Genomic DNA, 60948 nt, shown 5'->3' with positions numbered 1-60948 from the left:
ATTCATTCCTTGGCTTTCTTTATCTGACTCACTGACATCCTGGTTTCATTCCTGATCACTGTATTTACTTCAACAGCTAATGAAAAGGAAGGGGGCACTTGTGATCTACGCCATTCGATTTTAGCTGTTCTCATAGACACCTTCAGTGTGGCCCAAGAAACTCAACTATCCCCAAATACATGATGGCTCTCCATTGCCACAATACCTCCTAGCCCAGACCCATCCTCCCAGGCGACCTGCCCACATGTGTCCCACCACTGCTTTAATAATTGGCAGAACCATTAGCCCAGCGTAGATCTTCAGCACTGGCCACTGTGTCAACATTTCTGGTATCAGTCAGATTTGCTTTTCACTCCATTCTGTGACCTGTGGCTGAAATCCTTGTTCACCTTTCTGCTTCTTATTGCAACGCTTTGGTGTCTGTTACTTCTAATTGATTTTTCTTGGTATCAACGGGGCTGACTTCTGAGAGACGCTTTGTTACCATGGCTTGGTAACATCTGCTCAACACTCCTAACCCTTTTCTTTGGTACTTAGACTCCTATTTAAACTCTGAATGGGAGAAGCCTAGGATCACTTCAGTGATGTGGCACTTCCTAAAGGCCTCCGCACCAGCCAGAAGCCTTTAGTGATTCTGGAGCTCTTGAGGCAGGATTCTGATTTCCAAATATTGATACTTGCCCAGGACTGCTTTTTTTTTTTTTTCCCTTCCTAGAAATTCCTGCTTCCACTGCTGCCATCTCCTGGTCAAAGGTGCCTGCTACATTGAAGGAATATGGCTATGAGCAATTTGTCCCTAACTCCTTTTGTTTCCTGAATTCTTAGCCAAGGCTTGTCTAACCTCCTTACCCCAACCTAATTTCCTTGGGTTAAATTAGAATCAATTAACATGAAGCCACTGTCACAATAACATTTATATTCATCATACTGAAAGAGCATTTAAAAGTACGGAGGAATCTGTAATAGACAGGATGACATATGAAATATGTCAGAGACTCATAAACTCCAAACAACTATTTTGACAGGCATGGAAAACTTTTTTTTGCTGAGGAAGATTAGCCCTGAGCTAACATCTGTTGCCAATCTTCCTCTTTTTTTTGCTTGAGGAAGATCAGCCCTGAGCTAACATCTTCCTCTATTTGAGATGTGGGTCACTGCCACAGCATAGCTGACCAGTGGTATAGGTCCGCGCCCAGGATCTGAACCTGTGAACCTGGGCTGCCAAAGTGGAGTGTGCTGAACTCAACCACCAGGTCATGGGGCCAGCCCCCATGGAAAACATTTTTTTTTTAAAGATTTTATTTTTTTGCTTTTTCTCCCCACAGCCCCCCGGTACATAGTTGTATATTCTTCATTGTGGGTCCTTCTAGTTGTGGCATGTGGGACGCTGCCTCAGCGTAGTTTGATGAGCAGTGCCATGTCCGCGCCCAGCATTCGAACCAATGAAACACTGGGCCGCCTGCAGCGGAGCGCGTGAACTTAACCACTCAGCCACGGGGCCAGTCCCAGAAAACATTTTTTAAGTTGAGATCATGGTCTACCTACATCACCACCTCAGTAATTCAACTACACTAAGTTTCTTGTTTCAAGTGATTTTTCAAAGCTATCTATTTCCGTTATGGTGTGTTAAATTTCACGCAGAAGAGTTCCATAATTGATGCTAACTAATTATTAATTCCTCATTCTGAGAATGTCAACAGGCTTCCTAGAGGTATTGAAAAGTAAATTCTGGGTCTCATTAACTTTCTACTAACCACATGTTTCCCTAAGCCACGATTTCAAATAGGTGAGAAAATGATGATATCCAACCTTATTTATGACACACAAAGCTGGAACAGAAGAAAACAAGACCATTAATGCTGCTTGTCTTTTTTAAATTTAATATAGCATCTAAACTTTCAATTAAGATTCTGGACACACTGTCTTTATTGAAGGTTTAAAAGTTATATTGTGTGAATTCTTACATGTGCTTGCTTAAAAGGTGCAACCATTTAAACATTTTTTACATCTATATTTTTCTCATAATGTTTGGATAGACTTCAAAATATCAAAAAAGGGGCACTTTCTTTGCAATGGTGTCCCTCAGCTTAGTGTATGCAATTGGAAGGGAGGAAAGACTTTGGGTAGGACTCCTGCCTCTGTCACTAACTGTGTGGTCTTGGGGAAGTTGCTTAACCTTTCTCAGCCTCAGATTCCAGATTTGTAAAATTGAGAACATAAAACTTACTCCTAGGGTTGTTTTTGTTGTTAGGATTAAATAATAATGTAAGTTAAGTATTTAACACTTAAATACCTCACAAAAAGGTAGTTGTAGATAGCTATGTTTTAACTTATAAAACTGAGTCCTTTTATTCACTGGAGAACACAGACATGAATGTAAATCACTCTCTTAAAAAATATCTCCTACTTACACAGCTTATACACTTTGTTTTTAAGTCTTACTTGCTAGATCTATAACATGGAATATGGAGATGCCAATAATTAGAATTGTTTTGAGACATAACTTTATGTCTTCAATAATTCGATAATCTGAGTGCTGTATCATCTGGCTTCTTGGTTCCTTGTACCTTATAAAGTTAAAACATTTCACCTAAAATAAAAATCCCAAATACGTTAGAAAATTGGCACTTTGTTACTCTGGGGCAGATTTTTAAAGAGCCCTATCTTGATGAATAATACACAGTATTTTTCTCTGATGGTTGAACACCTGCAAGATCAGCAGGATTGCTTGTTAAGCATGCAGATTGCTGGGCCCTGGCCCCAGAGATTTTGAAATGAACCCTGTAATCCATTGGGGTTCAGAGCAACTATTAAAACATGTTTGTTTTTAGTTGACTCATGCCTGGTGGGGTCTGGAACTCTGCATTTTTAACAAGTACTCCAGTGATTCTGCTGCAGTCTAAGGACCACCCTTTACAAAACATGCCCTCGTGCAGTGGCTTCTAATGTATAGTATGCAAAACTTGGGTATCTGGAAGAATACGTGGGAAATTCTGTTTATAGTTTCATCGAAAGCAAACTAATCTTCACCCCCCTTAGAATACTGGAGGCTTCCTTAGGGCTGCACGGCGGATTGTCACATGTCACAGACTTTGAGAGGTGTTCTAAGAGAAGAGTGGAGTGGGAGTTCGCAGGCAGGGGAGCTGCCTCTGGCATCCTCCCTCCTTTAAGCAAGACATGATTTTTGTGCCTGGTAAATGCTTATATAATGTAAAAACTACTTTTGCAAAATGGGCAAGTAGGTTAGAAAATTCTAAATTCCCCATTGTGAAGATGAATAAAGATAATAATTCAAGCACAAGTAACTAACAGAAAATGGCAAAATTGATGCTCCTAATATGAGGTCTTAGTGAGTCATAATGTAAGTAAAAGCTAAGACCATCTAGTCAGATCTAATGAGAAATCCCCCCAAATTAGAAGTGATCATGAAGATTATATGAAATACGGATTTACATCCAGCATAATTAATGATGAAGCTTGCCCTCTTTGGGCAAACATCTTTGTATTTTTGGGTCTTTGAGAGATTAATGACAGTATGAAGGCATTAAAGTAGTGAGACTTTTTTTTTTTCCTTTGAGGAAGATTAGCCCTGAGCTAACTACTGCCAATCCTCCTGTTTTTGCTGAGGAAGACTGGCCCTGAGCTAACATCCATGCCCATCTTCCTCTACTTTATACATGGGACGCCTACCACAGCATGGGTTTTGCCAAGCAGTGCCATGTCTGCACCCAGGATCCAAACCGGTGAATCCCAGGCCACTGGGAAGCGGAATGTGCGAACTTAACCACTGTGCCACCTGGCTGGCCCTGACATTTTTAAATGTTTATAAATTTTTAAGAGAATTTTTTCTTGTCGAGTTAAGGGAAATATTTTTAAAAAGTTGCTTCACTTTATCATATCTTTAAAAATCCACAAATCCCACTCCTCTGGCCACCCCAAAGATTTTCCTGCACCCTGAGTTGTCTGCTATTGCTTTATTCTCTTCTACTTGAAAAGCATGTTGCAGAAAAATAATTATTCTGTGAAGTAAGCAGGTCTTTAGCCTCAAGAATAAAACCATTGTGGGAGGGAGGGCAGTTATTGCTTACAGCTCAAATTTTACATTTTTCTTATTTATTTATTTGAGGAAGACTAGCCCTGAGCTAACATCTGCCACCAATCCTCCTGTTTTTGCTGAGGAAGACTGGCCCTGAGCTTAAATCCATGCCCATCTTCCTCTACTTTATACGTGGGACGCCTGCCATAGCATGGCTTGACAAACGGTGCCATGTTCGCACCTGGGATCTGAACTGGCGAACCCTGGGCCGCCAAAGCAGAACGTGAACTTAACTGCTACACCACTGCACCAGCCCCTGAAATCTTATATTTTTCCGACTGACCAAAAACAATCCTCAAGCAGAGTTTTATATTTTATATTATAAATGAAAGGCTGGCTCCTCCCTCCTTTTTTTTTTTTTTTTTTTTTTGTGTTACTTTTGCCTCTAATTACCGCATGGAAGTACTTTCACCATATGACTTATAAAACTACAAACTTTTCATTGAATTTTTATCACCATAGCATGAATAATGCATTCAGTCCTCAAATGTCACAGTGAACATCAAATGGTTTTACATAATGCATTCTTTCTGGAGTTTCAAGAAGCCAGCAGAGAAGACAAAAGTTTGGAAAGGAAATGTGACACAAATTTGTCATTTACCCAGCAGGGATAAAATAAGTAGCAAAAGAATAAGTGGAGAGGAAAGACTGAGAAATGAACGTGTTTTTGTTTATAACCTTAAATAGGAAAAGAAAGCAAAACTAGTATAGTTGCTCTTGGGGACAAGCGGGGGGAAAAATCCAGAAAGTAGCAAAAACAAATGGTCTGGGTGGGGGAGAAGGGGAAGGGAAATTAGGAACCTCATAAGTATAGGAATTGAATTTGAAACTGCAGTGCAACAGTATCACATTTTGGAACCATAATAAACTACAACAATTTTCAAGGACTGTTGGGAACATTTTCAATCTTTTCTGACTGAGGAATCTCAAAGTAGAAATATAATAACTCTTAGAATTCTACCTTTGAATGCTTTACTAATTGATGAGAGTGCTCATCCTTCTAGCATCCTCTTCTCTTAGGTTTTGAGATAGATCATATTATGATAATCCAGTCAGATGAAGTGTTCAACCCCCTTATGGAACATGCTGTTAATTGCCCAAAAGCTGTCATCTCATTTTTCTTGTTAAGAGAAGCCTAATTTAACTTTTCTCTAGATAGAGTGTAGGCTATCCAGGTCTCTTGATCTCAGGGTCTCGTCCCAGCCCCATGCAATTAATCATGACCAGCCTAAAGCAGTCCCAGTAATTCTACTTTCTTTGGCTAGTGATTGGTCTGGGATAAGCACGTGTAATAGTTTTTGATTGCTGCTGTAATAAATTAGCACACGTTTATTATTTTACAATTCTGTAGTCCAGAAGTTTGGGTTGGCTCTTGGTTTCTCTGCTCTGAGTTTCATAAGGACAGAATAAAGGTGTTGCCTGGCTGGGCTCTTACCAAGATGCTCTGGGAATGATCTGCTTCCAAGCTTATTCAGGTTGTTAGCAGAATCCAGTTCCTCGTGGTTGTAGGACTGAGGCCCCCACATGCTTGCAGCCTATCAGCTGGGGGCTGGCCCTAGCTCACAGAAGCCTCTCTCCATTCTTGCACACGGACCCTTACATCACAGTGTGTTGAATCCTTCACACTTGGAATCTTTCTAACTTCTTCTGCTTGATTTCTCTTTCTCCAGCAAGAGTAAATGTTCTGCTCTTAAGGAATCATGTGGTTATATTGGATCCCTGGATAATCTATTTTAAGGTCTGCAAACTTAATTATATCTGCATATTCACAGGTTCCAAGGATTAGCGTGTGGATATCTTTGGGGGCCCATCATTCTGCCTATCATAGTATGCAACCTGTGTGGTCAAAAAACAAGGGGGAGTCCACTGGGAGCTTCATTTCCTGGATGAAAAGATGGAAACTCTGCTCCTTTTTTCCAGCTAGGGATGCTAGTACGGGGACAAGATGTCTGGAGCGGCAGACAAATCATAAAACACTTCCATCATCACAGAAAGTCCTGTTGGAAAGTGTTTTTGAAAGCATCCAGTAGTGCAGAAGCAAGACGGCATCAGGGAGACTGAACATGTTTTCCCTTAGACCCTCTTCAGTAGTTTGCAATGTCTGGCTGATTTGACCTCTCTAGGTTGCACTTGCCTCTTCACTTGCTATTCAGTTTTAGCCTCACTCTCTTTCCTGAACTATTGCATTGGTGCCTATCTGCATCCCAACTTGCTCTTTCCCCCTTCTAACCTATTCTTCATACAAATTATTCCTCCCCTCAACAACACTCTCTTGTCAGTGCCACTTGTGCTGGCCAGCAACCCTTAACTTTTGCTGATAGTCCACTGTGGTGGGGTGTGGATAGGGGCATTGTATCAGCACTATAGGGAAGTGACTTCCTCCCCACTCCCAAATTGCCTTCCCTGCTCTCAGTTTATAATCCAGTGCAGGCAGAATGATTATAATACATTCATAACCCACAACATTAAAGCAGGAACAATGGCTAATCATCACCTTCTCCTGTGTCTTTTATTTCTGCTCTCTTACGAAATCTTTTCCTTTCCGTCTGCCACTGCTGTGTCCCAGTTAATAGTTTACTTTTCACTTGACCACTGCGATAGCCTGTGAAGCAGTCTTCTTTTAGTCTCTCTTCCCACCTTCCCCCTGAAGCTCTGGTCCTATCACTCCATTTCTTCCAGGGACCCCCTTAGACCTACAGAACAGAATAGCCTAAAGTCTTCTATAATCTGGCGCAGCCCACCTTTCCTGTCCTACCTCCCTCAACATTCTTCCACTCATCTTCCTACCACTCTCCGCTATTCACCATTCCCCTGGCATGTTCACGCACTTTCACCTCCCTCGCTGTCGCCCATAAGATGTCGTCTTTCAGATCCCAAGGTCCTCTCCCATTCCTCTAAGATTCCTGAGGAAAGATGCAAAAAGATCCCCAGAGGAGGGGGTGGGGGAGTGGGCATTATTGAGGGACCGACGGACACACACCTGTTTAAACGTGTCCAATTGGATAGCTAATAATAAGCAGCACTCCCTACCCTTACTCTTTCCCCGACTAAGACACCCTAATTTTCACCACAGCGGAGAGCGATTGACTGATCAACCACGCCCGGCAGAGAAAGAGTCAATAGGAAGCTCTGGAAGGCGAAGGGAATTGTGGGAGCGCCGTTCGTCGTCCCCGCAGGCTCATGGGAAATGTAGTGCACCTTTCTCCAACATGGCTGCGCCCAGATGGGGTGGTGTGTGAGTATCCGCCGCTGCTTTCTGAGATAGATTGGAAAGGCTGGCGAAGGAGAGCGCACCCACGTGGTGAGAACTCAGCCTGAGCCCAGGCGGAGGTTTGTGGCACGTCTTACTGGCGGGCATGATGGCTGCAAATCACTGCTTTCTCTTGTCGCCTTCTTCCGGTTTTCTCTGTCTGCCTCACAGATCTGTGCCTGAGAACCTAGGGCGGGGAGGGATGGCCGGCGCAGTGCTCTGGGGCAGTCCGTAGGCAGTAGGCTGTCCGGCGTTGGGTGATCCTGTCTGTCCGTGTTTGAGGTGCACGTGTTTGTGTTTAGTGCGGGTGCTCACGTGGTGTCTGTGTCAGTGTCCTGTTTCCTCTGAGGTTTTGGACTGGCGATTGCAAGTAGGGAGTGTTAGTCTGGCGCGTCTGGGGCTTTTCTGACCCGTGCCAATCCAGTGAGGAAAAGGCATTGTTGGTGGTCTGGTAGCTCATATAGCTGAATCTTCCTACGCTCTTGTTTGAGTAATCCTGGAGATCCTTGGGCTTCTGGTAGTGTCAGCTTCTGGTTTTGATTGATTTCACTTAACAGATATTTACTGAGTGTCTGCTGTATGCCAGGGACTCAAGTCTATGCCCTCAAGTAGATGACAGACTTCTGGGTGAGCCCACAAATAGGTCGTTATTAGACAATGTGAAAACTGCAGAGAGAGAGATACACGCCAGGTATTAATGAAAACACTGAAGAGGGCCACCAAACTCAGAATTCTGAAGAAGAGGTTTAGGAGGTAATATCGCAAGGGTAGTAAGTTTAGGCTTACTCAATAAACGTTTATTGAATGGCTAGTAGGTGCTAGATCCTGTTCTAGGTGCTGAGTGCCACAGGGTGAACAATATAGACAAAATTTCTGCTTTCATAGAGGTTACTTTTTAGTAAGTTGGACAAGGAAGACAGTGAATAAACAAATTAATGAGGGCATAAGAAAATATAGAGTAGGTATTCTTCAAGGAATTAAAACGGGATGATATGACATGACAGGGTTAATTTTTTCTAATCAATTAAAATTTTTGTTTTCTTTCTTAATGGTTAATGCAATTTGAATAGTTACTAAATTCAAAAATTAGGAAAGAGGAAAGCTCCCTCTCATTCTTGTACCAATCTACCCATTTCCCTTTCCTGGAGGTAGCCTATATCACTGATTTCTTGTATGTCCTAGAAGTTTATATGTATACCTGTGCTGTACTCGATAATCAGGCCTCATTTGATAGGAATTTAAGTTCTTGCTAATCTTTGCTATTGAGTATAATTTACCTACAAGCACAGGAACATTTGTCTATACGGCTTTGTTCATTGTATGCACTCTGTTGTTCAAGGAGGGCATGGACACACATGCTACTATTACCACTGAGGGCGATATCCAATAGGATGTCTTGGGGTTAAACTTAGTAGCAGAGCGTGTGTGATCTCTTAACTCTTGTTATCCTATAGAGAGTGTGCTTTAGCTGGATGTGATTAGACTGGACTCAGCATGGCTAGTATTCTAGTGATGACTTCACTCCCATGACATTCCATAACACTCCCATAACAAGGCAAGGGGCATCCAAGCCTTTGTGCAATGGTGGAAATTCCTTGGCCAGGGAAGTGGCCTTGTTTGAAAGGGAGCATCCCCAGACCTCAGCACCTGGTATCAGCCTATTCCTTGTTGAGGTGACTCAGACCTGCTGGGCCACTGCATTGCCAAGTCTTTGGAATGAGGAACAAATGAGCCTCCAGAGCTATCTGGATTTGTCTTTCTTCACCTGTAATAATATTGCATGACTGAGGGAAGGAGAAGGGAAAGGGGATGAGAGAAATGTGATTATGAGGCTCCGTCTGCTGGTACTACACACTTAGTGTCAGACTCTTAAAAAGATGTATTCAGTATCTTAGTTTTCTCATTTCTTCCACTTTGCAGTCTTTGCCCATGTGACATATTAAGAAAAAAATTCTTAGTGTGTTCATCCCTTGTTCTTCATTTCATACTGCAAAGATGCCATTCCAAAGATGATGATCTTGGAATGGAATAGCAATAAGAAAGTTCCTTTGAGGGCCCTCAGTTTTTCTTTGTCTTCTTAAACCATTCTGATTTGGCTCTTCTGGAAATTAACAATAATTTAGTAATTTGTTGTTAGTGCCATCAGGTTGATTTTGATTCCTAGCGACCCTGTGTACAGCAGAGCAGAACCCTGCCTGGTCTTTTTCGTACCATCCTCTCATCTTCTGGCACTATTCATAGGGTTTCCATGGCCGGTTTTTCAGAAGTGGGTGGCCAGGTCTTTCTTCCTAGTCCAGCTTAGTCTGGAAACTCTGCTGAAACTGGCCCACCATCATGACCCTTCTGGTATTTGAAATACTGGTGACATAGATTTCAGCATCACAGCAATAGGCAGCTGCCACAGTATGACAACTGACAGATGGTGTGGTTCCCTGACCAGGAAAGGAACCCGTGCCTTAGTGATGAGAATATCAGAATCTTAACCACAAGATAGCTAGGGCTGACATAATTTAGTAATAGATGTATTTAATCCTTAACAAAGTTATGAGTTAGTGTCAAAGATTAACACAGCCAGACATTAGTTAGAGCAGTAGAAACATTTTATTTTCTTACTACTGACAGTAGGAAAGAGCTGAGCTCCATTCTCATTTGTGCAGAAGTGATTTGGGTGTTTTAAAGGGAGAATGGGAGGGGCGTAGAGCAGGGGCTCAGTAGACTTAGAGAAGTGAAAGATTACAAAGGATTGGTCAGTACAAATGCAGTTAGGCCAGCTGTGTTTGCCAGTTGGCAGTTATCAAAGTTCTCTCTCCTGCCACAGGGATTGGGAGACAGAGGCTCTGTCTTTCCTTTGATTACATTTCAAAGGAATGGCTCTCAGGTCCTTGAGAGAGACACTTTTGAGTTGCGTATTTACTATTTGTAAGCCCCTTTTAGTAAATGCTCTCAGAAACAGAGGTCAGGGGCCTATTGTCAGGTGTTGCCAGAACAAATGGTAAAATTTCCTGGCAGCATTTTGAGTTTTCTCGGGCATTTTAGTGGTTAACTGGGGTCCTCCTAGGGACCTGGCTTTATGCTGCCAGAAGCTGTGCTAGAGTTTGGTCACGTTTTTTAGTGCAGCGATGGATGCAGTTACGTGCCAAGAATAGGCACTATTATCCCTATTTTACAGATGAAGAAACTTAAGCACAGAAATAAGTAATTAGCTCACACAGGATCATACAGCTGATAAGTCGATAAGTAGAGCTGAGATTTGAACCTAGGACCTGGACCTCTAAACACTGTGTTATACTGTCTCATGGCACTGAAGGAGGCTCTGGGGAAACAAAGAAAAATATGATTTAATCCCTGTCCTCAAAGAGCTCTTCGTTCACTGGAAAGGAACAAACATTAGAATAAATAATTATAATTATAAATAATTATAATTAAAAATATCCATTCAGCTGTCCCCTTCCTGTCTAATGATGACTCCTAAGGCTTTCTCTCTAACCTCATTCCCTCTCCTTTTAGCTACTTTGTATTGTCATCTGCCGGCCAGACATTGCAACTGTGTATCTCACCAGTACCTCAAACATATTATATCCTAACTGACTCATTACCTTCCTTACTGAGCAGCTCTTCCTGACCTTTTTCTGACTTTCCAGTTTGAAGTGACGTCACTAGTCTCTCAGTCACTCAGGCTCTGTCCTGTAAGTGATGTGTGATTCCTCTCTCCTTCACGTCTGAGTAGTATTCAAGGCCTGTTGATTGTGCCTGAGCTTTTCTGTTGCCCTCCCCCTCTCGCCGTATGTCCTTTCTTCCTCCAGACTCCACCCTTCCTCCAGACTCCAGTCCAGCGTTTCTACTTGCCAGGCTGGATCGTAGCAGGTCCCCTTGCCTCTCACTTCTCTAGTATGCTGTCCAGCTAGTCTGTTTTACTGGCCTTACCCCCTATCACATGCATGCTGTGTATTAGTTAAGCTGGATTACTGTTCTTTCTATAGACTCTGCATTTTTCTTCTGTACATAAAGATTAGTAATTAGAGTTTTGACTGTTTATGAGCTGTTTTGGAATATGATTTTATTTAACTCCCTATATTTATTTTGTTTGCTAACTTTGAAGACTTTCAAGTGGGTGAAGAGTGGGATCGGTGGATCAGCCAACATTCTCTGCTTAAAAGATTATGCTTACCTCTCACTGTCTTTGCCAGACACATCCATTTCTGTTTTTAGCTTCTTCCCTTTATTGCCTTACTGAATACTCTCCCTTCCCTATGACACTGTTTACTTCTGTCCTTCAGGACTCAGCTCAGGTCCCCTTCTGTTTTGAAGTTCTCTCCAATTTTTCTAGTTTATGTCAGTCTTACTTTGTTTGTCTCTAATTCATGTCACAACTAAAGACTGGACTGTACCATTAACACTTAATTATATAAAGATATATCATGTTCTTTCATTGTTTAGTCTGTTTTCCTCAACCAGCTTAGACACTTTTGTTGAAAGCATAAACTATGTGTTGTAGTTGTATGCCGCAGAGCACTGAGACCATAAATAGGTGTGTGTGTATGCACCTGTTATCGTTCATTTATTCCCTTCAACAAGTTTGTGTTGAGCACCTGCTGTACGGTGGCATTTCTGCTCTCTTGGAGTTGACATCCTGATGAGGGATTTAAGCTAACAGATGAATCATCACAAATTGTGTTAAATTCTGCAAACAAAATAAAATAGGCCACTGTAATAAAGCATGGTGTAGAGTGCTGATTTGGATGGCGTGAAGGCCTCTTTGGGAAAGCACTTAGTGACTACTTGCTGATTGACGTATTTCAATAAAATGAAAACAATTCTATGGGGTTCTTACTATCTGTTATTTTAAAAATTATAGATATAAAAATATATAATGTGTGCAGTTTAAAAAGTAAACAAACACCTAAACCACTGTCTAGCTGAAGAAATACCTTTGATGCTTTTCTGTGTTTCTTTCATATTCCATTCCTCTCCTCCCCCCAGAAATAACTTCTCTCCTGAACTTTGTGTTTATCATTTCCTTGCTTTTTCTTGGGTTTTGCTCCATATGTATTTCTAAACGATATATGGCTTACTTCTGGGTTTTGGACTTTATGTAAATGGAGTCATGCTGTATATTCTTCTGTGAATTTTTTGTTTTGTTTCTTCTTTTTTTCTTTCCTAATATTAGTTTATGAAATTTGTCTGTGGCACATTTTACCTAGGACTTCGTAAGTAAAGGGCTGTATCATCTATGGGGAAAACAGCTCCCTTAGGAGAGCTGAAGCTCTGGAACATATTGTAGAACCCCAGAGCTGCTATTAGATGTTCTTGCTTCTTTGTTACCTTCTTAAATATTCCTTTATTGTCCAAGCATCTGTTTATTCTCACTTCTCTTGGTTGGTGAAAGGTAAAGTAAGCATTTAAAAAAATTGTCATATAGAAATATTTATAAACTATAGAAAATATGAATAGCATCATTATAACTGTCCCTTCAGAATCTTAAAGTTGACATTTTGTACTTTTTTTTTTTAAGTATTGCCATGGACAGCAACCATCAAAATAATTATAAACTTAATAAAACCGAGAAGAAGTTCTTAAGGAAACAGATTAAAGCCAGGCATACTTTGCTGAGACATGAAGGCATTGAGACAGTATCCTATGCTACTCAGGTGACCTAAAACTGTTATTATCATTTGAATAATGTATTTGAATGTAAATGTATTGCAATTTTAATGTGTCACAGTGATATTTGTTAATAATTGCTCAGAGAGGAATGCTGTAATTGTTCAGTCGTGTGTTACGTCTATATTCAGTATACGTATGATGGGACCTGATCACTTTCTGTTTTGGGACATTGAATTTCCCTTGATTGTGTTGAACTAGAGGAAGTTGTGAGTAGATATTAATAACAATAACACTAAAACTGTTTACAGTTTACAAAGCATTCTTACATTCGTTATTATATCTAATTCCCTAAAAATCCTTATGAAACAGGTGAGAAAACTAAGATTCTAAGAGGTGGTGATATGTCCGTTGATGTGAGGTGGCTGAATAGAAACCTAAAGCTAGATCTTTTGTATCCTAACGCAGGCTTCTTTCTTCTATTCCTAACTTTGTCTGTATTATAAAGTGTTTTGATTATATGCTATAAAACATTTTTTGTTTATTAGACCTTATCTACAAAGACTTTTCATTATCTGATGGCAATAATTAAATTATATATATATGAGGGACTATGAGACTTCCTGGGCTTTGAATTAGAAGAACTTAGTTTAACTTTTAGCTTCTCCACTATTTGGACATGAGCAGTACCCTTGACCTCAGCTTTATTCATTCATAAGGACATAGTATTGCATACCTTTTTATCTCATTGGATTGTTAGAGTCCAAAGAGAACATGTATGTGACAGTACTTACTAGTCATTAAAATACCATATAAATGTAAAGTATTCTTATGATGTTCTTTCTGGTTCTAAGGATATGAGAGGAGGAAGGAAGCTTAGCCATCATCTAACTGAGGGCCAAAGACATACAATTGAGAAGGTGGAACTAGGATTAAAATTCAGGGCTCTGGACTCTCAGACCAATACCATTCCCTTATATCATGCTGAGGCTGCCTTCTGTGCTGCGTCGTAGTTTAGGAATGAGTAGCCTTTTGAGGTGAGTTTAAATTTATCAGGTAAAAGGCCCATACTTAGATTTCATTAAATATTAATGACTTTAGAGAATTTAAACCAAATCCCTATAAAAAGGATAGAGTAGATAACAGATTAGAATTAATATGTTTGCATAGACTTTCTGCCAAGAGCCACTGAGGCTGTGAGGCATTCAAAAGATTAAACTGACGTACCCTACTCTGATCTCTTCCCAAGCATGCCTTATAGGGGTCGTGACGAGAATTGGTAAGAAAAGAAATGGGTTAAGTTTCTTTGCTGCCTCTGAAGCTTGTTTCTGGTTGGGTCTGTCTTTTCTTTCAGATCTCTAGAAACTTTAATCTTACCTTGGTGACTTCTAAAGTATCAACTTATTTGGGCTTGATTATTTTTTTCTCCACAGTATTTTTAAAGGAAAAGAGTAAAATTGTAGAAGGACCTCCAATTATATATTATCTATCTAGGGGAGAACAAATGCTCTTTCCGCAATGTGTTTTAAGTGTACATGCCTTTGTGCAAATTTATAGCCATCGTGAGATTTTTCTAGAGGAGTGATCCTCAAACCATCAGGACTGAAGATAACAAAAAAAAATTCTAAATTCTCTACTTCATATTGTCGGGAAAATTGCTTGGCTGAACAATTATAAATAAAACAATTATTGTATTTAATTATATGGTATAATTCACATGTAATAGGAAATGAGTTCTTTCCTTCACTCCCCTCTCCGCTTGTTTTTGTGTGGTTTGCCTTTAGAATTGCCCCCAAATCACTCAGACAGCATCTTCGAGCGCCACTAGTCCTCCTCAATCACGCCTCACCATCTTCCTTAGTTCTTAGATGGAGCAGTGGACCTTGACATTTACAAAACCTTTGCAGTTCCTTAGATTTGGGAATATGGAAATGTTTTTGAAACTGTGGCTGCATATAACCAAATTATTTTGGTGCTTTAATTTACAAACCCCATTGAATTAGGTCCAGGGCAAGCCATCTGAGACTAAATTTTACACCATATTTTGTAGTATTGTATTAGTGTGTTTGTCTAGTATGTGTATGTGTATACTTTCGTACATATAAAATGTTGGCTATCCCATGACGGAACAGAGCTTTTCTTATTATCCAATTTTATAATAATTCTATAACGTTCTTTTAAAACAAGGTTGTAGATAATCCTATTTTGTATAAAAGAAACTAATACGTTATGTTCTGATTTCCAGCTTAGTATAAATCAGAGTTTGGCAAACTGCTGCCCTCGGGTCAAATCTGGCTTGTGAGCTAAGAATGAGTTTTACATTTTTAAAGCGTTGTTAAAAAATAAAAGACTACGTGACAGGCTTATATGACCTGGGAAGCCTAAAATATTTTACATAGGCCCTTTTCAGAAAAAGTTTGCTAGTACCTGGTATAAATAATGAAACTTATGAGAGTTGGCTATCGATGGTTTACTTTTGTTATGCTACAAAATTTTTAGGAGTTACAGTTACAGATCATAAATGAAAGATCTTAACGCTGTGTAGAATGCTTTATAAGTACAGTCGTCCCTTAACCACAGGGGGTTGGTTCCAGGACCCCCGTGGATACCAAAATCCGTGGATGCTCATCTCTTAGTCTGCCCTCCGAATCCTTGGGTTCTGCATCCAAGGATTCAGCCACCCGCGGATTGTAAACATTGTACACATCTGCAGTTGGTCAACTCTGCAGATGCGGAACCCATGGATGCTAAGGACCGACTGTACAAAGACTACAAGGGCACTAGGCCATTAACATTGGAATAAAAACAGGAGACCTCCTGCCCCATCCCCCAAAATCCCTTGAATAAGTTCAGGGCAGGTCTGCAAATGACAGGTAGTAAGCATGAAACTTACAGAGGAAAAAATTTTAATTGCAAAATAACTGAATTACCCATAGAGGAAAATCTTCCTATTTTATGTTCAGTAGAACCTGTAATTGGTTTTTCTTTGAGTCAGTACCTTTACTTTTAGTTTTTAGTAAACATTATATAATGGTTCTATCAAAAGAACCATTCTGGAAACTGACAGAAATAGCTTTGAAACCCACTCCTACTAGTCATTACCTTAACCCAATTTTTCTCATCTTCAATTGATTCCTCTATGCCGTGGGGCTAATATTACCCACTTTGTAGGATTGTTGTGAAGATTATGTTAATAAGGATTAAGTAGGAAAAAGCATATAGCAGTGTCTGACAAAAAAGCAAGTATTATGTAACTCCTTGTTCCTTCTTCTCTCTCTCTCTATGCTTTCTCTTTCCATTATGTTAAATTTATATTTATGAACAGTGAAAAAAGTTATCTTTTAATTTGTATGTACGGTCATTAGGAAATAAATATTTTACTGAAAGCACTTTTAAAAATCAATCTTTACAACATAGGAATACTTTTTAACCTCCAAATATTTAGTAAATTGATTTATATACTTTGGATGAAATTAGAAAACCAAATAACCATCGTAAGGGAAACTTTTTTAATTACACTTTTGTAGACATCATCTTATTTTAAAATCTTACTTAAAAATAAACAGGTCGATATTAATTGCTCATGTTGCTTTCTGTTTTTGCTTTTTTAAGGTCCTGGTTGTTGCCAATGGTGGTTTGGGTAATGGTGTGAGTAGGAACCAGCTGCTTCCAGTTTTAGAGAAATGTGGACCCGTGGATGCTCTCCTAATGCCACCTAATAAGCCCTACTCGTTTGTAAGATACAAAACTACAGAGGAATCCGAGAGAGCCTACGTTACCCTCAATGGAAAAGAAATAGTGGATGATTTAGGACAAAAGATCATTCTGTACTTGAATTTTGTGGAAAAAGGTATTATCATACAAGTATCTTTTAAAAAGTAGTTCTTTTTTTTAAAAGTAATTCTTGCTTTTTTTTTTTTTCCCTAAAGGTTGGCACCTAAGCTAATGGGGCTGGCCCCAAAATAGTTCTTACTTTTGTGTGAATTTTGTTTTCATGCCTGAGTTGGGAGTTTCAGTTGTTATGAAATAAAATAGGACATCCGTTAACAAATGTTCTTTAAATACCTAGTTGTGCCAGGCATGGCCCTGGTAGTTGAAGGGAGGTGAGTTAGACATAGCCTGCCTTAAGGAGCTGGTTCCACCAACCTATCAATATATTTTTTATGCATGTTACTTATTTTGGAATCCTACTATCTAATTGTGTTTTTCAAAATTGAATGTTGGGGACTCAGATCACCAATTTATTTTACAGTGTCTACCTGGAAGCTTTCAATTAATCACCTGGGAATTAATTATGATCCAAATGATTATGTGCAAGCTTCATCTTTATGGAGGAATGTTACTGAACCAAGTTCGTTTTTGCCGGCTGCCCAGAAAGCCAAACACTGAGACGGCGAGATTGCAGCAGAGAGAGGGTTTAATCACAAGGCAGCCACGTGAGGAAGTGAGAGCATGAGCCTCCAATTTGCTTCCCCGAAAATAGGGACTCAGGGATATTTATGGGATGGGGGGCAAGGTGGTCTGAAATGTGGAGAGAGGTGATTGGAGGTGAGGAGAGGTGAGGTAATTGACGATCTGCGCAAGCGCAGTCAGACTCCACGCCTCTTCATAGGGCCCATCTTGACAAAAAGGCGGCATTAGCATGACCTGAGGGTGGAGTTTTTAGCCTCTTTATGTCAAAAGGTCACCTATCGGACATCTGCACGGGCCTGGTTGATGGGTTGGTGGTCTCAACTGGCCTGAAGTGGACAAGGAGTTCTAATTCCTGAAAAACAGCTCACACACCCATTACCATGGTGACCCAGGCTCCAGGGAGATGTTATCTATAGGAGCCTAGTGGGAGTCAGATAGTGTATTGCCTAAGCAGCACAGTCAGCAGTGGGTGGGTTAAACAGCTAAAAGCTGTAATCAGTAATTGCAAAAAGGAAAAAAAAACTTTAGTACTTAGATACTTAATCATCAAGGCTGTTCGTTGGTTTCAGGAACACCTTTAGCCACCAAAGATCCCAAAAGCTTTATAGTGGCACTGTCCAATAGAACTTTCTGTAGTAATGGAAATGTTCATATGTTCATATCTGCGCTGTTCAACATGATTGTGTGATTGAGGAACTGATTTTAATTTAATTTAAATTATTTTAATTAGTTAATTAAAATTATTTTTATTTTTTTTTTGCTGAGGAAGATTTTCCTTGAGCTAAAATCTGTTGCCAAGCATCCTCTTTCTTTTTTGCTTGAGGAAGATTAGCCCTGAGCTAACATCTGTGCCAATCTTCCTCTATTTTGTATGTGGGTTGCTGCCACAGCATGGCCGCCCCCAAGTGGTGTAGGTCTGCACCTGGGATCCGAGCCTATGAACCTGGGTGCCAAAGCAGAGCATGCTGAACTTAACCACTCTGCCACGGGGCTGGCCCCTAACTTAACTAATTTAAATCAAACCTTTATAGACTAATTTACAGAATTTCTATAGGGATTATTACATCTTTTCAACATTGTCCTGTGGAAATGAAATGTAGTGAGGTGAACTTTGATTTAGATGTCTAATCTCCTTCTGTTATATTCACTTGCCCCCTATCTAGGCAATTAAAGGGTTTGTTTAGATATCCTTTGAGTGGGTGGATGAGTATAATCTGATCAAATTTGTGTTTTTGTAAAATAAGACTCAAGGAAACTTTTAAAGACTCTTTTAAAGATAAATTTTAGAAGTTGTAATTCTCAGTGTCTGTATTTAATTTTAAATCTGATTTATGCTTTATAGATTTAAAAACTAGATCATCTCCATATTTTATATGTTTATGATCAATTTTTGAAAATTGAATGGTTTGAGAGTAAGTTTTTATCAGAAAATACTGTCCTTGGGTTTTCCCTCGATTGGTATCTTGAACACTCTGTAAGAAATTGCACAAAGTGATTTTTGGAGTGTTCTTTATTTGAAATCATACATTAGATCCAGATGTACTTCTAAGACTGTTATAATCACATTTATAACCTTGGAAATCATTTTTAGTAGAAATGAATGGAGAATAAAATGAATAGAGAATAGAACTGTCGCAAACATTTTGATACTTGTTTTATATCTGCGACAAGATAGCCAGTTAATAACAAACACAAGAGATATTTTTGGTTCTTCAGTTTTAAAAAAATATATTTAGAAAACTAAATATGAATTACTTATGCTATAAATTACTTGTATTTAAGGAATTCTTCCCAAACTTTTCCTTATGTAATTTGAATAAATAATATAATGCCTGGCATATAGTAAGCACTGAGCGAATATTTATCAGATGATTCACTGTTTCTATTTCCAAAATGTTAACAAATCTAGTAGACATTATTTTTGTGAATTTTTATATTAATTGATTGAAAGATGAAAACTGTTCTGCGGAAAAGCTTCGGAAATTGTGTCTGTGACATGATCAGCTCTCTAATAGTAAATATGAATTACACTATTCCCCTTATCTAATCATAAATTCTTTTTATTTTGCCTTCTAGAGCTGTACTTATCTAAAACTTCGAAGGACATAGGGACTTAAATTATTGTAATATATGCTAAATAATTCTTCATAAATGATATTTTTATTTCTCCAGAAAATTTTATGTTATTTTGCATTTTTCTGTTACTTGACCATAGCTAGTATCAAGAATCTGAGGGCAAAAACAAGCATGTAAATTTTTGTATTCATTATTTGTGGACAATCAGACTTGGTTATAGCGGGGCATACTGTAGATATTATGAGAAACCTTGTTTCTTAGTGAGATTTAAAAGCTGGTTCAGTCATGTTCAAACAGCATATTTAAGTAAATACTGTTCTATTTGATAAATACAGTGGACTTATGTACCATAAATGTACCATAATTTTATCTTGGTCTTATTTTTGTATTTTTAATATGTCATGTGCCTTTTAGCATTCTTATTTCTGAAAATAAGGATTAGGAGTCTTATGAACTAATAAATGGCTTTTGGGACAGAATTATTTGTGTATAAGAACTTTAAGATTTGTATGTGAGTATTTTAATTTCATTTCCCACAGCGCAGTGGAAAGAGTTGGGGTTTCAAGCCTTACCTCCAGGCCTCATGGTAGTAGAAGAAATTATTTCTTCTGAGGATGAGAAAATGCTTTTAGAAAGTGTTAACTGGACAGAAGATACAGAGAACCAAAATTGTAAGTAAAACTTAAAATCTGGTATTTAAAAGTATCTGCAAAATGGCCATGATACTGATCTTTCTTTTCTTCTCCTCCTTTGGTTTGTTAAAACTGTACTGTTTCCTTAAAATTACTGAAAGTAGCCTGGATCCAGTGTTAGGCAAGTCATACCAACAATTCTTAGGAGCATTAATAATAAATAACATTTATATAGCTATCAATTTTAAACTCCAAACTGATTAATATTTGTAAGCCAGCCTTGTAGAGCTAACATTTATAACCCCTTTCACATGTCTTGTCTTATTTGATCCTCTCCACCTAAGGCAGATATCCTCTGAGGAATCAGCAGGTCAGCGCCGTACTGTTCTAATGCAGTCAGAGCCTGCTGGAGATATTTGCAAATGAGTTACTCTGACTCTCTCCACATCATTAGCAGTCTTGTGAGCGGCAGTGTGCGTGTTCAGCTCTTTCAGATAGATTGGGGGAGACTCTTTAAGGGTTCTTTACAGTTTTAGACTTAAAAGAACAGCAGATACGAGAGGAAATGGTTGATTTTATTAAAGCAATAATTTATCAGTTAATGAAAGTTACCATTCCTAAACTAATCCTTACTTATAATGTTCACTTTGAAATATACGAAGGAATGAAATTCTTTTCTCCCAAATAATTTGCTTTCTTCTCTTCATACAGTTCAAAAATCCTTAAAACACAGAAGAGTAAAGCATTTTGGTTATGAATTCCACTATGAGAACAACAATGTAGATAAAAATAAGCCATTACCTGGGGGTAAGTAATTGTTAATAAACAATAAATGCTGGTTAGAAAAAAAGATTTAATATATTAGAAGTACATCGTAGCTGAGGACATGTCTCATTTGTCATTTGTAGGTAAACTTTGAAATAGTTGTTTAAATTTAAAACATTTTAATTAGCCAAGTAGTGCAGTTTTGTGTTAAACAATTAGTACATAAAGCTAAAGTTCCTCTTGAACATTATCCTTACTCTCATACTTCTTAGAAGTAGTACTGTTAACAGTTTAGTATATACCAATCCTTTAAAGACGAGTTTACTTTCAAATGTAGATACCTAGAAAGGTCTGTACTAGTTGTTAACATGGAGTAGTGTATTGCCTTCTGTAAGCTATATAATCATATATTACTTGTATTACTCCAACTTGTTCCTTTCCCTTCATGATATGTCCTGGAGATCTTACATAGTTTTTCGTTTTATTGAATGTTCAATAATAGTTTATTCAGTTAGTTCCCTTTTGATCGACATTTAGGTTATTTCTAGTTTTTAGCTTTTACAAGTAGTGCTGCGGTGAGTATCTTCATATACCTCTCTTTATGCACTAAGCAAGAGTTTCTAAGGGAGATTGCTAAATTAGAATTGTGTCAAAGTTACCTTCATTTAAAAATGTTAATAGAGGGCCAGCCTGGTGGTGCAGCCGTTAAGTGCACACATTCTGCTTTGGTGGCCCGGGGTTCACTCGTTCGAATCCCGGGTGTGGGCATGGCACCGCTTGTCAAGGCATCCCACATATAAGGCAGAGGAAGATGGGCACGGATGTTAGCTCAGGGCCAGTCTTCCTCAGCAGAAAGAGGAGCATTGGCGGCAGATGTTAGCTCAGGGCTAATCTTCCTCAAAAAAAAAAAAAGTTAATGGATACTGACAAATTGCCCCCAAAACAGTTGTGCCAACTTATTCTCACCAGGTGTGCACTCACCCCCTCCCCCCACCAACATGTGATATTATAAAACTTTTAACTGTATAATTACCTGATTACTAGTGAGGATGGTCATTTGTATTTTCTTTTTCTTTTTTTTTTTTGAGGAAGATTAGCCCTGAGCTAACATCTGCTGCCAATCCTCCTCTTTTTGCTGAGGGAGACTGGCCCTGAGCTAACATCAGTGCCCGTCTTCCTCTACTTTTTTTTATATGCGGGATGGCTGCCACAGCATGGCTTGACAGGCAATGCGTAGGTCCACACCTGGCATCCAAACCTGCAAACCCCGGACTGCTAAAGTAGAACATGCGAACTTAACTGCTGTGCCACCAGGCCGGCCCCTATTTTTATTTTCTTTTCTGTGAATTCTTTTTCATATGTTTTGCTAGTTTTTTCTTCTAATGGGTTGTCTAATTCATTAATAAGAATTTACTGTATAATCTGGATATTAATCCTTTGCTAGAATTCTTTGTTGGAGTTAAATTTATCTATATTTTTATGGCTTTGGTCTTATTTAAGGGTTTCCCTCCCTCATGAGATAACATTCATGACTCCAATAAAAGTAAGTTAGTTCTACTTTGAGAAGTGTTTTTTTTAAGAGAAATAATTTAAAATAATTAATTTTAAAATAAATTGAATAATTAAAAATAAAAAAGAAAGTGGTCAGGCTAATTTTCAGTATAGAATATGGAAAATTTTATCATTTTATTACTGTTTTACAAAATATCAAAATTGTCAGCAAAATTGCTCTTGGACGTTTTATTTGCTAAAATCGGTAAGATAACTTTAAAAGATTCTTAAGAAGGTTTTGTTTATATTTTGCTTTGCTTGTGGGTTTATTGCTGTATTTGGGTCTGACTTCTAAATTAAAGGCTGTATGATTTTTATCATAGTGATTTTTTTTTGTTCTTGGGTTAAAACATGCAAAGTAAATATTTTAATATGTTTTATCTTCATGATTAATGACTTCAGGTCTTCCTGACATTTGTGATAGCATTTTGGAGAAATGGTTAAAGGAAGGTTTCATTAAACATAAGCCTGATCAATTGACTGTAAACCAGTATGAACCTGGGCATGGTGAGTGTTTCTTTTTTTTAAATTCCAGTTATATATTTCATAACTCAGTAGATTATGTAACTCTCTAAAATCAGAGGTATTATTTTTTAGCTCAGACTAACTCTTAATGTGCTTATGTGTTTTACTTGTGTTGACTTCAGTTCCTTGCAAATCTGCACAGCGATCTCTTGAGGAGCTTACATCCCAAAGTGTGAACAGACTGACACAATTGCTATTTGTGATTTTTTTTGTTCCCTCTCAACATTTTATTTAGAGAGGGAGAAGATTGCTTTAACAACAATGGTATAATGGAAGAAACCAAATAATTGACAGATACAGAGAAAAGGCTAATTGGGTGATCTTGCTCTTCTTTCTCTTCTGTTGAGAATGTGGAAGACAATTCTAGGATGACATGTTAGTGAAAAATCTTTAGGTTATTGATTTTTTGCACTTGTTAACAGCATCTTCGTCTGATATTTGTAGTAATCAAATGATCTTAAAAGCTTTATTAATGGTAGGAGTTGTAGGTTGTTTTCCCCCCTGCATTTATCATGCTGTATTATGATTGCTTATTTATCTGTCAGTCTTTCCATGGGTCTGTAAGCTCCTTGAGGAAGGAACTGTGTCTTACTAGCTTTATATACTCTCACCGTGTAGCAAGGTTCCTCTCACTTAAGAGGTGCTCAGTTAACATAGATTGAGAGGTTGGTGGAGGCAGCCGTGTCTTAATTATCGATGTGCTTAGTCTTCACACCTGGTTATTGCTTTTGTTCTACAAGTACTTGGGAATCCAGTGTTCAAGAGGAAAAGTGACTTTGTTATTTATCTTTCACTTCTTCTTCTTGGGCTAGGGTTGGGTAAATGTCCTAGTTAAGCAGTGACTCTCAAAGCTTGATTTTATTTATTTTTAGTTTTTTATTTATTTTTATTTTTTAAAGATTTTATTTTCCCTTTTTCTCCCCAAAGCTCCCTGGTACATAGTTGTGTATTTTTAGTTGTGGGTCCTTCTAGTTGTAGCATGTGGGACGCCACCTCAGTGTGGCTTGACGAGCGGTGCCGTGTCCGTGACCAGGATCCGAACCGGCGAAACCCTGGGCTGCCGAAGCGGAGCGCGCGAACTTAACCACTCGGTCATGGGGCCGATCCCTCAAATCTTGATTTTAGAATGAAGTCTTAGCATGAAGTTAACGTATTTTTGGTTGAGATTTAGTTTAATTTTTATTTGGTTACAACCACCATAAATGTTTCCTTTTAACTAAAATTATAGTACATTCCTGATTATCAAACAATGTTCTCACCATAATAGTGTGAGGCTATATTTAGAGTCATCTTAAATCTACTAAAGGAAAAATGAAGTGACTTATTATCCTATCTTCCATCTCAGGAATTCCCGCTCATATTGACACACACTCTGCTTTTGAGGATGAGATCGTTTCTCTCAGTTTGGGGTCAGAGGTAAATGTTCACACCTTTTTACTAGCTACCAAAAAATGTCTTATACAATACCCTTTCTTGTAGGATTTCCCACATTTCTTAGTTCAAATGAGTTAAGGTTTTAAAATGAAAAAGTAAAGGCACCATTAGCACTTTCGTTTCTTACAGAAGTGAAATTATCACTCCCTCTTCTTTTAGATGTACAGAGTTTTATGTATCAGCTCATCAGATGCCAGGAAAAGCCCTGTAATTTAAATTTTTACACATTTTACTTTTAGAAGTTGAATAAAATCCAGACTTCCCTTGACAACAATTTACTGAGGCAGCATTGCCATCTAGTGGCCAAAGATAGTAGCTGCAGGCTGTAGAAAAAGGAAACAAAACTAAAATCTAAGTGTTTGGAATTTTGATAAACTTTTTCACATATATTACCTGATTCAGTACCTTCAAAAACTTTGAGCAGCAGAGGATAATATCCTTATTTTTACAGATGAGGAGTAAGAGGTTCATGTTTATTCATTGACTTATGTCTATAGCTGCACTTTACCCGAACTGCTAAAGCTGTCAAAAACATGATTTAAAGTGATCCATGCAAACTGCAGATAGAATTTTAGATGGAAATCAGAATTTAAATCTAGAAGAATCTGTAAAATATGAGGTCACCTAATTTAACTAGAGGTTGCTTCAAAATCTGATCTTGTTCCTGGAGGCAAATATACTATTTACTAGTATTTTTTATATTTTCATAGTTCCCGTCCAAGCTTTGGCTTTTTTACCTTTACTGGGCTTGTGTGATCATGTTGATGCCGTGACTAGAGATTTAGTGCTGTTTGTTTGATAAGACAAAACCATCTTATCAGCTGCCTATGTGGGTTCCTGTTACGTGCTTTGAAAAATAATGAGGATGGGAAGGAAAAAAAAAGAGCTCTTCTCTGTCTAGTCTGTTTTCATTTTACCTCTTATCCTGGCTTGTAGCTTTAGGGGACCAGTAAAAAGCATCCTTGTCTTTTCCTCTCAATTGTGAAACCAATTGAGAAATGAGACAAAAGGTCAAATAGAGATCAGAGTGTCAACTTAACTACTGAGAAAACATGGAAGCATGTGGCTCTAGATCTGTAGCCACGTGGATTTCACCTCTGAATTAGAGGGCATATTGTCCTTTTTACTGGCACAGACAGACAACTGGAGACCTCCTCCATAGGGCATGAAGAAGCATATACGAGATTCTGCAAACCAGCTGGATCTGAAAAGAGACTCAGCCCTGCGTTCTTTCCTGGGGAGTTAGCAGTGAAGGAGTGGAGATGTGTTGTTCTTACACTGTTAGTGCCTTGGAAATTCCCTCCCCTCCTAGGGAAATATGAGGAATGGGGACTCAGTGTTCCTCCAACATCCCACAAGGTCATCATGGAGTTTTTAATTAAAAGTTGTAAGGAAGGGAAAACTTGCCCTTTAGTTGCACTGAAAATCTGCTGTAGCCATTATCTCCATTTGGCGTCTCTGGAGGCATGTAATTTTTAGCTGCTAATTTGAGTGATGGAGTTTGTGGTTAAAGCCGTCTTTGTAATAGCGGGCAAGCATGCATAAGTTATGACAAGACCAGTAGATTTTCTTATAAAAGATAGCTTATAAGGGGAAGTGAATCTTTGTAATTTAAAAAAAAAAAAGGTCTACTAAACATTTAAGTTTATCACGCTATTTAAAACAGTCTGCTATATTTGGGGCCTTTTATTTCATCTGTAAAATGGGATTAATAATACCTCCTGCCTGGCTGAAGGATTGGGATGGGAATAAAATGAGTTAATGAATGTGAAAATGTTTTTCAAACTCAGAGCAATCCACACATGTAAAGGCTTGTTAAAGTATGCTGCTTCTTGGGCTCCTTACTTGAAGGCCTCACTTCTGTACCAAAGGGACATGTTCCCCTGGCCTTGAAATAGGATTTCAAGTGGTAGCTAGAAAGATGGCTTTCTTCTTTTCTTTTTGCGTTACCCACCGTTGCACCCTGTGCTGTTCTGTTTTGTTTTTGATGCTGTGTAATCACTTAAATTCTCTCCTAGACCTAGAATCTGGGGGGCGTAGTTTTGTCTCTCTTTATTTTCTCATCCTTGACATCTTTCATTGTTTTAAGAAATTTACTGTAGTTTCGACTCCAGCTTCCATTTCATTGTAATAATTTGTTAGTGGCACCATTTTTTTTTTTTTTTTTTTTTAGCGTGTGTTTTGTTTGTTTCTCTCTCCTTGGCTAAAATCCTCAAGGTTATACTTTAACTTTTTACTTTCATCTCTTTCCCAGAAAATTTCTGAGATCTCTTAACTCTTAAATGCTCTGACACAAAGTGTTCCCATGAGGTATTCTTAACTGTTACATAAATCTTACTTCAATGCTCTATCTTTATGACTACCTGATCGTATTCTTCTTAAAACTCTTATGGTTCTTCTAAAAAATATTGTAAATTTCATAGTGAACGAAAATTGTCTTTATTTTTTCACATGTATTAGTTTTGCCTCTACAACTAGATTGTAAATCTTCTATGGTTGTATGCCTCCAAAAGTACTACAGATACCCATACATAGGTTATATGATATGTGTCTGTTAGGATGCTTTTAGCTGCAAACAACAGCAGAAAACCCAATTAAAAATGATTATGCCACAAAAACAAGTTAATACCTCATATAGCAAGATGTTTTAAGGAAGGCTGGTTCCAAAAGTTTTAATTTGTTGGCTTAGCTCAGTGATTTCACCAAGGAGCCAAGATTTTTCCATCCCAAATGCTCACTGCTCCCTTACCTGAGGACTGGCTTAGGGAAATAGCCAACAAGGGGTCGGATGCATCAGGACATGTGAGAATAATATACACCCTCTGAAGTAAAGTAGGCTTTTGCTTTTAAGTTACTCCTTCTTTGATAGGTTTGTCCTGCTGTAAAATATGTGGCTTTGGTTGGCCATGCATGTTTTGAGATATATCCTTGACATAAACCTCCTTGTGATAATGAACTAGTAATGTTGTTAGGCAAATAATCAGTTCAGCAGTACCAAAGACTTGGTCAGTTAAGGGTGAAAATGACCATTTAATGTGCATCTACTTAAAGCCAGAACTAAACTTTTATTGTAAATAAAATAAACAATTTTTTTGATTAAGGTTTACTTGGAAAAATGAAACTAAAAATTATGAAGATAGTTAAAAAAATTTTTTTATTTAGCACCTTTAGATTATATTTCAACTATGTACTACCTTTTATTTATTTATTTTTTATTATTATCTTTTTTGAGGAAGATTAGCCCTGAGGTAACATCTGCTGCCAATCCTCCTCTTTTTGCTGAGGAAGATTGGCCCTGAGCTAACATCTGTGCTTGTCTTCCTCTACTTTATATGTGGGATGCCACCACAGCATGGCTTGATAAGTGGTGCTAAATCCGTGCCCGGGATCCAAACCGGTGAACCCCAGGCCGCCGAAGCAGAGCACGTGAACTTAACTGCTATGCTACCAGGCTGGCCCCTGCACTAACTTTTAGAACAAAGAATGAGTCATATGAGCTTTGTTTTGGTATTATTTTTCTGATAAAAATGTGATAGTATGATAAAAATTCCTCTGGTTAACTTTTATAGTTTGAATATAAAGAGCCTTTTTTTTTCCAAAAAAATTATTGAAGTCTTATCAGCTTTTCCAAGAACCTCTCTTACTCCTTTGATATCCAAATTATTTCATTTTGAGGTACCTATTGTGTATCATTGTTGTTTTCTTTTCTCTTCTTCAGTTGTGACATTCCTGACTCTGCCGGAGCTTCAAACGTTAGGTGGCTTTGCATGTGTTTTAAGTGGCTCTGCGGCATTTCTTTCATCAACTTCGGGAAGTCTGTCTTTTGCAAGAATTGTGGTTTCAGTTGTTTTGTATTTGCATTGCATTGGATAATATTTATAGGATCAAGATTCACTGAAAGCCTGACAAGGGGTTACTTCAGTGGGCAGAGATAGCTGCTGGTATTGAACAGAGAAATATTGGGGCAAATCCTAATTTTATAAGAATTTGGTTCATCAGTAAATATTTCTTATTATGATGACTTCTGCAACTGAGTGACCTGGGTAACTGGGCATTTGGTTCGTGAAGTGAACATTGACATTCAGCAGGCATCTGTTGAATGTCTGCTAGAGGGCTATATCTTCCGTGATATTACCTGTTCTCTCTCCAGGCTCATGCTTTCAGCAAATAGTTATTGAGTCCAGCTTGATATCCTGAAATAGAGTATTGAATAAAAATGTTTTGTGAAATGTCTTGAGCTGTCCACTTGTTCTATTGCCAGCTGAATGGTTTTGTAGCCCCCTTGGGTGTTTTGCCTGGTATCTGTGTAGTTTGCCCCAGAGATGTTCAGTTCTCATTTGTCAGGAATGACCCACCGGGGTACTTCTCTTAGGAGTTTATTGCTTTAACGGACAAATGTTTCATCAGTTTCTGATCTTCAAACAAACTGGGGAAAAAATACCAAAGATATTTTCTTTACGGAGCTTAAAACAACGTTCTGGACTCTGGGTATATTGACATCCTCTCCAACCTCAAATTCAGTCCTTAAATTTACATATATAAGCAATATTTACAGCCTCAGAAGCCAAACAGTTTCTTCTTCCCATTTTAATCTTGATTCAAGGCCCAAGACTTTGTTCTTATCTAAGAGTTCTTGGAATATTTACATTTTTGAAGTTCTGTCAAATGGATTGTTTGTACTGTGTATTTCCTTTCTCCCTTCTCTCATCCTTTATAGCGCATTTATGATATTTTCCATCATCTCAGTAGTGCCCTCAGCATTAAAAGGATAGTAATAGGCCATCCTAGTGGGTGTATATTTCTGCATTTGCGTGTGTGTGTGTGTGTGTGTTTGTGTTTGTGTGTTTGTATGTGTGTGCTTTGTATTCGTAGCCATGGTACTTCTGTCTGGCTGTGTATGTTGATGTAGATGTGGAAAGAGCATAACTCTCACATGGGATATTTAGTTGCATCATAGTACAACTAACATGGCATTAGGCCAAATCTTCATTTTTCTTTTAATCCAACCTGTCTCTAACATTCACAACTTCTGTGGACAAGTAGATCTGCTGGTTTGTGGGCTGGAAATAAATGCTATATCTTATTTGATCAAGTTCGTTTTTGTACATTGAAGTCTATTTTCACTTTTAAGCATTTTCTCTACCAACTTCTGTTCTGAAGCTCTCCTATTTCTGCATAATTTTCTTATCTTTCAAGATCTGTTGGAAGCCAAAATTCTCTTTTGTGTAAATTGGGCAAATGAGATTCTCCTGACAGTTCTTTAAGCGAACTCTTTATCTCCTTTAAATGGAGGAAGGTCTCCTTTATTGCTGCCCCTACAATAAGGATAATGGCAGAGAGATATGCCTATTTCAGCCAGCAATCTGCTAATAGAATCTGTTGCACAGTGTGACATCATAAAATAGAACATTTTGCTATATTTGGAACCTTCAGGGTACTGATTCTTCTATCTTTGCAATGAGAATTTGTGCATTTACTTTGCAGCAAGACACCAGCTTTGTATCACTCCAGGTATATTGTAACTAGAATAAAATTTGTCAACTAAGTGCAGAAAACTACAGTAGAAGCCCGTTCAGGAGCTGTAGTTGGCACCAGTAGTTGGCTATTAATTGAAAAGTCACTTAAGTTGGGGAATAATAATAATAAAAGATACATATATATTGCAAACATTTTATTTTAACTTACATATAAAATTCACTCACCAATATTTTGATGTAGGGCCTTTCTTTCTTTGAGAGTCCACAATCTGCCTTGTCTTCCAGTTTTCATTTCTTTAAAATGAAGCAAAAGCTTAAAGGCGTCTAATGAAACCATCTGAGTATAGAGTTTTATGTTTTAATGTTTTTCCCCCCAAGATTTTATTATTGACTTATCACATCTGTTACAACAATTCTAATTTTGTTCACTTTCATTGAGTTTTTTAATAACATTGAACTTCGTTTATATAGAGAAAAGCCTGTCTTTTCTTATTCTATTTTCACTGGTTTATGTAATATTTAATTAAATTAAATAATCGCTGGAACAAATGTAGCTGGCACAAAGAGGTTTGGGAACGCACAGCTGACTTGTTGAGCATATAGCTGAACTGCTGAGAACAGAAGTGCACGAACATGTTAGCTGCCTGTGATCAACAGACACGCAGGGCGTGAGTGTGCTTTACAGAAGAAATCAGGCACATTGGGTGGTGAAACGGATGTCTGTTAAAAGAGCTTTTATTTGTGTGACCAACATTGTCTCAGGCAATGTGGGAGATACAAAAATATTTTCAGGCTTAATTTTGTCCCCCCTCAGATTTTCAACCTAAATATTCAATTCTGTAAAAAACATTTCCTCTTTTCTAAATCAAAATTCGTTATCTTTTTCTTCAGCCATTTACCACCCACTGCTATTCTTGCATACAAAACAAAACAAAACAAAACAAAACAAAACAAACTTGCTCTTCCTGGGTTTCCTGTTGTGGTTAATTGTCCACTAATTGATCAATTTAGAACCTGGGAAATATTCTTGACATGTATTTTTAAGATTATGAATTTTGCCCTCCAGTACTAAGCAGTACTAACTGCATCCCATAGTGTTTTTTAAAAAACAGCTTTATAGAGGTGTAATTGTCATAGAGTAAATCTTTTACCACATATTTAAATAGACACTCATGAAAACTTTGCCACACTCAAGATAATGAACATATCCCTCATCCCCAAAAGTTTCCTCGTCTCCGCTGTTTCTCAACACCTTAGATTACTTAGTATTTTCTAGAGTTTTTTATACAGGAATCATACAATATATTTGCTGTGTGGCTTCTTTTACTCAACATAATTATTTGAGATTCATTCCAAGTCTAGCTTAATTGGTATCTTTACTTTCTTGCTGGACAAGAGAAGAACTTTAGAACACTTTAACTCCATTACACCCTTCTAATTTATGTGCTGTTATTATTGTGTATTTTAATTTTCTTCAGTTTTTTAGATAGTTCTTTGATTTATACAGTCAGTGTTCATTTAGACATATTTAACCATTTTCTTTGCTCTTCTTTCTTGTATCTTACGCATTCCATCTAGGATCATTTTTCTTTTGTATAATGTATAACCTTTAAATTTCCTTTAGTCCAGCTCTGCTGTTGGCCAACTCTGTTTTATTTTTGGTCAGCAAGTGTCTTTATTTCACCTTCATCCTTCAAGGATGTTTTCACTAGGTATAGAATTCAAGATTGGCAGTTATTTTCTTTCAGCATACTAAAGATTTCTTTTACCCTCTTCTGGCTTACATTATTGCCTTTGTTACCTTTGAAGGTGACCTTTGTTTATTTCTCTGGCTTCTTTTAAGATTTTTTTTTTAATCTTTCTTTTTTTTTTTTTTTTTTGGTGAGGGAGATTGGCCCTGTGCTAACACCTCTTGCCAATCTTCCTCTTTTTTGATTTTTGTTTTCTCCCTGAAGCCCCAGTACATAGTTGTATATCCTAGTTGCAGGTCCTTCTAGTTCTTCTATGTGGGATGCTGCCTCAGCATGGCTTGATGAGCAGTGTATAGGTCTGTGCCCAGTGTCCGAACCAGTGAACCCCGGTTTGCCAAAGTGGAGCACGTGAAGTTAACTACTATGCCACTGGGCTGGCCCCAAGTTTTTTTTCTTTATCTTTCATTTTATGTAGTTTTATTTTGATGTGCCTGATTATTCTGTCTATTTTGGTAGGTTTGTTTATTCTGCTTGAGATTCATTGGGTTTCTTGAATCTATGGATTGGTTTTTTCCATCAATTTTGGAAAACTCTCAGCTATTATCTCTAGATTTTGGCCTCTGTTCCATTCCGTCTCTTTAGCTACCTTTTCTCTATGACCTTTATTTCACTTAGCCTGTCTTCTGATTTTCTGTCTTTTGTCTCTCGTGCTTTACTCTAGTTTCTTCTGTCACTACATCTTTCTTCAACCATGTCTGATTTATTAAACTCATTCATCGATGGCCTAATTTCAGTCATGGTGTTTTTCTATTTTAGAATATCTGGTTTTTATTCAAATTTACAATGTCCTTTTTTATTATTATTATTATTATTATTTCCATTTCAAGCTTAGCATTTATATCTTTGAACATGGTAAGCATGTTTGTTTTGTTGCCTGTATCTGATATTTGAATATCTGAGGTTCTTGTGGTTCGTTTCTGTTATCCCTGGTAGATTCTCTTCTTCCAGAGCAGATACTGTGATTTATTCTGATTCAGAATTCTGGAATGAAGGCTAGTTTTCTGTATTTATAGAAAGCTTACAGGCAGTTATGATATTTAGTTAGGATTTTGAACCATTGAGTTACAAAATACTGAAATGCTATATCGATATAGTATCAACTCCAAAGGCAGCAAGATTTCAGATTAATCTTTCAGACAAAGAATAAATAGAAATGAAGTAATATAGGCCTCAATGACAGCTCTAATCATCAGTTAATTAAATAATCCAATTCAGTGATAGAACCTGAAAAAGGTAAAGCCTGTGTGTATTGCTTCCAGATCCTTACGTGTTTACCCTGAGACTGGATTCAGCACTGGACAAGTCAGGAGACTTGGGTTCCAGATTATTCCTATTTGTAACTTTTAATGGACCATGGAGAAATCAGTTCATTTCTGTGCTGTCTGTCATAAATTGAAGTTGGCATATAATTCTTGAATTTTAATTGTCCTAGGGAGTTGATAAGCATTTAAAAATAATAATAGCAGCTACTGTTGCTTTCACTCTTATCACCAACACTACCATGACCATGATCATCACCACCAGGAGCCACCTATTCTTTTTTTTGGTGTATGTCTTGTAGTTGTTTTTTAAAAAAAATTTTTTGAGACATAATTGACATATAACATTATATTAGTTTCGAGTATACAAGATAATGATTTCATATATGTATATATTATGAAATGATCATCACAATAAGTCTAGTTAACATCTATCTCCACACATTGTTACAAATTTCTTTTTTCCCTTGTGATAAGAGATTTTAGGATCTCTCTTAGTGTATTTCATATATTCAATACAGTATTATTAACTATGCTTACCATGCTCTTTGTTACATCACCAGGACCATCTTGTTTTATAACTGGAAGTTTGTATCTATTGGCTACTTTCACCCGTTTTGCCCGCCCTCCACCTGGCACCTTTGGCAACTGCCAGTCTCTTTTCTGTATTTATGAGTTCAGTTTTTTTTTTAGATTTCACATATAAGTCAGATCATATTGCATTTGTCTTTTTCTGTCTAACTTATTTTATTTAGCTAATGCCCTCAAGGTCCATCCACGTTGTCACAAATGGCAGAATGTCCTTTTTTTTCCCCCTGAGGAAGATTTGCCCTAAGCTAATAACTGTTGCCAATCTTCCTCTTTTTTTGCTTGAGGAAGATTAGCCCTAAGCTAATATCTGTGGCAGTCTTCCTCTATTTTGTATACGGATCACTGCCACAGCATAGCTGATGAGTGGTGTAGGTCCACACCTGGAATCTGAACCCACGAACCTGTGCTGCTGAAGCAGAGCATGCTGAATTCAACCACTAGGCCAGGGGGCTGGCCCCAGGATGTCCTTCTTTTTATAGCTGAATAATATTCCACTGTGTGTTTGTGTGTATATCTATCTATCTATCTATCTATCTATCACATTTTCTTTATCCTTTCATCCATCGATTGACACTTAGGTTGCTTCCATATCTTGGCTATTATAAATAATGCTGTTATGAACATGGGGGTGCAGATATCTTTTCAAGTTACTCTTTTCATTTCCTTCATATAAATATCCAGAAGGGGAATTGCTGGATCATATAGTAATTCTGTTTTTAAGTTTTTGAGGAACCTCCATACTGTTTTCCATAGTGGCTGCACCAATTTACACCACCAACAGTGCACAAGGGATCCCTTTTCTCCACATCCTTGCCAAGACTTGTTATTTCTTGTCTTTTTGATGATAATGATTCTAAGAGGTGTCAGAATCATCACAATGAGATATCATCACGTAGCAACTACCTGTTCTATACTAGGCCTGTAGTAGGTACAATAGTAAATGAGTTTTTCCTTATGTAGTGCAATCCAGGGCCTCAGGGTACTTCTGGATGTATCATCTTTTGTAGAGAGACAGAAAACTCTGTTTTATTAAAAAAGTTCAGAGTTCCTCTTCTCCTCCACAATAGACTAATTCTCTCACAATGTGGTGGGATTCCATATTTGTAAATCCGAGGAAAGTATGTAAACGTACATTTTTGACATAATTGTATTTCTTTGTAAATAGTTTGTAGCTTCATTCTTGTTCTTTGCAATTGTGTCTGTCTCCCTTTTCCCTTCTCTCCTTTTCCACTTGTCCGAAAATGGTAGTCATGGCCATGATGAGGTATGTAGAATCACTTGTTTGCTATTTAAAATAAACAGCAAACTCTTAAATCATTTAGGTCAGTGAAAACGTTAGTGCAACTACAGAAGATTCATATTGGGCAGGCTATGGGAAACAGGTGGATTTCTCTGTATTCTGCTAAATTCTCAGCTATGGAATATTTTCTCGAGTTCAATGTAGTAAAATCTATCCTCTAAGCTTTCATCATTCTCTGTGAATCACACATCATTCTTCACATCAGATTTTCTCTTATCTGTATACTCTTCAGGGTTTCAAAAGGTTAATGATCTCAGCCTATTTCTAACCAATAAGGATCAGGATCAAGTTTGTCTTTTTTCTCAGAAGTGTTCCCAATGACAGGATACTCTTCATTTTCTCGTTTAGCCAACATGGAGATGTGTTTATTTCTTCATGTACTGTCTGTCACGAATCTTATCTTTACTTGAATCATAGAGTGATAGCTGTATCTGGGGTTTTCATTCTATTGTATTTTGACTGTGTAAAGGTTTTTATAAGATCAGAATGTCTAGGGTTTTTTGTTTGCTTGCTTTGAACTGAACATTATCCTCAGTCGTGCCCCATGAGCTTGCTGGGAGCTTGATCTTTATTGACTCTCCCATCTCAGAAAATAAAGAAAATAGGTAGAACCAAAAACAATAATCGGAAAAAGCTCCTGTGGAGCAAAGCTGTCACTTGGCAGAATGATTCAGCAGTTTTAGGGGAGCATTATTGGTTATGAGTCCTTAGTGAATTGTTTTAAAAATCTTTTTTTCGTCTTTTCACAAGCGTTGTTTAGTTAAGATACAGATACTTTAAATAAAATGATATTGATGATACTTTATGATGGAATGTTTCAAGAAAAGTTATATTTTCATAGAAAGTGTTCATTTAATTTTATAAATAAAATTTATTTCCTCAAATAGAAAAAAACTGTACTCTCACATTATATGCCTGTGAGATAATAGAAAATATATATACTGGTCTTTGCCCCTGGTTCCTGGCAAAGAGCTCCTAAAACCCTGGTAATTTCCTAAGTGATAAGAGCATCTTTTGTTCTAATATTTGGTCTTTCACCCTGGTTCCTGACACACAGTTCCTAAATCCCTTAGAATTTCCTGGGTGATAGCAGTGTCTTTTGTTCTAATAAGATGACTCTTGGTGGGCTCCTGGCTGGGGGCTGGTCACTAGAAAGACCGAGCAATTATTAGAAGCTTCAAATTTTCAGTCCCACCTCCCCATTCTCCAGAGAGAGGAGAGGAGCTGGAAATGGAGTTAATAATTGATCTTGTCTACGTAGTGAAGCCTCCATAAAAATCCCAATAGTATGAAGTTTGCAGAGCTTTCAGGTTGGTGAACACTTGAGGTGCTGGGAGAGTGGCACGCCCAGAGAGGGCATGCAAGCTCCACGCCCTTTCCCACATATCTTGCGCTAATGCATATCTTCCATCTGGATGTTCATCTGTATCCTTTTATAATAAACTGGTAAACAGTAAGTAAAACTTTTCCTGAGTTGTGTGAGCCTCTATAGTAAATCAGTAGTGATCATTAATAATAATCAATTAATATTCCGTACATTTGCTAACATAATTCCTATAACATTTGGCTTATTTATCTATTTATTTATTTTTAAAGATTGGCAGCTGGGCTAACGACTGTTGCCAATCTTCCTTTTTTTTTCTTCCAAAGATTGGCACCTGGGCTAACAACTGTGGCCAATCTTTTTTATTTTTTTTTTCTGCTTTATCTCCCCAAACCCCCGCTGTATACAGTTGTATATCCTAGTTGCGCGTCCTTCTAGTTGTGGGATGTGGGACGCCGCCTCATCGTGGCCTGACGAGCGGTGCCATGTCCGCGCCCAGGATCTGAACCCTGGGCCGCTGCAGTGGAGCACGTGAACTTAACCACTCGGCCATGGAGCCGCCCCTGGCTTATTTAGTAGTATATTTTTTTCCTTGAAACTTGGCTTGTATATTTTAGAACGAGTGTTTCCAAATTAATTAGTGTCGTGTTCATACTTCTTTTGTTAGTTCTAATCATTTGTTTAAACTGAAATTTCCCTGTTTTAAGATCATTACTCTCTGTTGATAGGAGAGAATGTTTGAATTTCACAAATATATCTGTGTTGTGTATTTGAAAACGTGTTGAATATTAATTAGCCAGAAATTATAACCTCTAGGTGGGCAGAGAACATGTCTCATTCACCGTTGCAACCTTTGATGCCTCACGCAATGATTAATTAGTATTTGTCTGATGAATGAATTAGAGTTTAGTCTCTTGGAATATTTTCCCATCAGTAGTTTTCATCCAGGTAGTTTTTATTCCTTTAAACCACAAATGATTGTCTCTCATAAGATAATTAATAAATATGCACATTCTTTCCTATATGTGGATCTTAGTGTCTAGTCAGAAAATTGAAACCTGTCTGTATTAGTTTAAAAATGAGCCACAGTGGATTTTTTCTCCCCTTTCATCAACACTTTATTATTATTAAAAGTTACATACAGAAAAGTTGAAAAAATTGTTCAGGGAATAGCTGTATATCTACCACCTAGATTCTGTACTTAACATTTTGTTTGTTCTATCAAATATCTGTCCTTCTGTACATCCTCTGTCTATCTGTCCATCTTTTATTTATACATTTCAGAGAAGTTGCAGGTATCAGTACACTTCACCCCCAAAACTTCAGAATTCATCTACAGTGTTTATAAATAGAATGCTTTTGGAGTGTGACTATTTGAAATTATATGGGTTATTTGGAATGGTTAATTGCTGGAAAATTAAGTTCTATCATCTTACTTTATTTTCCATACTGAGATTGGAAGGGCAGATGAGAAAGGGAAAAAACCCAGCTTAGATCTGTATAATTCTTTATAGTTTACAAAGAATTTTCCTGTGCATTATCTAATTTGATCCATTATTACTAATAATAATAGTAGCTAACAGTTCCTGAAGGCTTGCTTTGTGCCAGGTGCTGTGCTAAGTTTACCTTTCATGGAAGTACTATACTAAATTCTGTTTATCCCACTGATAATTGGTTGTCATATTTATTTTTCAAATGGATTGATTTGTTCATTTAAAGAAATATCAGCCCTGTGACATGTCTCTTAAATTCACATTTGTCAGCTACTGCTATATTTAGACTGAAGTCTTCGGTATTTAGGTTCCTGAGGATAAAAATATTTTCTTGGTGTTGTGTCTTTATAGGTTGCTATTCATAATAATATTTGAGCACAACTTAGGAAGAGTTGCTGAAAATGTTCCTGTGTTTTCTGATTATCTCTATATCTCAGTTCCTAATATCTAAAATGTTGCATGACTTTAAAGGCAAAATGGATTCTACAAGAATCCGTATGTAATAGTTATTTCTTCTTGGATTATTAATAAATTATTAATGTTCTATGAATAATAATAGCTACTATCTTTTGCATTTACTATGTGCCAGATACTGTAATTTCTATCTGTTATATATTTAATTCATCTAACAATCCTGTAAGAGTTGAGGAGACTAAGGCGCAGAGCGGTTAAATGGCTTATCCTGGGTCACATGGCTGGTAAATGGAGAGCCAGGATATGAATGTTTCAGCTCCGAAGTCCTTGCATTTGCTCAGAACCCTAGTGTTTTGTGTAGTATATATGATCCTCAGACCACCTGCATCATAATTTCCTGGGGTGATTGTTAGAAATGCAGATTCCTGAGCCTCGCCCTAGACCTGCTGAGACTCTCTATGCATGAAGTATGTTTTCTGGTCATTCAGTCCATTCTTATGGGCACTAAAGTTTGGGAACCACTGTGCTGTGCTGTTCTCTAAGCATTATCACGTTTTAATCCCTGTCAGCCTAGAAAGATAGTCAGAATCAATGAATTGTTCTTTTCCTTGGACTACATGACATTTTGGATCGATCTTTATGCTTTTGTCTTCATTTCAAGATTGTCATGGATTTTAAGCACCCAGATGGTGTCACTGTGCCAGTTATGTTGCCTCGTCGGAGTTTGCTGGTGATGACTGGAGAATCTAGATACCTTTGGACCCATGGGTATGTATTGAAATGACCTTGATGACGGGTGAGAGTTCTCATTCTTTTCTGCCTGAGCCGCCCGAACCATGCCCCATCCTGCACATTGAGGCTTCTGGGATTAAACTCCCAGGGACATCTCTGGCTTTTTTTTTTTTTTTTTTAGTATTAGCCTTTTATTTTGAAAATAATTTAAATTTGAAGAAAAGTTACAAGCATAGAACAGTGAACTCCCTTCACCTTTCACCTAGATTTACCAGTTGTGAGCATTTTGCCTGTGCTTATTTCTTTCTCATGTGTTACTGTCATTATTATTATTGCTGAGTCATTTGAGAGTAAGTTGCAGACTACCATCTCTCTTTACCCCTTACTTGCTTCATTGCATATTTCCTAAGATCAAGGACATTCTCCATATAAGGAGTTGGCAAACTGTGGCTCCTGGCTAAATTCAGCCCTTAGCCTATTTTTATACAGTTCTTGAGCTAAAAACGGTTTTACAGTTTTAAATGGTTGTAAAGAATAAAAATAAAACAACAAAAAATATGTGACAGAGACTGTATGTGGCCCTCTATGCTTAAAATATTTACTGTCTGGTCTTGTTACAGAAAAAGTTTGCCAACCCCTGTTCTATGAAACTGCAGTACAATCCTCAAATTCAGGAAATTCAACATTGAGAAAATACTCTGATCATACTCCTACTCAATCCAACTACAGATTTTGCTAGTTGAACTTCATAGTACTGTCAACGAAAAACCAGAGCCTGACAGTATAAAGCAGCAAAGCCAGATTTTACTCAGGAACTGTTGCAATAGGGGAAAGAGACCTCAGTATTGAACTGGGCTCAATTTCAGATACAACAAGGAAAAGTGGGGATTTATAGCCAAGGAGCCTGGGGTTGGGGGTGGGGCAGTGTTGGTGGATGGAAAATTACTAAGAGGAAACATCAGTCGTGAGTGGGGGATCTGGCTAAACCGACTCCAGGATTCTTGTTGAAGGCAGACCAGGGTGATCAGACATCACCTGGGGGATAGTGGTGGATGAGGAATTTGGTCAGATATCAAGGATGATCAGATATCAAGGGTGGGACTTCTGGCTCAACTGATTTAGCAGGATTCTTGCTAAAACTGGGTTCTTGGAGGACATGCTGAAGGATGGGGCCTTGCTGGGCTTGGAGGAGCCTGACTAAAGTTTGGTCAAGGAGAGAATCTTTGTCAGGATGTCGTGGTAAGTTTTCCCTCTGATCTAGAATTTGGTCCGTGATCCTGCATTACATTTAATTGTCAGTTCTCTTTAGTCTTCTTAAATGTGAATCAATTCCTCAACTTTTCTCTGTCTTTCATGATATTGACACTTTTAAGGAGACCAGTTGTTTTATAGACTGTCCCTCAATTTGAGTTTGTTTGATTGAATCTAATCTGAAAGAAATGGATTATGCATTTTTATAGGAATTCATCTTTAGCCTTTTGAGAAGGGAGCCACACACTGCTAAAATTTGCATATGTTGTCACTTAAAATATTGCTGAGTTCTGTAATTAATACTGTCTTGCCTGGAAGTTTTAGCTGACAGATTTTTATAAGAAGTCAAGGAAATGAATGTGTAAATGAATTTGTAACCTGTCCTGAATGTGAGCCATAAAAACAGATGGCCAGATTTTGTACACTGAAGCTTAAATTTGCCTGATTTTTTTTTTATGGCCATTTAAAATATTTCACTTACAGTACATGAAAATGATGATGTGATCCAATGGTTTGAAGTATTCCTGTAATTTTGAGAATATTCATTTTCTTTTTTTAGAAGCATTTTTACTATCAGTAACGTTTAAACTTAAGAGTACTGGTATTACAGCAAATACAAAATAAAAAATTACTTTTCATAGGCCTATGTTATGAAAATATTTTAATCTGTTCTGGGTAATGGTACAGATTAATTCTCCTAAATATTTTTGATCACATTATTCTCTTATTTAAAGCATATTGTGCTGTTAAATGTTAAGAGTCATGTCTCTGGAAGATTGAATGGCAGGTAATATTTATTTTTAAATTTTTCTCTAGAATCAAAATTCTTTACAAAAATTTCAGGGAAGAAAACCTCAGTATTATTTTTAAAGGTTTCCATTAATATCCATTGCCTGTAATGTGATTTTGTGTGTGTATTAGGAGAGAGAAAAAAGGATAGTGGGGAGGGGTGGGACACAGAGAGAGGAACAGAGACAGACTGGCCAAACAAATGGTATACTGAATATTGAGATGTTCATCAGGATCTCTGGGTGGAAGGGAGAATAGATTGAAAAAGCATGTTTAATACACTTAAAAATGTATATAAACTACAGGAAATAAACCTTGATAAAAAATATTTTGATATCTGTGCTAAATTAAAAAAGCACTAGAAAGCATTAAGGGATATGAATTGAAGAAAGTTGATTAACACAGCCTTATAATATTAATTCTAGCTACTTTTAATTTGATCTAGTTCAAGTTTACTATTCTAGCCACCACGCCCTAAATCAAAGGTGGCAAACTAGCAGCACATGGGTTAAATACCGCAGTCAGGCTGTTTGGCTGGGGCAGTGGTGGTCCATGTGGTAGCATTTTTTCTTTTTTAATTGCCTACATATAAAAATGAGAAGCTTGCGCATAAAAATCTCAATTTTTGGCTTCTTTTGAAAATTGAGAAGATCTGACAACATTGGGCCCGGTATCACTTGGCAGCAGTGGCTGAGACTGTCAATAGTCTTGCTTAGACGAAGGCTGCATTTTCAAGTTCTCTACAGTTCCTACCACTTTCTGTGACCCCCTGAACTAAGGCTCAGTATCATTTGTTGTTTGTCATTGTGCTTGCACTATTGTTTTTATCTTATAACAGAGTTAATTGAACATTTAATATTTCTTCAACTCATGTTTGTATTAAAAGTAGGAAATGGTGGGCTGGCCCGGTGGTGTAGTGCGTAAGTTTGCGTGCTTTGCTTCGGTGACTTGGGTTTCGTGGGTTGGATCCCAGGCGTGGACTTACCACTTGTCCAAGCTGTGCCGTGGCAGCGTCCCACGTACAAAATAGAGGAAGATTGGCACAGATGTTAGCTCAGGGCCAATCTTCTTCACACACACACACACAAAAGAGTAGGAAATGGAAAGCTAGAATGAGCGAGAATGTGTGTTTTAAGAAAAATGGAAGAGAACACTTTTTTTGAAATGAAGATTATTCCCATGTGTTTAGTGGCAAACAGTATGTTTCTAAACAAATCCACCTGCTTCACTCCTTTATGTTATTTGACTGTCCTTGGGAGGCATTAGTTCATGAGTTTATGTGAATTCTTCTTTTAAATTATTTTTGGAGCATTTCCTTTGTGCCAGGCATTGTTCTAAAAGCTTTACATATGTTAAGTCATGTAACTCACACAGTCAGAGTGGAAAGTTTGTTCCATCATTTTGTCTCCATTTTTAAGGGAAACTGGAGCATAATGAGGTTATATAGTTTGTTCAAAGTCACAAAACCAGTAAGTGCAGAGCCAAGATCAGAAACCAGCAGTCTGGGTTCAGGATCTCTGCTCTTAAGTGTAATGTTATAGCTAAACTTGTTTGCTCCCTTTCCTCTGAGTTTATACTGTGCCTTCTAGCCTTCACACTTTTGGCAACTCTTAATGCAGTAAATTTCCTTTTCCTTTCCATTTGCTTTGTTTTTAAGATACAGCTCAACTTTTACTTCCTTTATAATAAATTCATAAATTTTTCTGACTACATTAGCCTCAAATAATTTCTCCCTTAACTCCTAATAACTGTATTGTCTCCTGCTATCTTGTGATGTCTTTTCCATTGTGTTGAACTATTATTTAAATCTATAAAAATATTTTTATCTTTTTATTTAATGTTTTCCCGACTAGATTATAATTTGAGTGCAGGGGGAAAAAAAGATGTTCAGAGATGTTTAAGGAATTCATTGTTCTTGACGGATGTATTACCTATTCCTAAAAATCTGAGATTGATGCCAAAAGCAGTTAAGTACAGCTTGACCTGTGCCTAAAATTTAACTCTAGGCAAGTGAAGTAACTGCCTTGAAAGAGCCGTAATAGAGAACTGCTTATTCCCAAGAGAGAAATTTGTTTGCTACTAAGAGTTTCAAGAGACTCATTGTTCTAAAATATCTTGACTTTGTTCGACACCACAGTTTTAATCGTTTTCAGCTATCAGAGTAACAATCATATAAATTCAGGCAATGATTGCTTAATTGCCTTTAGCACAAGCTCTTTGAAAAGAGCCATTCTCGCAACTTATTTTATGAGACTGGCATTACCCTGACACCAAAACACGTCAAGGACATTACAACAAAAGAAAATTACAGACCAGTATCTCGCAGAGATGAAAAAAACTCCTTAAGAAAATATTAGAAAATCCAATCCTACAGTATATAAAAAAGAGAATACGTGATGGTTGAGTGGAGTTTATCCCAGGATTGCAAGAATGGTTTAACATTTGGAAACCAAAGAATGTAATTCACCACATTAAAAGAATAAAGGAGAAAAAAATATATATAATCATCTTTGATGCAGAAAATGTATTTGACAGACTTCAGCATCCATTCATGATAAAAACTAAAAATTGGGAAACTAGGACAAGAAGGAAACTTCTTCAGTCTGGTAAAGGACATCTATGAAAAATACACAGATAACATCCTACTTACTGGTGGAATATTGAATGCTTTTTCCTAAGATGTTGAACAAAGCAGGGGTGTCTGCTCTCATCTCTTCTATTTAATATTATATTGGATGTCTTAGCCAGTATAATAAGTCAAGAAAAGAAATAAAAATCACACAGTTTTGAAAAGAAGAAATCAAACTCAATATTTGTAAATTACATGATTGTGGCTATGGAAAATCCTGGGGAATTTATGAACAAGTACTAGAACTAATAATTGAATATAGCAAAGTTGTAGCATACAAGGTCAATATTCAAAAATTAATTTTTGGCAAATGAAATAAAATGCTTTTTAAAATAGCGTCAAGACCTGTAAAATACTTCTTTTCAGTACTCTGAATTAATTAGTTAATTATGGTGTGGTTTAAAAAGCTATCAACCTGGGAATTCGGATTTATTTTTTTTAATTGAAGTATAATTGACATATCATATTAGTTTCAGGTGTACAACATAGTGATTCTATATATGTTTATTTTGCAAAGTGATCATCACAGTAAGTCTGGTTAACAACCATCATCACACATAGTTACAAATGTTTTTTTCTTGTGATGAGAACTTTTAAGGTTTACTCTCTTAGCAACTTTCAAATATACAATTCAGTATTATTAACTATAGTCACCATGCTGTCCATTACATCCCTAGGACTTATTTATTTTATAACTGAAAGTTTGTACCTTTTGACCACCTTCACCCATTTTGCCTCCCCCACTGCCCACTCATTCCCCATGTCTGGCTACCACCAACCTGTTCTATCTATAAGTTCAAGCTTTTTTTGTTTGTTTTTTTGTTTTTTAGATTCCACATATAAGTGAGATCATATGGTATTTATCTTTCTCTGTCTGACTTTTTCTCTTAGCATAATGCCCTCAGGGTACATTTTGCATGTTTTTGCAAATGACAGGATTTCTTTCTTTTTTATGGCTGAATAATATTCTAGTGTGTGTACACACACATACACACACACACACCCCCCCCCCACATTTTCTCTATCCATTCATCCTTTGATGGGCACTTAAGTTGTTTCCATATATTGGCTATTGTAAATAATGCTGCTGTGAACATGGGGTGCAGATATCTTTTCGAGTTAGTGTTTTTATTTCCTTTGGATAAATACCCAGAAGTGGAATTTCTGGATGATAGGTAGTTCTATTTTTAATTTTTTGAGGAATCTCTATAGTATTTTCCATAGTAGCTGCACCAATTTACTTTCCTATCAGTAGTGCACGCGGGTTCTCTTATCTCCACATCCTCACCAACACTTGTTATTTCTTTTTGATAATAGCCATTCTAACAGGTGTGAAGTGATACCTCATTGTGGTTTTGATTTGCATTTCCCTCATGATAGTGATATTGAGCACCTTTTCATGTATCTGTTGGCCATCTATCTCTGTGTCTTCTTTGGAAAAATGTCTGCTCAGATCCTCTGCCGATTTTTTAATTGGACTCTTTGAATTTACTATTGAGTTATATGAGTTCTTTATGTATTTTGGATCTTAACTTCTTATCAGATATATGGTTTGCAAATATTTTCTCCCATTAAGTAGGTTGCCTTTTCATTTTGTTGATGGTTTCCTTTGTTGTGTAGAAGTTTTTTAGTGTGATGTGGTCCCATTTGTTTATTTTTGCTTTTGTTGCCTTTGGGGAATTCTAATTCTAACAACAGATTGAGTGAAACAGTATAACAATGACAAAATGAAAATTAAGAATTGAATTACATTACATTTTTTCATTATAGGATCAAATTCATTTTAATTATATGGTTGACTTTCATCTTTTCTAGATGTGTAGAAAAAACTCATCTGGCTTTTAATAAAGAGATATCAACAACTTAAATATAAAATTATGCTTTTTTATAATTTACTGAAATCTTTCAGGCTTAGCACATCTCTGTGAATATGAAATCCTCTTCTTTAGAGAGAAGCTCTTGCTAGAGTAAATCAAGCAGAAAACTTGGCCTCAGAAGATTTAAGTCTTAGGAATAAATTTAACAAGAGATATACAACACATATTCACTGAAAATCATGAAATATTGCTAAGAGAAATTAAAGATGACCAAAATAAATGAAGAGATAGAGATGCCATGATCATGGAGGAAACAGTATTATTAGGATATCAGTTATCCTCAAATTGATCTATGGATTCACTGTAATTCCAAGCAGAATCTTAAAAGATTTGTTTTTAGAAATTGATATGCAGATTCCATGATTTATGAGAAAATATGAAAGATCTAGAATAATCAAAACAATCTTGAAACAAAAGAACAGTGTTAGAGAATTTATTCTGCCTGATTTTTAAGACTTAAAAGTTACATAATCAAAAAAGTGTAGTATTGGCATACAGATAGACAAATAGACAAGTGGGACAGAATATATCCACACATATGAGGTCAGCTGATTTTTGACAAAGATACTTCAATGTGGAATTCAATGTGGAAAGGAAGTTTTTCAACAGATGGTGATGGAAAATTGGATATCCATGTAGAAATAAAATTAACCTTGATCTACCTCACACCATTCACAAAAATTAATATGAGATAGATCATAGATTTAAATGTAAAAGCAAAAACTATAAGACGTCTGTAAGAAAATACAAGAGGATATTTTTGCAACCTTGGTGTAGGCAGTTTTTATAGAAAGACTTCAGAACACAGTATACGAGGGAAAAAAGACAAATTAACTTGATCAAAATTAAAAACTTCTGCTCATCAAAAGATACCATTAAGAAAATGAAAAGACAAGCCACACGTAGGGAGAAAATATCCACAATGCATACATATATCTAACAAAGGATTAGGCAAAAGCTTTGAACAGATCCTTCACCAAGAAAAGGATCTATGAATGACTAATAAGCACATGAAAAAATGTACAACATCGTTAGTCATCAGAGAAATGCAAATTAAAACCACAATTTCATACCACTTTCCACTCACTAAAGTGGCTAAAATTAAAAACTTTGACAATACCAAGTGTTGGTGAGAATGCCATGCAGCCTGGAACTCCCAATATACTGTGGTGGGAGTGTAAAATTGTGTACTCACCTTGGAAAACTGGTTATTTCTTACCCTATGACCCACCAATTTCACTCCTGGGTATTTATCCAAGAGTAATAAATATATATATATATCTAAAAAAGATATGTATAAAAATGTTCACAGAAGCCTTATTTGTAGTAGTCCCAAAGTGGGAACACCAAAATGTCTATCAACAGGAGATTTTGAGTAAATAAATTATGGTATGTTCATACAATGAAATATTACTCAGTGATAAAAGGGCAGTGAACTACATGGATGAATCTGAAAACCATTATGTTTAATGGATAAAGCCTGATACAAAATAGTGCTAACAGTATATGAAGTTCAAAAACAGGCAAAACCATACTGATAGAAATCAAAACAGTGGTTGCTTCAAGGTGGGTAAAGATTGACTGGAAGGGAGCACGGGGGAATTTCCTTGGTTGATGTAAATGTTCTATATCTTGTTTGAGGTGGTGGTTACGTGGGTGTATACATTTGTCAGAACTCATTGAATTGTACGCTTAAGATCTGTGCATTTTCATTCTGCTTCAGTGGCCTGGGGTTCTCCAGTTTGGATCCTGGGTGCGGACCTACGCACTGCTTATAAAGCCATGCTGTGGTAGGCGTCCCACATATAAAGTAGAGGAAGATGGGCACGGGTGTTAGCTCAGGGCCAGTCTTCCTCAGAACAAAGAGGAGGCTTGGTGGCAGATGTTAGCTCAGGGCTAATCTTCTTCTTCTATTGTTTTCTAATGTTGATGTCCTTGCTGCTCAACTAGATTTTACTAATTGAAAAAGTTGTATTAGAAACTCCAATTATAATTATGTATTTGTCTATTTCTCCTGTTAGATTTTTTCACTTTTTGCTCTATACATTTTGAGGCTGTGTTATTATTCAGGTCCATACAAATATATATAGAGTTTTTCCATCTTTCTGTTGGATTGACTCTGTTATCATTATGAAATTTTATGAATTTTTATCTCTAGTAATAATTATTGCCTTAAAGTCAGCTTTGTCTGATTAGTATTACCTATACCACTTTTCCTTTGGTTTTGCTTGGTATATGCAAAATACTTGTTTTTTGTATATCTTTTTTTCCTATCTTTTTATTTTCAATCATTTTCCATTCTTATATTTAAGGTGTGTTTCTTGTAATCAACATATGGTTGGATTTTATTATTTTATCCCATCTAACAATCTTTGTTCTTTAATGGGATTTTCTTTAGTCCTTTTACATTTAACATAATTAATGATATTGGATTTAATTTTAAATGTAATCTATTTGTTTCTTCTTTGCCCCATCTGTTCCTTGTTGGATTTTTTTCTCCTTTTTGGAATTGGTATTAATTAAATATTTGTTATTATTCAACTTTTCTCCCTTGAATAATTTGTTAGTTGTACATTCTTTTAATATGATTACCCTGAAGATAACTTCCTTAAAGGCAGACACTTCTATTTCTTTGTTTTTCTGCAATGCACAATAATTCAGAGAATCCAATAGATGTTTGCAATAAATTCTTCTAGATTTGTTTTATTCCATTAATATTTTTAAATAACTTGAAATATTTTTATGAATACAGTGTTAAATAAATTATTTTGACTGTTGTTTTTAGAATCACACCCAGAAAATTTGATACTGTCCAAGCATCCAAGAGTCACAAAGGTGGAATTATCACCAGTGATGTTGGAGACTTAACTTTAAGCAAGAGGGGAATACGGACTTCATTTACATTTAGGAAAGTGAGGCAAACACCTTGTAACTGTAGTAAGTATACGATTTTGTTTTTACCATAAAATGGAGTAAGTCTGGTATGAAAATCTATTAAAGTTCCATCGAACCAAGGAGAGCTTTGTCTTAACTTCTCTAATGGCATTTGCAATATTCTGCCTTATGTTGTACTTACATATAATTTTCTTAACCACGCCCATTAGAGTTCACATTTCTTGAAGTACCACATCTTGTTCATCTTTGTTTTCCCCAAACATAGTACTTGAGTGTAGTTGAATGCCAAATAAATATTTTATTTATTAAAGTCACAGTTGAATGTTACTGTTATAGGATATTAAAATATTCCTTGTACAAAAATAGGTTTTTTTGGGAACAGCTTATCAGGTTTCTAAATTATTTCTCATTAACCCAACAGGGAAGTTGGAGGTGATGAGTTGTTCTATAGTAAGTAGATAACTCTAGGGAGATAAACAGTGGTTTATGTTTTAGCCAATTGGGAAACCTAGAAAGGAATAAAAGAAGTGCTCAAAAACTTGTCAAGAGGATGCTATTTTGAATTATCTGTACAAGTACATCATGACCTGTATATCTTGGATTCAGTGAATAAAATCCTTTCTATTTTATAAATAATATTTTATAATGATAGTGATAGTAAGTTCCCTTTTGTATCCTGGGGCTTTCAATTATGGGCAATATCCAGCAGTAGTTTTTGGATTTAGTCATAATCTTAAAAACATGTAAAATTAAAAACTCTTATTATATCTGCACGATGTTATCCTGATAGAAAACTTGAAATCTCTACATTTGGTATCTTGATTTTAGTGAAACTTAAAACAAGTTTTTGCTTCTTTTGCTAAAAGTGTTATTGAGGCCTTAAAACATTTAGTTTTCTTGATCAATTAAAAATGTTTATTTAGTGTTTGAAAAGTGTTTAACACTGCCAGTGGCTTTATAAGGTATAGAAAAATAAAGCATGGCTTCTGTTCTCAAGGAATTTGAAGTTGAAGAGACAAGCTCCAACTAAATGTAAGGGATGCTATAAGAATTAAATGTAATTAATATAAGGGATGCTATAAGAAGCTGATTGTGTATTCAGTGTACAGGTTTTTTTTTTTTTTTAAGGTTAAGACCGTCTTTTGGATACTTTTTGTCAAATTTTGTAGGTTTTTAAGTGATAGGAGTTGCTCCTCCCTTTAGAAAACTTAGATGTTCGTAATTTCCAAGAGAATAAAATTTTACTAAAACCAGTTTAGGATAATTATACTATATATTGTAATGTAATCATAATTCTGTAATCATAATGTAATCATAATTCACGATGTAACCCATCTATTTTCACGTGTATGTTTTACCCCAAAGCTTGAGAAAGCTTGAGGCTTCAAGCTTTCTGGGGCTACCCTTTTCTTAAATGTCCACTTAAAATGTTTGGTGCTTTACTTCATACGTTAGTAGGGGCTACATATTCCTAGTCCCATTCAGCTTTCTCAAGAAAGCTGGCATTCTTTAGGTATAGATATATGGAAAATTCCTGAAACTATCAATGCTGTGGCCCAATTCTTTGCTGCCACATGATTTCTAATTATTGCTTTAGTCTTGTCTGTGGCATCTCGGGAAACACTACTCCTTCCTTTATTCTCTAGAATACTATCCGTAAAAAGATGTTGTGTGTCACAGACTTTGGCTGAAGACAAAGGGAAATTATAGCATAGCAGAGAACAAGCAAGGATTTAAAATGGCCACTAGACATTACTGCAGAAAACAGGGAACAACTTCAAAATTAATTTGAGACATTCTATTCTAAATTTCCTCTGTCATCTCCCTACTTGGTGGTGGTCTCCCGTTCCTCATTCTGTTGAAGGAGGCAACACAGTGTAGTCATTGAGAATGTGGGCTTTAGAGTCTCCACTGCCTGGGTTCAAATCCTGGCTCTATGACTCACTGTCTTTGTCACTTTGAGATCATTATTTAACGTCTGTGCTTCAGTTTCCTCTTCTGTAAAATGGGTGTAATAGTACCTATCTCATAGTGTTACTGTGAGAAGTGAGACAATGTATATAAACTGCTTCAAGTAGTGTTTGTTAAATATTTGTGATTACTACCAAGTGATACCTTGCTTCCAGATCTTGTTATTCTTCTGAGAGTTCTGGGGTCCCCAGAATTTCTATCCCCTGTACCTGTCAAGAGAAAAAACCTAAAAACTCAGCTGAATTTCTCCTAGTTAGGCCCGGCCCATCAAGATGCTTTTCTGAATAAGACCCTTTATCCCGAGATGAAATAGCCATCTTCATTAGAAGGCAGATGCAGAATTGCAGTCATATTTTGTTTTAGGTGAATTTTTCCTCCTTCTTTTTATAGTAGAGCTCTCATACATGTAATTGGACTTAGTAGGTAATAGCTATTCTTTTAACTGATAAATCAGAGCCTACTTACCCCTAGTCATCAAATTGGGATTGATTTGCTTTTTGTTTTAAGAAAACTTGATACCTCATGAATCATTTGGATAAAAATGCAAGGTTTATATTGCCTTCTTTTTTCCTTAGGTTACCCTTTGGTCTGTGACAGCCAGATGAAGGAGACTCCCTCATCATTTCCAGAGAGTGATAAAGAGGCCTCACAACTGGAGAGAGAATATGTCCATCAAGTTTATGAAGAGATTGCTGGGCACTTCAGCAGCACGAGACATACCCCTTGGCCACGCGTCGTGGAGTTTTTGAAAGCTTTGCCAAGTGGCTCATTAGTGGCTGATATTGGATGTGGAAATGGAAAGTATCTTGGTGTCAATAAGGAGTTATATATGGCAAGTAACTGTTGCTTCTGGCTTTGTTTTCAATGGTGGTTATCACTGTCTTTCTCATGATATAATGCTGCTTTTTTAGGTCATTGCAGAAAAGTTATAACCAACAGATTGAAAATTAATGAACACTCTCATTCTTTTTTATTCCTCTAGAATTTATGGGCATGCCATTGTTTGTAATTTTTTCTCTCCCTTTAGATTTTGCTGTCTGAGAAGATTATTTTATCAGTAAAACTACCTTATATTTATAAAACTCTTTACATAAAAAGGATTTTTATAGAAACCATTTTCTTTGCTTAGATCCTCCTAAATATAAGAAAGGTAAGGTAGATATTTTCACCATTTTTTTTTTTTTTTTAAAAGATTTTATTTTTTCCTTTTTCTCCCCAAAGCTCCCCGGTACATAGTTGTGTATTCTTCATTGTGGGTTCCTCTAGTTGTGGCATGTGGGACGCTGCCTCAGCGTGGTCTGACGAGCAGTGCCATGTCCGCGCCCAGGATTCGAACCGACGAAACACCGGGCCGCCTGCAGCGGAGCGCGCGAACTTAACCACTCGGCCACGGGGCCAGCCCCATCATCCATCTTTTATAAGTGAAGAAACTGAGGCTCACAGAGGTTATGTTACTTCCCTGATAGCGTATAACTAGGGGCCATAACTGGAACTTGAACCCATGCCTCTGACTCCAAGTCTAGTGTTCTTATACTCATAGTAGGAAAATGTAGGTTACTGTTTATTGGTGTCTTACTGTTGAGGAAACTCAGACTCAAATAGATTAAAAACTTTGACTAAGGGTACAGTGCTAGACCCAGGATTTAAACCCACTTCTGTCCAATACCAAAGTTTCTATTTCTTGTTGCTATAATTCTCTTTTTTATGCGCCACTTTTTTTTCTGCTGTCCTAGGAAGTCGGAAGTTCTCCCTGTGCTAGTACATTGTTCTAAATACTCATATCAACTCTCCTCTGTGAGGACTGGAGCTCCCCTTTCTCAAGGTTAGGGCAGGAAGGACTAGAGTAAGGGAGGGAGAGAGAATGAGAGCAGTCTATGTGTATGGGCTATTGTAGTATGTCAGGTTGCTTATAATCTATTTTTTGGCTCATCCTAGACGTTGTGCACCTACATGAAGAAAGTTGCCACTGCAGTTGAGGAAAGGTAGAGTTCATGCATTTAGATAAAAGAATAGCTTTTCATCAAGATAAGACATTAGTATTCATATATTGTCATCATGTTTACAATTAAATTTTAGTTTATAAAGAATAAAGTCTAGTGAGTTAAATTTGTTCATGTTAAAAAGGAAGAAACTTTTTGATGTGCCACTTAAAATCACAGTTCTAACCATTGTTCAAAACAATGTGATAGCTTCTGGGGTTTTAAGGTACTGTACAAAAATGTCCTCAGTAAGCTCTGCTTTTGCACTTTCTTGATAATAACCCATGTCTTTATCTAGTTAGGTATCATTTGTGACAGTGAAACTAGGTTGAAGTCAACTTCACTGACTTAGTCATAATGATAATATTTTCCTATTACAATTGAGAAAAATGATTGCTTGATGAACAGGTAATTGAACCAAAAATCTGAAGAAAGCTGATTCAGGAAGGAATATATTTAGGATTGGAAAGTCGCAAGCACGCTCCCTGTTCTTTATCCGCATTCGTTTTCTCAGCGCCAGTGTGCGTGTCGCCCTTCCTGTCTGTCCTTCCCAGAGCCTCCTGCGTTGTCTGACCTCTAGGGAAGGCTTGGTAAGTGTTGGTTCGACGAATGAATGAAAACTGCTTGTCTGGTTGGAGTTCTGGTTTTCATTATTCCAAAAATGGAATTATGTATTAAAAAAGGGAAGCTTGCTTTTTGAAGCTGCTGAGGCTCCAACCTGGATAGAGAAAGGATTCTTGAGTGTATTTTGAGCAGCCATCTTTAAGCATGAAAATCTGTGCATTTCTTGACCTTCATGAGGGGATGTGACCTGAGACGTTCATTCTGGGTATTCAAATGTAAGATAGTCTCAGAATCTAAAAAATTATTAATATCACTTTACATATGATTTTCTTAACAAAATGCATGTTTTAAATACAAGCTTGGGCTCTTATGGAAATAGTTTTATGAACTACTTTTCATTCCTGTAAGAAGTGTATGTAGGGAACCTGTTCTTATCTGATCTGGACTATGCCTGAGCTTGCTCTTCTCTTTAATTCACAGTTCCTGCATCCTGGCTAAGAACCGTTTCTTTTTCAGACTTCTTCAATTACTCTTCATTTCTATCAGCTAGCTGCTGGCTTTATTTTCAGAGTTAAATTTTATAAGCAAAGATTTTAGACCTTCAAGAGACTTACTGCTTTTATAGATAATACCAATAATAGATGAGATGTACGTCCCAAGAGCTTGGCCTGGCTCATTCTCTGAGTGATTTTTCTGTGCATTGATCTCAGAGCACGTTCAGTCCAAATGTGTTTCTTAGATAAATAATTACTTACTACATGGTATGGACTTTCTTGGTAACTGTAAGTAGTTGAGATTGCCTATATAATAATAATGTCAGGAGTCTGTAAGACTTGAAGATCTGTCAATGTAGGCGTCTTTTGTACATTTCTGTTTTTGTTTGTCTTTTAACTGTTGACTACCCCAGTAAAGGAAAGGACAGAAAGGGAACTAATAAAGTCAAGCTCCTGCTGTGTGCTAAGTGCTGTGCTGTGTTTTCTCACATACATAGTGTGAGACTGATGCTACTCTCTCCCTTTACAGTTCGGAAAACTGACGCTCAGTCGGGTTATGACATGCCAAAGGTTAAATGGTGTCAGGGCAAATATTAGAGCCTCATCTCCAACTCCAGAGTCCATACTCTATGGCGCTCTGCTCACAAAGGCCTTAAAGGCCAGCTGTGGTGACAGAGAGCACAAGGCTGTAAAGTCAGACATGGCAGGAATCATGTCTGGTTTTTTGTCCACTTACTTGGCATGTAATAGAAGCTTATTAATTTTGTTTGTTTATTGAATGGTGAGGAGCAAATGTATGAATTCACTTTCAATTTCTTACATGAAAACCAGAATATATATAGCACTTGGTTCTGCAGCCTTGAAAGAAATGTGACAACCTCAAAATGGGTGGGCCTTAACTCAGATTAAGATACCTTTAGGATACGTGGATTTCTCTTTGTATCTAGAATCCAAGACGAGAGTTTTTTTCCACCCCTTCTTCCATATGGTGCTAATAATTAACATTTGCATAGCACTTTTATGGTTAGTGAAATATTTAATATACATTATTTCATTGATTTCCATATTAACCCTGAGAAGTCGGTATTTTCATGAGTAAACAGAGCCTCTGAGATGTTAAGTAGCATTCCTAGGTTGTTCAGCTAGTTATTGCTGAAGCCAGAATTCAAATCGAGAGTTTAATATGCTCTTTTCACTGTACTTTACTGCCTTTGCCTTTCTCTGCACTTTAAACTGTAGATTGCCAGTCTGATTTTCCTATAATTGCATCTTTCCTTAATAGTTTTTAAAATGTTGTATTTTTTTTCTAATAGATTGGCACCTGAGCTAACAACTGTTGCCAATCTTCTTTTTGTTTTTTTTTGCCTTTTCTCCCCAAATCCCCCCAGTAGATAGTTGTATATTTTAGTTGTGGGAGCTTCTAGTTGTGGCATGTGGGACACCACCTCAACATGGCCTGATTAGCAGTGCTATGTCCGCGCCCAGGATCCGAACCTGTGAAACCCCAGCCTGCTGAAGTGGAGTGCGTGAACTTAACCACTCAGCCACAGGGCCGGCCCCTAAAATGTATATTTTTAAGAAGTAAAATAATGTGGCTACAATTCAGAAAATGGATGAAAGGAAAGGTATTCTCCTGTAATCCTAATACTGGTTTATTAAACCAGTATATTGTGGGAAATATTCTTCCAGTGTTTTTCCTATAACATTTTTATATGATGATGAATATGCATATAATTTGGTAACTCATTTCTATCCTTTAATATTTTCATTTTTATATGTAGCCTTATGTAATTCTTAAACTTTATAATATTGTAAGAGATGGTTGTTACTTTGACACTTGGTTGTGTTCAGTTTGGCACTATTATACTAACGCTGTAGTGAACATGTATGTTGAGAGACAATGTGGCAAGAAGGAAGAACATGGATGTTTGAAGTGAGAAAGACCCAGGTTTAAATCTCTGCTCCGCCAGTTAACTACTGTTCACCTCGGGGCAAATTACATATCTTCTTTGAGATGATGGTGTTCCCTTATCTGTAATATGGTGATAATAACACCTAACTCAAAGTGTGTTATAAGGGTTAAATACATTAATACGAAGAATCTGCTTTGCTACGTAGTGGGTACTCAGTAAAGGGCAATTTTATTAACCTGTTTAGCTTTTCCCATATTTTGGATTATTTTCTTAGGATAAATTTTTGGAAGAATAATTATTGGGTCAAAAGTTGTGAACATTTTTGTTTTTTTAAAAAATGGCTTGCCAAATTGCTTTTTTAAATTAGTTGAGCCAATTTATACTGTCATCAGCACTTTATGAGAGTAGATTTTATCATATTGCTATCACTGTGGTGTATTTTTCTTTTAAAATATTTTTGATACTTTAATAGGAGAAAAATGGAACCTTGTTTTAGTTTGCACCTTTGATTACTAGGTTGAATATTTTTTCATTTTTACCTGTACTTCCAGAATTGCATATTTAATGCTTTGTTGAGAATTTAAAAAATTATGTAGAAGTAAAAGTATGCATTTTAAGCCCAACCAATGTGTGTTTTTATGTCATTGATCTCCATGCAACACACAGAAATATGTAGCTTTACATGAGTCCTTTACTGGCTGTGAGTATTTATGCATAAGCTATTTTCTGTCCTGTAGTTGATATTATGCAGCATTGTTTGGGAGAATTTCAAATATGTGGTGTTATCTTTGGTATAAAAACTTAAGGGAATTTAAAAATAGAAGGGGATGAGAAAAAAATAGTGATGTTTTGACGGTAGTATATGGAAGACTCAGGCAAAATAATTGACAAATGAAGGTACTGAGCCAGGCATGAGTCAGGTCTACACGAGACCTGGCGCTTTGTGACTGCAGTTGCCCTGCTCCGTTTCGCTGCTGAAAAGGAGCGTTCTATACAAATAACCGTAAGGGCCTGGCAGGAAGAAGAGGGGAATTTTCTCTTGTTTTGTTTGGCTGCTTTTCTCCTTGTTCTGTTTTATCTGTGCTTCTCAGATAATAACTTTCCTCCTTTGAGTAACTATCAAGCTCTGTCTCTGGGGATTTGTTTTATACGCAAGTTGAATTTCTTCCTTTTTATGTTTAGCAAGATATAGCCATGTGTCAGAATCCGGCATACTTGACACTTCTGATTCCGTGAACTGAATTTTATTGTAACAACAGCTGGCGAGCACAAAAATATAATATGCATATTATTTGAGTGGTAATATCTTGATATTGTAACTCTTGGCTTAGTGGCATAAAATGTTTGTGAAAATTAAGTAATAAGCCAGTTATGTGTCTTACACACATAAAGGGAGCAATTAATTTTGAATTGTGCCACTCTTGTTATTAATGGGTCCTTAGTACTTTTCCATCTTAAAATATGTCAAAGGGAAATTGCTATACTTTACCTCTAGCTTGGCACCTTTTATTATACCTCAGAAATTAATGCAGCTCTGGGATAGAATATAGAAACTGTTTAATCCCAATTAGAAATTGAGCAAATTCATACTAAGTATGACTAGCATGGCTGTATAATTTAACTCGGTAAGAATTGTTTTGACATGAAGATTCGTATTCTTTATTCTCAGATGGACTGAGGGAACCCTGATGATCAATGCTCATTCTACCACAAATTCAAATGAGTAAATATAAGCTTGAGGTGGCTACTTCTCTTTGATGAAATCTACTTATACGTTTCTTTTCTCTATTGTAGAGATTAGGTTAAGAAGAAATATCTGAGGATAATTATTAATTAGTGATTTAACACATCTTAAATGTTAAATTTAGGATATTTAATATTTCTCCCCCTCCCATTCCACTCTTAATTTACATGTGCACATTGCTCGTGCTCTCTCTCTGTCTCTCTCCATATATATGATATTTTTAGATCTAAACAGTAAAACCGTGTACAAAAACAACAAAAACGAAACTAGAGAGAAGATAGGCAGTCCTAGCCCCCAGACTGTTCCCACAGAACCGGACACACACGTTAGGCACGTTAGGCCTCACCTGCTTGGGGAAATGAAAGGATGTTGCTTGCTGCCTTCAGTGCTGCCATTCCCATTGCATGGTTTGGCTATACTAAAAGGTTTAATTAAATAGCATTTCACAAATTTCGAATTCAGCACTTTATTCTTGATGTATATTGGTTAGGTGTTTAGCAGAACAAGACTCAATAGCTTTAAAAAATGAAATAAATTATTTCACTTTTTAATTTTTTTGGAATTTTGTTTTCTGATTGTACAAGTAATACATATTGAAGAGTATAAAGAAGCAGGAAAAAAGATCAGCCATCCTCCTGCTCTCTTGGCCAGCACAGTATGGTTTATACAGTAATGAGAGATGCCTTAGATCCTCTTATTTAGAGCTCCCCCTGAAAGAATAAACATCTATATTTATGGGATAATTTCCATTTTTAAATGTGTGATATTACAAAAAGATCTAGATTCTGAATGGTGATCGATTAGATGCCGATTAGGACCTCCCATTTCCACCACTGTCATTTTTATTCAAGTCATTTTGTTTCCATTCATTAATTTGAGTTCTGTTTGATACCTATTAAGGTAATAAATGCTGCCCTGTGAATTATATATTCCGACTTTGTACTGGTTGTAAGAACTGATAATATCGTGATCTTAAACCATTTCACAATGAATATAAAATCTGTCTAATAACTTTATGGTAAGGATTAAACCCATTGGTCTTCATTTCCCATGACATTTAAACAAGATGTTATGAAATTCTTTCACTTTCTATTATAGATTGGTTGTGATCGTAGCCAGAACCTTGTGGACATTTGTAGAGAGAGGCAGTTTGAGGCCTTTGTCTGTGATGCGCTGGCAGTACCAGTCCACAGTGGGTCTTGTGATGCCTGCATCTCTATCGCTGTTATTCACCATTTTGCCACAGCAGTAAGTATTGTCTTTCTCCCTCTCAGAACTTGTAACTAATGCGGCAGGAAGTGTTCCCGGATTTTACTGATTTGGGAGCTATTTTAGCTTTTCTTTTCTTTCCATCCTCTTTTCTTGCTGTCATTTAATTTTCCCCGTTTGTTAAGAAAGCGCGTGGAGTGGAGATGAACTGCATAGGAGCTGTGCTACTGAACAGAGGCCCGAGGGGACGGCCTGCTTTTGTTGTTGTGCGTTCCTGCCTTTTTCCTGTGCTGAGTCTTACTCATCTTTAGATGCCTTCTTCAAATCCCAGAGTCACAGAATTTCAGCTGTAAAAGACTTTAGGGGATCATCAGCTGAGGGCCTCTTGATACACTCTCTCCTCAGCCTTTGAGCCCTTTCTCTATTTCGCTTTCTCAGCTTTCTCAGTTCTCACTCTCATCCATGACGTCTGAGTCTCACTTCCTTCCTGTTCTGTTTTTCCTCTGTTCCTATTCTTTTTTCAAAACTCGACATATTTATATGTCACTGATGCTTTTAATTAGTCACATATGTTCCTAATTTTAAAATAATTGAATTTAATATTTTACATTTTCTTATAGGAAAAATAATCTTATTTTTCCTGGGTGTCAGTGGTTTCTTCCCCGATCTAAGCAATAACTTTATAGATTACCCCGTGCCGGAGTCACTGGCAGTCTCAGTAAACCTAAAGACTCTAACTGAATTCAAAACAGAACAGAATGGAAAACCTCTCTGCCTCTATTTTATTAACAGAAATAAAAACTTCCTTTCTCCTGTTTCTTCAACACTTTTTTTCCCTTTAATCAAAAACATAATTCACCTTCCCTTTTTTTTTCTTTTTTGCTTTATGTAACATATATTCTTAGATTTCTTTGGGCTGTTCATCTTAATTGAAAACAGTCCCGTAGTCAATTATATTTCCCTTATATCCTATCTGTATCTCCTCCTGGTTGATAAATGGCAATATTTTTTTTTACTAGGCGCGTAGAGTGGCAGCTATCCAAGAACTTGTTCGACTCCTGAGACCTGGTGGGAAGGCGCTCATTTATGTCTGGGCAATGGAACAAGAATATAATAATAAGAAATCCAAGTATCTCAGAGAAAACAGAGTTAGCCAAGGAAAGAAAGAGGAGATCAACAGCGATACATCAGTGCAAGAGTTGCTTGTGGAGCAAATGCCTGTTGTGGGCAACCAGGATTCAGCCTGTTCTGTCCCTTCCACTAATGATTTTCAGAAGGGAGGATGTGATTCGAGGAAAGTTACTGATTCCAAGCTGCCTGTTCACACTAACAGGACATCTTTTCATTCCCAAGACTTACTGGTTCCCTGGCACCTTAAGGGAAACCCTGGTAAAAACAAACTTGTTGAGCCATTTGGTCCGGTAGGATCCCATGACCCGAGTCCTGTGTTTCATCGTTACTACCACGTGTTCTGTGCGGGAGAACTGGAAGCTGCCTGCCAAACCTTGAGTAACGTCAGCGTTCTGCAAAGCTACTACGATCAGGGGAACTGGTGTGTGATTCTTCAAAAGGTCTGAGTATCTCTATGAACGTATCACATACAGGGAAGAAATGCTCAGCTTTTTTTTAAAAAAGAAGACTAAATTAACTGTCTTTTTAGTTAAAGAGAAAACTTGTGGAAAAGTACCAAAAGAGTGCGCCTGAGACAAATTTGGAAGTAGAGATTAGTTAGGAAATGTTCAGGCTGCTACTGTTGCTGACCTCATTTTATCCAGAAATGTAGGCTTCTCCTGTGGAGAGGAACAGCGGTGGTTTTTAAAAGTGATTGAAGTAGTTTGTGAAGTATTTGGGATCCTGGGGTAAGAGTACAGCATTTTGAAGATAAACTTTTGTTATAAAATGTTACTAAAGGAACTAAATCATGTAGAATCTTAGTGAATTGATGATATGACATTTTAATAAAGAAAATATTCCTGTTTAGCAGACTATTGTCTGAAATTTTGTCTGTGATTGTTAGCTCTGTAAAATTATAGACGATAACCACTCTATCACCACACCTTACTAGCACAGGGTTTGATTCATAGCAGGTGCTCAGTAAAATTGGAGTTAGTCAGATGATACCCATATGTTAGTAGGAGCTTCATCCAACAAATACTTATTGAAGCCCTACTGTGTACCAGTTACTATTTTAAGTACTGGGAGGGGAGCAGGGAACAAGAAAGAACAAAGCCCTTGCTCTCATGGAGCTTATATTCTAGAAGGGAAAACAGACAATAAGCAAATAAATAAATAGATACTGTGTGCCAGATAGTGATAAATGCCATGGGAAAAACATAAAACAGAAGGGAGTTTTCACTTGGGAACAAGAGATCATTTTTTCCTTCCCTTCTCCCCACAGTGCCCCAATATGTAGTTGTATACTCTAGTTGTAGGTCCTTCTGGTTGCGCTGTGTGGGACACAACCTCAGCATGGCTTAGTGAGTGGTGCCATGTCCGTGCCTAGGATCTGAACCAGTGAAACCCTGGGCCACAGAAGCAGAGCATGTGAACTCAACGACTTGGCCACAGGGCCGGCCCCCAAGAAATTATTTTTAAAGAGATGAAATAACCACTAATCCTGACTGAAGTTTATTACCAAGAGTTAATTGATATTTCTAATGCATTGATCTAGGTGCTAAAGGCAACCCAAATATGCTCTTTTAACTCCTTTATTTATTTTTTCGCTGAGGAAGATTAGCTGTGAGCTAACATCTGCTGCCAATCTTCCTCTTCTTTTGCTTGAGGAGTATTAGCCCTTAGCTAACATCTGTGCCAATCTTCTTCCACTTTATATGTTGATCGCCACCACAGCATGGATGACGAGTGGTGTAGGTCCACACCCAGAATCTGGACCTGTGAGCCTGGGCTGCTGAAGTGGAGTGTGCTGAATTTAATCGCTGTGGCATGAGG

At 37.1% G+C, this 60948-nt stretch overlaps 1 protein-coding gene across 6 annotated transcripts; it reads left to right on the top strand.

Annotated features, from left to right (window-relative positions):
- The first annotated feature begins 6679 nt into the window (after positions 1-6679).
- ALKBH8 (alkB homolog 8, tRNA methyltransferase) lies at positions 6680-59984 on the top strand. 6 transcript variants are annotated; one of them, XM_070623055.1, is made up of 12 exons: positions 6680-7331; positions 12859-12994; positions 16560-16797; positions 19976-20107; positions 20780-20875; positions 22787-22891; positions 24255-24325; positions 38614-38720; positions 48016-48167; positions 50672-50928; positions 57889-58038; positions 59019-59984. In XM_070623055.1, exons 1-12 carry the CDS (start codon positions 7306-7308, stop codon positions 59574-59576), a joined length of 2028 nt encoding a protein of 675 aa, XP_070479156.1. In that variant the 5' UTR covers positions 6680-7305; the 3' UTR covers positions 59577-59984. The 6 variants fall into 6 exon arrangements, with proteins under 6 accessions (XP_070479156.1, XP_070479158.1, XP_070479157.1 ...); XM_070623057.1 differs by having other exon boundaries at positions 7269-7397; XM_070623056.1 differs by having other exon boundaries at positions 7272-7426.
- Positions 59985-60948: the final 964 nt, after the last annotated feature.

This window comes from Equus przewalskii, chromosome 6 (genome assembly GCF_037783145.1).
Source record: "Equus przewalskii isolate Varuska chromosome 6, EquPr2, whole genome shotgun sequence".
Taxonomy (NCBI): Eukaryota; Metazoa; Chordata; class Mammalia; order Perissodactyla; family Equidae; genus Equus; species Equus przewalskii.
The sequence above is the reverse complement of the archived record's forward strand: the minus strand, read 5'-3'. Positions and strand labels throughout refer to the sequence as shown.

Coding starts and splice junctions, on each gene's coding strand:
- ALKBH8 (XM_070623055.1), top strand. CDS start 7,306: ATGGCTGCGCCCAGATGGGGTGGTGT. Junction 20,876..22,786: donor AAATAAGCCATTACCTGGGG/GTAAGTAATTGT, acceptor TAATGACTTCAG/GTCTTCCTGACATTTGTGAT. Junction 24,326..38,613: donor CTCTCAGTTTGGGGTCAGAG/GTAAATGTTCAC, acceptor CTTCATTTCAAG/ATTGTCATGGATTTTAAGCA.